The sequence below is a fragment of the Eurosta solidaginis genome, chromosome 4 (assembly GCF_040869045.1).
Source record: "Eurosta solidaginis isolate ZX-2024a chromosome 4, ASM4086904v1, whole genome shotgun sequence".
Taxonomy (NCBI): domain Eukaryota; kingdom Metazoa; phylum Arthropoda; class Insecta; order Diptera; family Tephritidae; genus Eurosta; species Eurosta solidaginis.
Window position 1 is genome coordinate 137179832 of NC_090322.1, and position 72089 is coordinate 137251920.

The following is a 72089-nucleotide window of genomic DNA, read 5'->3' on the forward strand; positions in this document are numbered from 1 at the left end:
TTTGGCCTATCTGCATACATTTTAATAAGCTTTTTCTGCCTAACTCTGCTTTACCCTTCTACAATTTTTCCTAATATTTTTATTCACTCCTCCCTTCATCTTTTCCGCTTCATCTCCATCTTCGTCTCATTATCAGTCTCCTTCTCTCTTTCTCTTCTCTCAAGTTTTTCTCCTTCTTCTTCATCTCTTATTGCCAGTCCCAGATGGTGGTATGTATTTTGTTCCAGTCCCATTCCGAGTCTCAGTCTCAGTCCCAGTCCTAATCCCAGTCCCAGTCCGTCTCTGGTATACTTCCCGGAAAAAAGCATCGCAAACATTAATATAGGCAAATTTATATACGAAATTTCAGGCAAATCGAATAGGACGTATGTAAATAGGTATGTGGGTATTATTTATTCTTGTCTTTATTTCGGCTTCGCATGAATATTTATCAGTTTTGCCAGATTGATGCGACTAAATCGAATATCACAATGAATTTTAGAGCTCTCAGCACCAGCTTTCATTTGATATCCATATTGTATAAACACATTCTAGGGGTACCCGGGTGCACGTTTTAGGCTATATCTCGAGACCCTAGTCACTCAGCGGTTTAAAACTTACTCTGTATTATAGCACACATTAACAGCTTCAATTTGATACCCATAATACAAAAACACATTCTAGGTGTATCCGGGTCCATGTTTTGGCCTATATCTCGAGACCGTAGTCACTCAGCGGTGTAAAACTTCCTCTGTATTATAGCACACATCAACAGCTTCAATTTGATACCCATAATATAAAAATACATTCTAGGTGTATCCGGGTCCACGATTTGGGCTATATCTCGAGACCCAGCCTCCCAGTTGTATGAAAATTATCCTGTACTATAGCAATCATCAACAGTTTTCATTTGATATACATATTGTATAAACACATTATAAGGCTACCCTGGTCCACATTTTGGGCTATATCTCGAGACCCAGCCTCCCAGTTGTATGAAAATTATCCTGTACTATAGCACTCATCAACAGCTTTCATTTGATATCCATATTGTATAAACACATTCTAGGGGTACCCAGGTCCACGTTTTAGGCTATATCGCGAGACCCTAGCCTCCCGGTTGTATGCAAATTATCCTGTACTATAGCACTCATCAACAGTTTTCATTTGATATCCATATTGTATGAACACATTCTAGGTGTAACCGGGTCCACGTTTTGGGCTATATCTCGAGACCCTAGCCTCCCAGTTGTATGAAAATTATCCTGTACTATAGCACTCTTCAACAGCTTTCATTTGATATCCATATTGTAAAAACACATTCTAGGGGTACCAGGGTCCACGTTTTGGGCTATATCTCGAGACCCTATCCTCCCAGTTGCATGAAAATTATCCTGTACTATAGCACTCATCAACAGCTTTCATTTGATATCCATATTGTATAAACACATTCTAGGGGTACCCGGGTCCACGCTTTGGGCTATATCTCGAGACCCTAGCCTCCCAGTTGTATGAAAATTATCCTGCACTATAGCACTCATCAAGAGCTTTCATTTTATATCCATGGTGTATAAACACATTCTAGGAGTACCCGGGTCCACGTTTTGGGCTATATCTCGAGACCCTAGCCTCCCAGTTGTATGAAAATTATCCTGTACTATAGCACTCATCAACAGCTTTCATTTGATATCCATATTGTATAAACGCATTCTAGGGGTACCCGGGTCCACGTTTTGGGCTATATCTCGAGACCCAACCTCCCAGTTGTATGAAAATTATCCTGCACTATAGCACTCATCAAGAGCTCTCATTTTATATCCATATTGTATAAACACATTCTAGGGATACCCGTGTCCACGTTTTGGGCTATATCTCGAGACCCTAGCCTCCCAGTTGTATGAAAATTATCCTGTACTATAGCACTCATCAACAGCTTTCATATGATATCCATATTGTAAAAACACATTCTAGGGGTACCCGGGTCCACGTTTTGGGCTATATCTCGAGACCCTAGCCTCCCAGTTGTATGAAAATTATCCTGTACTATAGCACTCATCAAGAGCTTTCATTTTATATCCATAGTGTATAAACACATTCTAGGAGTACCCGGGTCCACGTTTTGGGCTATATCTCGAGACCCTAGCCTCCCAGTTGTATGAAAATTATCCTGTACTATAGCACTCATCAACAGCTTTCATTTGATATCCATATTGTATAAACGCATTCTAGGGGTAGCCGGGTCCACGTTTTGGGCTATATCTCGAGACCCAACCTCCCAGTTGTATGAAAATTATCCTGCACTATAGCACTCATCAAGAGCTCTCATTTTATATCCATATTGTATAAACACATTCTAGGGATACCCGTGTCCACGTTTTGGGCTATATCTCGAGACCCTAGCCTCCCAGTTGTATGAAAATTATCCTGCACTATAGCACTCATCAAGAGCTTTCATTTTATATCCATAGTGTATAAACACATTCTAGGAGTACCCGGGTCCACGTTTTGGGCTATATCTCGAGACCCTAGCCTCCAAGTTGTATGAAAATTATCCTGTACTATAGCACTCATCAACAGCTTTCATTTGATATCCATATTGTATAAACGCATTCTAGGGGTAGCCGGGTCCACGTTTTGGGCTATATCTCGAGACCCAACCTCCCAGTTGTATGAAAATTATCCTGCACTATAGCACTCATCAAGAGCTCTCATTTTATATCCATATTGTATAAACACATTCTAGGGATACCCGTGTCCACGTTTTGGGCTATATCTCGAGACCCTAGCCTCCCAGTTGTATGAAAATTATCCTGTACTATAGCACTCATCAACAGCTTTCATATGATATCCATATTGTAAAAACACAATCTAGGGGTACCAGGGTCCACGTTTTGGGCTATATCTCGAGACCCTAGTCTCCCAGTTGTATGAAAATTATCCTGTACTATAGCACTCATCAACAGCTTTCATTTGATATCCATATTGTATAAACACATTCTAGGGGTACCCGGGTCGACGTTTTGGGCTATATCTCGAGACCCTAGCCTCCCAGTTGTATGAAAATTATCCTGTACTATAGCACTCATCAACAGCTTTCATTTGGCATCCATATTGTATAAACACATTCTAGGGGTATCCGGGTCCACGTTTTGGCCTCAATCTTGAGACCTTAGTCACCCAGGGGTATGAAAATTATCCTGTACTATAGCACTCATGAACAGCTTTCATTTGAAATCCTTATTGAATAAACACGTTCTAGGCGTACCCGGGTCCACGTTTTGATCTCAAGGTCGAAAAAAAAGGTAGACGTTGGCCGATTCTCAGACCTACCCAATATGCTCACAAAATTTCATGAGAATCGGTGCAGGCGTTTCGGAGGAGTTCAGCCTCTAAAACCGTGACAGAAGAATTTTATATATTAGATAATTTACTACCAACGACCGTTAAAATTCTAATCATATAGCTACGTTTCTGTGAAAAACAAGTTCTTTTTATCCTTAAGCTACTTTATCATTGTAACGCTATGTAAGTTGACTTGAGATATTAATTAAAATTCTGAGGCATCACATACAGCAATCAATTATCATTAAATTCGTTTCTCTCATCAATGAATATACACTCATTTTATTGTTATTTAAGTAACTTATTTGTATATATCATCGCTATTAGTGCAAAACGTGTCCAAGTAATGCCAAACCCCAGAGAAGTGTTGTCAAATACTTAGATTAAAAGTACCAACTTGGGTCTTAAAATTTTAAAATGTCCCCATTGGTAAGGCGCTAAAAACACTTAGTAAAGTAAGTTCTTCTTCGGTACCCGCTGGAGATTTAATATTGAGCTATACGAGCTTTACACAGACCTAAACCTAGTCCAGCAAATTAGAGCATAGAGCTACGCTGGCTTGCCCATGTTATGCGAATGAAAGATGATGTTCCGGTTAAGAAAGTATTTGTATCGAAACCCGCCTATGGACGCAGAAAAGGTGGAAAACTATTTGAATTCTCTTAGTCTGACCAATTGACGCCAGTTAACTCAACGAAGAAACAACTGGTGCGCTTTTTTAGACGACGTTGAAACAATTAAGTGTCAGTTAAGTAAGTAAGTCAGGCCGTAAACTATCTTTTCGAAAATAACGGCTATGAAACCTAGACCTTAACCGGATCACTCCAAGATTATTATGGGAAATATTTGAAATACAAATAGCGGACGTGGCTACAAACCGATTACGCACATTTTCAAAAGAAGCCTTTCTTATGACGAGAAGTAGTGCGCCGAAGATCGTTACAATCAGGGTTTGAAAATGCTTAACTATTTTTACTAAAAAATTGCTTGAATTCAAGTTTGGAAAATATTTCAGCAGCAGAAAATAAGCAAAGTAAAAAAAATTATTTTACTTCAGATGTGATTTGAGCTGATAATTTGTATTTTTATTATATCTGTTTTCTGGAAAAAATGTTCTATACTAAAAAATGAATGCATATATCCGGAGCAATTGCGACAGGTTATGGAAGGCATATGTCTTTTTTTCTCACGTTCAACGTTGGGAATTATTAAAATACGCTTTAACAAAAACTGTCAAACGTGAATCTGTAAGACAGTGGAGCGCCAGAATACAAGCGTTAGCTCATTTATGGTATGAAATCTTAAGGAGGATTGATCGTGTGCAGCTCAGATTACAAGATCCGGGGATGAATTTTAGAGAAGCGCATCATGATCTTAAATCATTAGCGACTGAACTATCCAAAATTCGGGACACCCTCTGTGAAGCAATAGAAAAAGCGAAGTGTCTTTGTGAAGGATGCGATATAGATCTAGTAAAACATATAAGAAAGCGGTGCAAGATGCCCGGAGAATCGGCTGGAGATGTTGGTTTTTCAGCAGAATGTGAAATTACTCGCGTTATGAAAAGTGTTCTCGATCGTCTCCAACAAGAAATATGTAATAAATTTACACGACTAGATGACCTTATTATACCTTTCATGATAATGAAATGGTATATTAATTTCGTCACGGCTCCCAAAATTGTAAGTCCTTAAAGCAAAACAGACAGACCCACCATTAAATATACCGAAATAATCAGGGTGAAGAGCTGAGTTGATTTAGCCATGTCCATCTCTCCGTCTGTCTGTTTGTATGCAAACTAGTCCCTCAATTTTTGAGATATCTTGATAAAATTTGGTGAGCGGCTGTATTTAGGTGTCCGATTAGACACGGGCCGGATCGGACCACTATAGCATATATCATCCATACAACCGATTTTTCAGAAAAAGAGGATTTTTGTCATATCTTCCTCAATTTATCAGATTGAAACTTCAAATTTCACCATATGCTTTCGTATATTGCACATATTGTTGTCTGAAAAAATGGATGAGATCACCATATTAAGTAGAAGAAAATGAAAAAGTTCTGCAGGGCGAAATAAAAACCCCTAAAATTTAAAATCTTGGCAGGTAGTACATATATAAATAAATTAGCGGTATCCAACAGATGATGTTCTGGGTCACCCTGGTCCACATTTTGGTCGATATCTGGAAAACGCCTTCACATATACAACTACCACCACTCCCTTTTAAAACTCTCATTAATACCTTTAATTTGATATCCATATCATACAAACTCATTCTAGAGTCACCCCTGGTCCACCTTTATGGCGATATCTCGAAAAGGCGTCCACCTATATAACTAAGCCCCACGCCCTTTTAAAATACTCATTAACACCTTTCATTTGATACCCATATTGTACAAACATATTCTAAAGTCACCCCTGGTCCCCCTTTATGGCGATATCTGGAAAAGGCGAACACCTATAGAACGATGGCCCACTCCCTTTTAAAAATACTCATTAACACCTTTCATTTGATACCTATATTGTACAAACAAAGTCTAGAGTCACCCCTGGTCCACCTTTATTGCGATACCCCGAAAAGGCGTCCACCTATAGAACTAAGGCACACTCCCTTTCAAAATACTCATTAACTCCTTTCGTTTGATACCCATATTGCACAAAAGAATTCTAGAGTCACCCCCGGCCCACCTTTAAGGCGATATCTCGAAACAGCGTCCACCTATGGAACTAAGGATTACTCCTTTCAAAATACTCATTAACACCTTTCATTTGATACCCATATCGTACAAACATATTCTAAAGTCACCCCTGGTCCCCCTTTATGGCGATATCTCAAAAAGGCGAACACCTATAGAACGAAGGCCCACTCCCTTTTAAAAATACTCATTAACACCTTTCATTTGATACCCATATTGTACAAACAAAGTCTAGAATCACCCCTGGTCCACCTTTATTGCGATACCCCGAAAAGGCGTCCACCTATAGAACTAAGGCACACTCCCTTTTAAAATACTCATTAACTCCTTTCGTTTGATACCCATATTGCACAAAAGAATTCTAGAGTCACCCCTGGCCCACCTTTAAGGCGATATCTCGAAACGGCGTCCACCTATGGAACTAAGGATCACTCCCTTTCAAAATACTCATTAACACCTTTCATTTGATACCCATATCGTACAAACATATTCTAAAGTCACCCCTGGTCCCCCTTTATGGCGATATCTCGAAAAGGCGAACACCTATAGAACGAAGGCCCACTCCCTTTTAAAAATACCCATTAACACCTTTCATTTGATACCCATATTGTACAAACAAAGTCTAGAGTCACCCCTGGTCCACCTTTATTGCGATACCCCGAAAAGGCTTCCACCTATAGAACTAAGGCCCACTACCTTTTAAAATACTCATTAAAACCTTTCGTTTGATGCCCATATTGTACAAACAAATTCTAGGGTCACCCCTGCTCCACCTTTATGGCGATATCTCGAAAATGCGACCACCTATACAACAACCACCACTCCCTTTTAAAACCCTCATTAATACCTTTAGATTGATACCCATATCGTACAAACACATTCTAGAGTCACCCCTGGCCCACCTTTAAGGCGATATCTCGAAACGGCGTCCACCTATGGAACTAAGGATTAATCCCTTTTAAAATACTCATTAACACCTTTCTTTTGATACCCATATTGTACAAACAAATTCTAGGGTCACCCCTGCTCCACCTTTATGGCGATATCTCGAAAATGCGACCACCTATACAACAACCACCACTCCCTTTTAAAACCCTCATTAATACCTTTAAATTGATACCCATATCGTACAAACACATTCTAGAGTCACCCTTGGTCCACCTTTATGGCGATATTTCGAAACGGCGTCCACCTATAGAACTAAGGCCCACTCCCTTTTAAAATACTCATTAACACCTTTCGTTTGATGCCCATATTGTACAAACAAATTCTAGGGTCACCCCTGGTCCACCTTTATGGCGATGTCTCGAAACGGCGTCCACCTGTGGAACTAAGGATTAATCCCTTTTAAAATACTCATTAACACCTTTCTTTTGATACCCATATTGTACAAACAAATTCTAGGGTCACCCCTGCTCCACCTTTATGGCGATATCTCGAAAATGCGACCACCTATACAACAACCACCACTCCCTTTTAAAACCCTCATTAATACCTTTAAATTGATACCCACATCGTACAAACACATTCTAGAGTCACCCCTGGTCCACCTTTATGGCGATATCTCGAAACGGCGTTCACCTATGGAACTAAGGATTAATCCCTTTTAAAATACCCATTAACACCTTTCTTTTGATACCCATATTGTACAAACAAATTCTAGGGTCACCCCTGGTCCACCTTTATGGCGATATCTCGAAAATGCGACCACCTATACAACAACCACCACTCCCTTTTAAAACCCTCATTAATACCTTTAAATTGATACCCATAGCGTACAAACACATTCTAGAGTCACCCCTGGTCCACCTTTATGGCGATATTTCGAAACGGCATCCACCTAAAGAACTAAGGCCCACTACCTTTTAAAATACTCATTAACACCATTCGTTTGATGCCCATATTGTACAAACAAATTCTAGGGTCACCCCTGGTCCACCTTTGTGGCGATATCTCGAAACGGAGTCCACCTATGGAACTAAGGATTACTCCCTTTTAAAATACTCATTAACACCTTTCATTTGATACCCATATCGTACAAACGCATTCTAGAGTCAACCCTGATCCACCTTTATGGCTATATCTCTAAATGGCGTCCACCTATAGAACTATGGCCCACTCCCTCATAAAATACTCTTTAATGCCTTTCATTTGATACACATGTCATACAAACACATTCCAGGGTTTCCCTCGGTTCATTTTCCTACATGGTTATTTTCCCTTATGTTGTCACCATAGCTCTCAACTGAGTATGTAATGTTCGGTTACACCCGAACTTAACCTTCCTTACTTGTTTTTATCTAAACTAGTTTCCTACTATTCGTATAACTAAAATAGTACAACTTTATGTGCAGGAAAATGCAGGTTTTCATGTAATATCTTGTTTTCAGGAAATATGGCAATTTCAAAGGACGAGCTTTTCGAGATTCGGTATAAGCAAAATAACACAAAAGAAAAAAATTACAGCTCAAAGTTGACTCCAATAAAAAAAGCTGTTTCAAAATTTGTGAGTGGAAAAGTTGCAGACATACATATATTAAAGATGAAGGGATGAACACTGATATTTTTTTCGGAGACTAGTCAGCAGTCCAAAAGGAAAAAGTTATCACATTTGATAAGAAACTATTCAAAAGAAGAGTCGGCTTTTGCTACTGCTTCTAGCTTGAGGTTATCAGGTCAGCGGGATGCAGCATTAATGGTAGAAGCCATCACCAAAAATGCAGACGCAACTAAAATATAACACGCCCTTACTCGTCCAGCCCCAGTGATAGTTAAATACATATACTCCAGAAGAGGCAGTAGCTCTATACATAAATCGAAAGTTTACAGTTAAAACATATTTAGAAATACGATCTGGGGCTAAATAAAGTTATGCTGACATTTACCCAGCATATGAATTCCTCAGAAAAGAAAAAATTGCATGCTATCCTCCAAAATAGCCCATTCTTATAACTGATCTGTCAGCGGATGTCCACCTGCAAGCGTTGGTGAACAAAACTCTTGAAGGAACTGGAAAATAAGATTGTTGAAGAGAGAAAAAAAAGATTTAAAGAAAACATGGGGTTATTAGTAAATCTTCCAAAACAAGGCTTTGGGACGGCCAATGATGGCAACACAGCCAGACGTTTTTCCCATGCCCTTCAATTGCTGTGGAAATAACGGGAGATGACGAAAATCTAATTAAGCGTTTTGCTTTCATACTTCAAACGATGTCATATGGATTCGCCGTTGAGTCCGAAGCATTTCGAAAGTATGCCATTTTGACCACACAAATTTTTGTAGATTTGTACCCATGGTATTACATGCCATCGAGCATTCACAAAATTTTGATTCATGGGGCATATATTATTAATAAAGCATTACTTCCAACAGGAAAGCTCTCAGTGGAAGCACTGGAGAATAGAAATAAAGATTTTAAGAGCTACATGCAAAACATTATAACAAAGATGTCTCGTAAATATACAATGGAAGATTTATTCAATATTTGTTTTTTGTCATCGATCCCCTAATATACTCTATTTCAGAAAAGAACTTGAATGAATTTAAGGCAAATGAGGCATTCGACAAAGAAGTACTTAAGCTATTGTCAAACCCAGAAGCAAATTTTGAACAAGGCTCCGACATCTCAGACCTAGATGAAGAGTTCGACTCAAGTTTCTGCGATTAATTTAACGTTATCGACTTACATTTTTTTGATTTTGATTACATGTATTTAAGTTTATTGCACTTACTTATTACTACATACAAAAATATGCTTTTCTTCACGATAATACCTTTCCTTTAATGAATTTTTTTAACTTCGATATAACCTTTCTTAATTTAAATTTATTTAGCTCAATGAAAACTTAAAAAGTGGTGAAATAATTATAAATGTTCACAAATAATATTTTTATTTTTATGTAAAAGCTTTAGTTGGTGAGTAGAGCTAGAAAAATTAATTATTTATTCTAATCGTGACTTTATATCAGCTAGGTTGATGATATATCACACTGTGCGCCACTGCTTAGGGAAGTAAGTGATCACTCATTTTGCGATGCATTAAAGTACGAAGGCCTTATACTAGGTTCAAACACACACCAAATTGGCAATTTATACTATTTGGGCAATTTATTACGCAATTTGTCATATAACAAATTGTAATAATAAATTGCCAATTTAAAAAAAATTGCGTAATAAATTGTTTCAAACTACAAATGCGACATTGTAAAGTTTGTTTATTGAGTATATTTAAACGTCACTTACGCATGGCTGAACTATATGGTTGGCTCATATCATCAGCTGATTTTATGTCTTTCATTTCACTGGAGTAGGGATGGTCAAAAGAAGATGGCAAACACAAAATGAAACAAAAACATTGAACACATTTTCTTACAACACACAAAAATTTCAAAGTTTTATGTTTTCATTCCATTTCATTCGCCTAATACCAACACGCACATTTTGACAGTCTGAACAAAGGTATGCTCTTGCTGTAGAGATGAGCCAACCAGCTATCAAATTACTATTGTTTAAGCTGAATCGAGTTGTATGAACAGCACTCAATTCAAATCGAAATTTCCTCAATTTATTTTTCTGTTTGAACATAGTATTAAACAATCAAAACCACTTATTTATTTATTTAATAGAGATACAAGTTAGATACATATTTAAAACATCCCCACCCGGCGAGGGGCTTGCCATTTTTTACCGCATACTACGCGAAGCGTTGCCGGACAGAAAATCTAATTTCAGAAATCAGTACTTATTGAAAAGCTCATTTCATTTAGTTAGCTCTATGCCCTTTCTCTATTGTACCCTGATACCTCTCTCTGAGTATACCTTTCAACGTATGCCTTCCCTTTTACGTCTCCCTCTGCCTCACCATAACCCTCTTTACTCCTTCTATCATTCTATCTGTTTTCGCTTGATGCTAAGACCAGGAAGCGTTCATTTTTATATGTTTAAATTACCTCGTCTATCGCATCCATCAAATAGCGGAGAAGTGAGCTTCTACTAGTTTATATATTACAGGCACATCCCTTCAGGTCATAGCCTTTAAACATCTGGCGTCGTGAATGTTGAAGAAAGTATCTTATCCTACGTTTATATATTTACCGTGCCGGTTATATTAACATGAATAGCCGATTGACCTTTCCACAATTAGCCAGAATATTTTAGAAACACGGTGGCATAAAAATTTTACTTTGCTTATGGCTGGCGAAAATCCTTGTGCTGAACCCTCATAGAGGGTGTCGGCTGGTAATAGTCACTACAGTAAAACCGCTAGAGGAGTGCTAGCTTAGTTCAGGAATCAGTGCCATTAGTGCCTTACCTGATCCTTAATAGCTCTGGCATATCGTAGTGACTCTTGAACGTGGTCTCAAGGTGGGGCCGGACCAGTGGTGCTATGCGTTGTCGTGCCGATGGTCAGCCTGGCTGGGGCCCCTCAAATAGCCCAGTCGCTAACGGAGCCCTCTGGGAACCAGGCCACACCCAGTTGTAATTTTGGCCAGGTATAGCGGACCTCTGCCTGGGGTGGACGACCCCGTTCTCCGCAAATAGTGGGATTCAGTGATGGAATTTAAAAAGAAAAATAAAAATAATTGTAACGAGGCCGGAACTCGTAAAAAGCCGGAAGGGGTAACACCCATCAATCGGGGAGCTCGTGCGATGCAGGGCCCCTCTACCAGCCGCGGCGCGGCTATTGCGGGCGGTGCGCAAAGGCTTCAGGCGGCGCCGGAGTCTTTCGCATCGCCCATCACTTCCTCTAAGGGAGCTTTGGGGGCGGCGACTGTACCCGCTGCATCTGCTAGTAACCTTCTCGGTAGGCAATTTGCTACCGGGGATGTTGAGGAGTTAGGGGCGGAAATCGAGTGGGCGAAATCTATAGTGTCCGATTTTAAGAAGTCTGGTCCGATGAAGGAACAGGCCTCCGGTAAGCGCAACCGTTCGATAGAGGTGCGCAGAATGCTCCCAAAAGGTTTAGGGTCAAAGGGCCCTCATTCGCAGAGGTTGCTAAAAGTAGCTTCCTTGGGGGCGTCTTTGAATCTAATCCTGAGAAGGAGCAAGTCTTCTAAGATAAATGGGACTGGATAAGGATCGAAATGGCCAGTTTTTCAGTCGCCTTGGTAAGAGAGTACCCTGTACCTCCACCTGCTTGCAAAGAGGTGGGTTGATATCACGGGCAAGTAAAGTTGGTGGCCTGCGATGACCAGAGGTCAGCCGACTTATACAAAAGGCGGTGGCTAAGATGGGGGAGTTCTACCCTGAGGCGATCCTCAGGGCTGTAGACTTTGAGGACATCCTATCTAGGCCGAGAGCTAGGATCTGGATTCCATCCAAGCCGGATGATCCAGAGGGAATCTTTGAAGTCATAAGGACCTTCAACCCAGAGCTATCTTGCTCTGGTTGGTGACACCTGAAGCTGTAGCATAGCACCAGGGCGACGTGTCAGGCGAAATTCCTGCTCAGCAAGGAGTCACTCCCTTTTTTAGAGCGGGCGAATGGCGCTATTAAATTCGGTTTTGACACCGTGAAGATTAAGGTGTACTCCAGCTATTTTAAGGCAGCCTATGATTTCCTCTTTGTTTTCGTAGACGATGTGGTTGTTTTGACCCGAAACTGCAAGCTGGCACAGTTTATTTAAAACCAGAGCTGCCGCAGCGTAAGTAGACGCGGTATTCAGCTGGCGACATCAAAAAGGAGAATAGCCATCGGAAACACGCAGCTAAGAGAAAATAGACATGAAGCACCCTTTTTCCGGATCACATACGAACAGCACGGTCTAGGCAAACAAGAACGAAACTGAGCCGGTTAACGGCAAACATAGGTTTTCCAATGCCATGCACAAAAGAGCTCTTATGTGGTATAGAAGTTTATGTTGCGCAGCTAAATTTATAGCTTTAAAAAGGCAATCTTCAACCTCATGAAGGACGAATCTTGTTGTAAACATGGCGGCCTTAAGTTCCTGACGGAAGGAGGGAAGGTGTAATGATCTGGAAGGTTAGAAGTGGACGTATCTAGCCGTTCTCAACATGGTCGGGCTAGTCGGCATACCGCAGGTTTTCGGCAAAAGCTCTTTTCGCGACAGCATTTATAGCATGAAAATGAGGTGATCTGAAAGTTAAGGAAGGCGCTAGGTGTTCGGATACTAGTGCGTTTACCCCATGTACTCACGCCCATACATTATTCAAAGCCAAAATCAAAGTTAATTTGGAAGAACGAAACCAGAACCCAAACTGAAATGGGCTGAAAACCGAAACCGTGGCGTTATTTTAATCGGTTTCATAACTTGGAATTAATGCAGATATAACACCCTCTGACTATTTTAAGGCCATTGTCATTCAACAAATAAACAGATAATAGTGTTTTATTGGAAACCAACTTCTACTTAGCTGTACAAAGATTCACGTTTAAATAAAGAATATGTAATAAAAAATAAAAACTTGGCTGAGCTTCTCTTCCAAATATGCATTGTGCTCTTTTTAATTTTTCCTACAAATTGCCGGGACGGGACCTATGTATGTGCATGTTTCATGCCGATTTCAAACAGGAGCTGCCAGGCAGATGCATTTCGATTGAGGAGATTTTGCTGTTTGCTGAACCACTGCCGAGGTGCGACCCCGCTTAGAACAACTTTTTCCTAACTGAAAAAACTTGTTTCTAAAACTTGTTTCACTACTGTGGGCCTTTCTTCGCAATAACTGACGCCAATTGACAGCATTAATGGAAAGCAAGTCTTCATTTACCTGTCTCTGCCAACCCAGTGCAGGCCGCCATCCTCCCTCCGCTGCTAAGTGTGTGTACCGAAAGCACTTATAACTTGGTCGGAGCATCTTCATTCATTCAAACTACTGTTATATATGGTGCCTATAAAAGTTTGATAAATAATCTTAATTACAATTGATTGAATCAAGTTGTATGTGTTATAAGCAGGGCCGGCTAGGGCACCAAGTTATAGGGGGCACCAAATGCGATAAACACTTTTGTACTAAAACTCCTTTTTGCAAAAAAACAAAAAAAAGAAATTTTCAAATTACAATTTTGTTGTGTCATTGATTGTTTGGTACGATATTTTGTTCGAAATACATATTAGCAGTAAACTTCTTCAGTCTGAAGAAATGAATTTACAAACGTGTACTGAGCAGCTTTCTGTAACTAAGAACAGATCGATCAGACTCAGGTGGTTGATGCGAAAACAGTCGCTGAAGGTCTTGGTGTGATTACTAATTTTGAATAATCGAAAAGACCACGGAAAAGGACAAAACAATTTTCGTATGAAGGAGATGACGTACAAATTGTAGATGAAAAGCAAAAATTCAAAATAAATTTTTATTTTTCTATTTTGAATAGTGCTATCAATTCCATCGATGAGCGATTTCTGCAACTGAAAAATGCGAACTCTGTTTTTGGATTTTTGAACGATGTCCATAATTTGTTGAATGAGAGTAAAGAAACAATTTTTAAATGGTGCCAGAATCTAGAAAAAGCTTTAACATTCAATGAATCGAAAGATATATATGCTGCAGATTTATGTGATGAATTACAAGCAATCACACGAAGAGTCCCAGAGTCATTCTACCCTCTTGATGTTCTTAATTATATTTTACAGCACATCTTGTCTGGTCTCATGCCCAATTTAGTTGTAGCTATACGTATTTTGGCGACGATACCAATGTCGGTTGCGAATGGCGAGCCTAGCGTTTCGAAACTGAAATTAATCAAAACGTGCTTGCGTTCGACCATGACTCAAGAAGATTTAAGTAAAATTATAACAACTTTCTCTGAGTTGAAGGCGCGGAAAATGAAGTTTTAGTAAACTCTAAGGTAATTAAAAATACTTTTGTGTTATATTTTCGTTCTTTTGTTGAAAAAAAAATATATTTAATATGCAAAAGAAATATTTTTATACTCAGTTGAGCAGAGCTCACAGAGTATATTAACTTTGATTGAATAACGGTTGGTTGTACAGGTATAAAGGAATCGAGATAGATATAGACTTCCATATATCAAAATCATCAGTATCGAAAAAAACTTGATTTAGCCATGTGCGTCCGTCTGTCCGTTAACACGATAACTTGAGTAAATTTTGAGGTATCTTGATGAAATTTGGTATGTAGGTTCCTGGGTACTCATCTCAGATCGCTATTTAAAATGAACGATATCGGACTATAACCACGCCTGCTTTTTCGATATCGAAAATTTCGAATTTTGTACTTATGACGCAGAATAGAAAATTGGTAAAATTTTGGACAATGGGCGTGGCACCGCCCACTTTTAAAAGAAGGTAATTTAAAAGTTTTGCAACCTGTAATTTGGCAGTCGTTGAAGATATCATGATGAAATTTGGCAGGAACGTTACCCCTTTTACTATATGTATAATAAATAAATAATAAATAAATGTAAGGCGCGATAACCTCCGAAGAGATCTAAGGCCGAGCTTCTCTTCCAATTTGCGTCGTGCTCCTCTTGATTTTCCCTACAAATTGGCCGGACGGGACCTACATGTTTTATGCCGACTCCGAACGGCATCTGCAAGGCAGATGAGTTTTCAGTGAGAGCTTTTCATGGCAGAAATACACCCGGAGCGCTTGCCAAACACTGCCGAGGGGCGACCCCGCTTAGAAAAATTTTCTTCTAATTGAAAAACCTTATTTCTAAAATTTTGATGTTACTTTGCCCGGGGTGTGAACCCAGGGCATACGGTGTGGTAGGCGGAGCACGCTACCATCACACCACGGTGGCCGCCGTGACCTAATATAAAGGAAGCAATACAAATAATTTAAAAAAATGTTTAAGTTAAACGGTTTTATTGAAAACAATATTTGAATGAAGTAATAATAATACTAAAAGCTAGAAAATAATTAGGTAGGTCGTAGATACTAGTTATCACACTCCTCTATGGCGTTGATCAGAAAATTTGTCGGCCTATTGATAAGGTATTAGCACCCTTCGAAATGGATCTATCTGCGCAGCTATGGCAGGTTTTCTGAAAAATTTTCTAATTTTTCGAACCTTGAATCCTTTATCAATAGGCCGATAAAACAAAAACAATTGTTTAATTATTTTATTTTGAAGTTTTTAGTCTTTATTTAATTGCCTATTATTTCTCATTCCATTTACTTCATTTATTGACTCATTATTACAAGGACTCTTTCCTCACAATTTGTTAAAATCTAAGTCCTCAATATCCTCCCAAAGACTTTACCCGACTCTGCGCCACGTATGCTTGTCCCTCCTCGAATTCCAAAATATTTTGATGTCACTTGTACCGGACTGTATGTAATATTTGTTCCAATTATGAGCCAAATCGGACACATAGGTCGCTTTCTGTTCACGTATGTATATATTATGTGTTCCAAAAATACGATTGTTTGAATATCGCGATCCTTGCGCCACCTAACAGCGATTTTTTTCACAGACCGTTTTCTATTAATGTATGTATTATGTGTTCCAAATAAGAGCCAAATCGGACCACAAATACCAATTTTTTTAATATTTCGATCCATGCGCCACCTACCGGAGTTTTTTCTTATTATTGCATAGTCATGGAGTTCTGAACTATTTTCCAAGTTCCAAGCTTGTAGCTTATCGGGAAGTTACTTAAATTTCAATTACAAAATTCGTGCCGGCCAACCAGCCAGCCTGTCAAGTCAAGCTAAATAAAACCGTTTAAAATGGGCCACAGCCGAAAATTTGGAGCGACTTTAATTCCAAATTTTCTGTTAATGTTGTGTTACAATATTAAGACATTTCTTCGAATAAATTTCCAAAATTTAAGAAAAAGGCAATTTTGAATAAAACTGGCGATGGAAACTTTGGAAATCAAAACTTTCCGATTTTTTATTCAAAACGCTTGTTTTCAACTTTCAGAAAAATGTTTCAATATTAGCCGTGATTTCTTACAAGTATATACATATCCACTTAAACTTTATATGGATTGCATAACTCTATCTACACTTATGAAATTGTTTCGCATATAATTAGAAGGATTAGAAGGATTGTGTATCTCCACTATTCTCCACCTGCAATTTTGGTGTGCATTATACAAATGTAGATGTATATACATTTGAGCGGTTCAAATTGTATGGATGGATTTTTTTCATCAGTAGTACAGCAAAAACGTAATCTGCAGATGATTCTAAGAAAATTGATGAAGACGCTATAGCTCTAAGTCCGATTTCGAGTCCCCCACTTTTGCAAAATAGATATTTTGCCATATGAATGTAGGGTTTGGGCAAGAAATCTTCATAGCTTCTGATAGAATTATAGGAAAAATATCATATTGGGCTTATATTAAAGGTATTGTACGTAAATTTCAGAATCTGTATTAATATCTCTAGTGTTTTTGAATTTTAGTAGAGACATCGTGCTAAAATTATGAGAAATTAGCCTAAAATTAACTTTTAACTACTATATTATCATTTTTAACAAATGTCTATGGACATTTTTTTTTCGTTTCAGCTTAAGTAAGTTCAGAACATTTCCAACAACTTTCGTTCAGAGAGTTTTTATACTCAGTTGAGCAGAGCTCACAGAGTATATTAACTTTGATTGCATAACGGTTGGTTGTACAGGTATAAAGGAATCGAGATAGATATAGACTTCCATATATCAAAATCGAAAAAAAATTCGATTGAGCCATGTCCGTCCGTCCGTCCGTCTGTCCGTTAACACGATAACTTGAGTAAATTTTGAGGTATCTTGATGAAATTTGGTATGTAGATTCCTGGGCACTCATCTCAGATCGCTATTTAAAATGAACGATATCGGACAAAAACCACGCCCACTTTTTCGATATCGAAAATTTCGAAAAATCGAGAAAGTGCGATAATTCATTACCAAACACTCATTAAGCGATGAAACTTGGTAGGTGAGTTGAGCTTATGACGCAGAATAGAAAACTAGTAAAATTTTGGACAATGGGCGCGGCACCGCCCACTTTTAAATGAAGGTAATTTAGAAGTTTTGCACGCTGTAATTTGGCAGTCGTTGAAGATATCATGATGAAATTTGGCAGGAACGTTACTCTTATCACTTTATGTCTGCTTAATAAAAATTAGCAAACTCGGATGACGAACACGCCCACTTTTAAAAAAGAAAAATTTTTTAAGTAAAATTTTAACAAAAAATGTAATATTTTTACAGTATATAAGTAAATTATGTCAACATTCGACTCCAGTAATGATATGGTGCAAAAAATTACAAAAATAAAAGAAAACTTCAAAATAGGCGTGACTCCACTCTTTTTCATTTAATTTGTCTAGGATACTTTTAATGCCATAAGTCGAACAAAAATTTACCAATCCTTGTGAAATTTGGTACGGGCTTAGATTCTTGAACGATAATTGTTTTCTGTGAAAAAGGGCGAAATCGGTTGAAGCCACGCCCAGTTCCTTCCGCTCCGTCGTTAACACGATAACTTGCGCAAAAATCGATATATCTTTACTGAACTCAGTTCACGTACTTATATGAACTCACTTTGTATTGGTGTAGAAAATGGCTGAAATCCGACTATGCCCTTTCGATATCGAAAGTTACGAAAAATGAAAAAAATAATTTTATATCAAATACGAAAAAAGGGATGAAACATGGTAATTGGATTGGTTTATTGACGCAAAATATAACTTTAGAAAAAAACTTTGTAAAATGGAATCTTGGCAGGAATACTGTTCGTGGTATTACATATATAAATAAATTTGCGGTACCCGATAGATGAAGTTCTGGGTCACCCTGGTCCAAATTTTGGTCAATATCTCGAAAACGCCTTCACATATACAACTACCATCACTCCCTTTTAAAATACTCATTAACACCTTTCATTTGATACCCATGTCGTACAAACAAATTCTAGAGTCAGCAGTGATCCACCTTTATGGCGATATCCCTAAATGGCGTCCACCTATAGAACTATGGGCTACTCCCTCTTAAAATACTCTTTAATACCTTCCATTTGATACACATGTCACACAAACACATTCCAGGGTTACCCTATGTTCATTTTCCAACAGGGTGATTTTCCCTTATTTTGTCTCCATAGCTCTCAGCTGAGTATGTAATGTTCGGCTACACCCGAACTTAGTCTTCCTTACTTGTTTTTATTATGTTGGTTTGGCCAATTTATAAATGTTTGGTTTGCTAAAATGAGCATTTGTGGCCATAAATTAAAGCAGGGTATATTTGTTATTTCCGACCCGTTTCGACGTTTACCTTACGCCTTCTTCTTTGGGGATGTAAATATTAACATTAATAATTATTTAGTTCAAGTACTAATACAATTTGTGCACAACATTATTCACGTAGGTACATTAAAATGACATTTGTTTATTTTTTTACATTCTCTTGCATCTCTGTTTAACAGCTGACTGTCTGACTGAGTCTGCCTGACTGAGTCAGCTGTTATACAGAGATAGATAGATAATTAATTGAGGATCGCACTGCGACCATTGGTCTATTGTAATTGTCTCAGGCCTGACATATTGCGCCAGTGTTCTTCCCTCTTTTCCCTTTCTTCTACTAGTAGATGCCCTCTGATTTCCTGCGGGCCTACTGGCATGGACGGCTCAGGACCAATAGGTCATGTCGTTGCTGCCTCTCTTTGCTAGACTGTTCGCCTGCTCATTACCCTCAACTCCCCTTTGGCCAGGAACCCTGGCCAACAGCAGTTCGTTGTGTGCTCCTAGTTGATTTAGCTTTTCAACGCACTCAAAGACTAGTGCTGATTTTATTTCAGACGCCGAGATCGCCTTGAGGGCGGCTTGACTGTCACTGAGTATGGCAATTTTTTCATTGGAGTATTCGCGCTGAAGGTTCAGGTCAGCGCACTGGCTTATAGCGAATACTTCCGCTTGAAAAATGCTCGGGTATGCTCCCAGAGGTCTTCGAGGTCCAACGACTCCAGATCCAATCCCCTCTGGCGTCTTCGAGCCATCGGTATACCATAATATTCTATTTTGCTGATGAACGTACTCAATTCTTGCTTTCCTCCCACGTACCCTTGTTGTTCTCGATGCCCAGGCTATCGAGCCATATGTTATCATAGGTTTTACTATCATGGTATACATCCATCTTAGCACATGCGCGCTACAGCCCCACGATTTGCCTGCTAAACGTTTGCATACCATGATGGACCTCGTGGCCCTAGCTCTCATGGAGTCGAAGCGCTGTTTGCTTTCAGGGCTGGTAGGGCCCTTCTTCTGGTGAAGGGGATGATGGTCGTTTTAGATGGGTTGATGTTAAGTCCCACACTGGCGCACCATCCCTTTGTAATATTCAATGCTCTCTGTATTATGTCACAGAGTGTACTCTCGAATTTACCCCTTGCAATTATGACGATGTCGTCAGCATATCCTTGGCATCTTACGCCACTGTCAGATAGCTTTTGCAGGAGTACATGCACTACTAGGCTCGACAGAAGAGGTGACAGAACACCTCGTGAGAGCCCCCCTCGTGGTATTAACCTTAACTGGGCTGTTGCCTACATGGACTCCTTCTTGTGTTATGCAGAGATGCAAGACAATGTAAAAAAATAAACAAATTTCATTTTAATGTACCTACGTGAATAATGTTTTGCACAAATTGTATTAGTACCTAAACTAAATAATTATTAATGTTAATATTAATATCCCCAAAGAAGAAGACGTAAGGTAAACGTGAAAACGCGTCGGGAATAACAAATAAACCCTGTTTTAATTTATGGCCACAAATGCTCATTTTAGCAAACGAAATATTTTTTTCTTTTATTAACACTAAGTTTGAATTTAATATTTCTGATCTCTAATTTTCTGATCTCCAATTTCTTTCTATAAAAAGGAGCCGCAAATTATAACTCGCCTAGGGCCCCAAATTCTCTTGAGTCGGCCCTGGTTATAAGTATGTACATAGTTGTATCAAAATTGCTGAATCTATCTATATATAAAAATCAAATTCTGTGTGTGTGTGTGTGTTTAGAATTTTAGGTTCACAAACACAGTTGCCACTTTGATCCATTTGGGCCAAAAATGGTCCCTTCTAACCCCATCTGGTCTGCTGGTCCCTTTTTGTCAATTGCCGTTAGCCAGTGAGTTTTACAGCTCCGGCACACGCTCAATTCTCACGGGAATGCTCTGGATCATTGAGAGACTTGAGAAGCAGATGTCGTGAAATTTTCGCACACGTGAAATGTGATAGGCAGATGTCGCCGCTGTTTTTCATTTAACTCATACGGCGAAAGGCTAAGCAACCAACCTAAAAAGAAGTAATTAACAAATTATCTGGCTCACATATTGAACCAGACTTCTATCTGGATTTATCTGGCTCAAATCGTTGTTGTTGCATTTACATGCAAAATTATTTATCTGGCTCAGGATTTTGCCACCGGATGATAGCTATTTACTCTGTTAATATGAGTGAATATGGTGAGTTGGAATGTTGTTTGTATGCACTATAAATGTTGAACATTTTCTGGGGTAGGAGTAACTCTATTAAGGCTTTACCATTTACTTAGGCAACAATTTATTTCAGAAAAGAAAACGCTATAAGTGTGATATCTTATCTGTCAATTGCCTGACAGGATGTTCAATATGGCCACTTTTTAGCGTTTTGACAGGGTGTTCAATATAGCGGTGCATAGGGCCGGCTATCTTCAGCGGGTAATAGAAAGAGATACAGAATGAGACAGCGATAGTCAATTACAAATCAGATGATCCAATTACTTTGGAATTTCGACGTCTATGCGGAAGATATTACACTTAGTTTGATTCACAATGGATATGAGATGATAGAAGAAAAATTGTGCAGCTAAATATTTGGAAAATAAAACACAGATGTTTTAAATTTTTATCAATATATTTCGGTTATGCACGATAACCGTCCTCAGGGTGAACTATAAACAAACAACACAAAATAACATATAATTTACATCAAACAACAATTAACAATTATTAACAAAACTTCTTAAACATTGAAAACATACATTTTTGGCACGTCTTTCCCTTTGTACGTGGAGTTGTTAACTATTTTTGTTTGTTATTAGAAGCCTATAGGAGAGCGCGGTGCATTGTGAATGATAACTAAGTGTGATATCTTCTGCATAGACGTCAAAATTCCAAAGTGATTGAATCACCTGATTTGTAATTGACTATCGCTGTCTCATTCTGTATCTCTTTCTATCACCCGCTGAAGATAGGCGCCGCCATATTGAACACCCTGTCAAAACGCTAAAAAGTAACCATATTGAACATCCTGTCAGGCAGTTGACAGATAAGATATCACACTTAGTCATCATTCACAATGGCGCGGTGTTTGCCACATCTGTTTTGTAGTTAATTCTTGTGTTAGTTGGTCTGTTTAATATATGTTGCATTTCTAGTGTGAATCTCTTTCCATATTGTTGTTCTTGTTAAAGTACTATTTTTTTTTCGAAATTCGGGCAGTGATTTCTCGTTGCACAATGGGGCATAAGTGCGGTTTTTTGGTTATTTATATTTAAATCATTACAATATTTAAAATCTGATTTATGTTGTGCTAATCGAGTCTTTAATTTAGATTTAGTTGTTCCAACATATACTTTGTTGCATAATTCTTTGTCGTTTCCGTTACACTGGATTTGATAAATAATGTTGCTTTTTTCCATTTGCGGTATTTTCGATTTAGTTTGGTTAAACATACTTTTTAAAGTGCTCATAGGTTTGTGTGCTATTTTAATATCTTCTTTATTATAGATGTCAGATGTTGATAGACGCTCGGATAATTAGGTACATAAGTTAACGACTTGAATATTTTCGGGGTTTCCTCTCTACGTTGACTATTTGGTGATTTATATCTTTTTAAAAGAGTTTTTATAATTTTATCAGGAAAATCATTGGCTTTTAACAATATCTTTATTTCATTTTTAATGTCATTATGGTAAGTGATAAATGATAAATTAGAGTAATGAGGAATCTAAGAAAAAAGGAGAGAGCTAGAGGGTGTGAAAAAGGAGAGGGAGAGATAAATAAGTTATAAAGGGTAAAAATGAGAAAAATTGGGAGGCACATTTTGAAGAAGATCAATAAAATCTTATATACTGATTGCTTGGCTTTGAGTAACGGGAAGGAAAGCTTTAAAATACACCTTCTTATTTTCTTTATTAGTATCTTCCCAACCCGAGCAAAGCCGGGAACCCTGCTAGTCATTCATTAAATTTAATTTAAATTCGATTACATAAATGCATATGCTAATAAATAAAGAAATAGTTATAAAATTTTATGTATATGACTTGAATATATTTTTTTCTTAAGCTTGAATAGTTCGGTGTTGTCATCCCACAAGTTGAATAATAGTGAATGAAATTTATGAAATATAATTCCAAAGGCATCCGAAAGAAAACACCTGATTCTATTACTATCTTTGGGCTACACCATTTGTCCTGATTACTACGCAAATCTTTGACAACCGGTATTATGGCAGAAGTTTTTAGGTAGGTTCGATTTGGCTAGTTCTCAACCGATTTCAATTCGAACAGTTCTGATTAGTGATAAGCTATTGACGGTTATCTATACTTTAAAGTGTCTTTTACCTACCGCTTTTGTAACCGATACAGAATGAGATACGAAATGTGTAGCTCTAGTACTTTCATTTACTGGAACTGGTTTTGTAACTTTACTGCAGATCTATGTATGAGATTTTATAAAATTCAATTTTTCAATTTAAAGATCTCATAATTAATTGGGTTTCACTGTACATATGTATTTACAAAAAACTGTAATTAATGTTAGCATAGAACCATGTATTTATATTGCACTCAGCTTTTGTTTGAGTGTTTTTATATTACCTTATCATCATACATATAAATTTACTACTAATAATATATGCAACAATTAAGTAAATACTTATTAATTTATATTAGACCGTGTCAAGAAAAAAACATTCTTTTCTTCCCAACATGCGCAAACGTGTGTTTTAACTGTAAAACAAAAAAGGTATCAAATATTACAGTTAACGGTTTGTTGATAAGGGTTTAACATTCACAGTAAAAAGCTTCCCTCCAAATCCGAAACTGTTTTGTACTACACTGAAAGAAAAAGACTAGTAAAATCAACCGAAATACGGGTCAAACCAACCGAAATTTCTGTCAATTTTTATCCATCGCAACAAGATGTTGAATCAACTGCGCACAAATCTTTGATTCGTAATTGATCGTTTTAGTGGTCAAATAAACAAAAAAAGTTGTTCCTACAAAAAAAAATAAATGTAAGGCGCGATAACCTGCGAAGAGATCTAAGCCCGAGCTTCTCTCCCAATTTGCGTCGTGCTCCTTTTTAATTTTTCCTACAAATTTGCGGGACGGGACCTACATGTTTTATGCCGACTCCGAACGGCATCTGCCAGGCAGATGAGTTTTCACTGAGAGCTTTTCATGGCAGAAATACACTCGGATTGCTTGCCAAACACTGCCGAGGGGCGACTCCGCTTAGAAAAATTTTCTTCTAATTGAAAAACCTTATTTCTAAAATTTTGATGTTGCTTTGCCCGGGGTGTGAACCCAGGGCATTCGGTGTGGTAGGGGAAGCACGCTGCCATCACACCACGGTGGCACTTACTAACCGAACTTCAATTGGCGCACATCAAATATGCTGGCACACATTAAACATTATACACTTTATTATTTTGTTTTATTAAACACACTTTCACCAAATTTTATATTTTATAATTTATTATACTCAGTTGAGCAGAGCTCACAGAGTATATTAACTTTGATTGTATAATGGTTGGTTGTACAGGTATAAAGGAATCGAGAGAGATATAGACTTCCCTATATCAAAATCATCAGTATCGAAAAAAAATTTGATTGAGCCATGTCCGTCCGTCCGTTAACACGATAACTTGAGTAAATTTTGAGCTATCTTGATGAAATTTGGTATGTAGATTCCTGGGCACTCATCTCAGACCGAACGATATCGGACTGTAACCACGCCCCTTTTTCGATATCGAAAATTTCGAAAAACCGAAAAAGTGCGAAAATTCATTACCAAAGACGGATAAAGCGATGAAACTTGGTAGGTGAGTTGAACTTAGGACGCAGAATAGAAAATTATTAAAATTTTGGACAATGGGCGTGGCACCGCCCACTTTTAAAAGAAGGTAATTTAAAAGTTTTGCAAGCTGTAATTTGGCAGTCGTTGAAGATATCATGATGAAATTTGGCAGGAACGTTACTCCTATTACTATATGTATGCTTAATAAAAATTAGCAAAATCGGATGACGAACACGCCACCTTAAAAAAAAAATTTTTTAAGTAAAATTTTAACAAAAAATTTTATATTTTTACATTATATAAGTAAATTATGTCAACATTCGACTCCAGTAATGATATGGTGCTAAAAATTACAAAACTAAAAGAAAATTTCAAAATAGGCGTGGCTCCGCCCTTTTTCATTTAATTTGTCTAGAATACTTTTAATGCCATAAGTCGAACAAAAATTTACCAATCCTTATGAAATTTTGTGCGGGCTTAGATTCTTGAACAATAACTGTTTTCTGTGAAAAAGGGCGAAATCGGTTGAAGCCGCGCCCAGTTTTTATACACAGTCGACCGTCTGTCCCTCCGCTCGGCCGTTAACACGATAACTTGCGCAAAAATCGATATATCTTTATTAAACTCAGTTCACGTACTTATCTGAACTCACTTTGTATTGGTGTAGAAAATAGCCGAAATGCGACTATGACTACGCCCACTTTTTCGATATCCAAAGTTACGAAAAATTAAAAAAATGCCATAATTCTATACCAAATAAGAAAAAAGGGATGAAACATGGCAATTGAATTGGTTTATTGACGCAAAATATAACTTTAGAAAAAAGCTTTGAAAAAGGGGTGTGACACCTACCATATTAAGTAGAAGAAAATGGAAAAGTTCTGCAGGGCGAAATCAAGAGCCCTTAAAATCATGGCAGGAATACTGTTCGTGGTATTACATATATAAATAAATTAGCGGTAACCGACAGATGAAGTTCTGGGTCACCCTGGTACACATTTTGGTCAATATCTCGAAAACGCCTTCACATATACAACTATCACCACTCCCTTTTAAAATACCCATATCGTACAAGCATATTCTAGAGTCACCCCTGGTCCACCTTTATGGCGATATCTCGAAAAGGCGTCCACTTATAGAACTAAGGCCCACTCCCTTTTAAAATACTCATTAATACCTTTCATTTGATATCCATATCGTACAAACAAATTCTAGAGTCACCCCTGGTCCACCTTTATGGCGATATCTCGAAAAGGCTTCCACCTACAGAACTAAGGCCCACTCCCTTTTAAATATTCATTAATACCTTTCATTTGATATCCATATCGTACAAACAAATTCTAGAGTCACGCTGGTCCCCCTCTATGGCGATATCTCGAAAAGGCTTCCACCTACAGAATTAAGGCCCACGCCCTTTTAAAATACTCATTAACCCTTTCATTTGATACCCATATCTTACAAACAAATTCTAGAGTCACCCCTTGTCCACCTTTATGGCGATATCTCGAATAGGCGTCCACCCATAGAACTAAGGCCCACGCCCTTTTAAAATACTCATTAACACCTTTCGTTTGATACCCATATCGTACAAACAAATTCTAGAGTCACGCTGCTCCACCTTTATGGCGATATCTCGAAAAGGCGTCCACCTATAGAACTAAGGCCCTCTCCCTTTTAAAATACTCATTAACACCTTTTGTTTGATACCCATATTGTACAAACGCATTCTAGAGTCACCCCTGGTCCACCTTTATGGCGATATCTCGAAAAGGCTTCCACCTACAGAACTAAGGCCCACTCCCTTTTAAAATACTCATTAATACCTTTCATATGATACCCATATCGTACAAACAAATTCTAGAGTCACCCCTGGTCCACCTTTATGGCGATATCTCCAAAAGGCGTCCACCTATAGAACTAAGGCCCACTCCATTTTAAATTACTCATTAATACCTTTCATTTGATATCCATATCGTACAAACAAATTCTAGAGTCACCCCTGGTCCACCTTTATGGCGATATCTCGAAAAGTCTTCCACCTACAGAACTAAGGCCCACTCCCTTTTAAAGTACTCATTAATACCTTTCATTTCATACCCATATCGTACAAACAAATTCTAGAGTCACCCCTGGTCTACCTTTATGGCGATATCTCGAAAAGGCTTCCACCTACAGAACTAAGGCCCACTCCCTTTTAAAGTACTCATTAATACCTTTCATTTCATACCCATATCGTACAAACAAATTCTAGAGTCACCCCTGGTCTACCTTTATGGCGATATCTCGAAAAGGCTTCCTACAGAACTAAGGCCCACTCCCTTTTAAAGTACTCATTAATACCTTTCATTTGATATCCATATCGTACAAACAAATTCTAGAGTCACGCTGGTCCACCTTTATGGCGATATCTCAAAAAGGCTTCCACCTACAGAACTAAGGCCCAATCCCTTTTTAAGTACTCATTAATACCTTTCATTTGATATCCATATCGTACAAACAAATTCTAGAGTCACGCTGGTCCACCTTTATGGCGATATCTCGAAAAGGCGTCCACCTATTAGAGATATACGCCGCTGATAAACGCCGCCGCCGCCGCCGATTAGGGTCCATTTTCGCCGCCGCCGAATGTTAAAAATATCGGCGCGGAGGCGGCGCCCGGCGCGTTACTATATTTTCTACTCGCTTAAGACTGTTTAGGCCATTTATTGTTCATGTCGAAAATTGGTCGGATATGGTCGAAAGTGGTATCAACGGATGCGCATCACTGCCAGTTATAAGAAACTAATTGCGAAATTTAACTCTTTCTAACTGTTCAAAAGTTATTTAAAAAAACAGGCGTTTTCGATGTCAGCTTAACACGGACTTTGCATCACCCAATTCACCAAGTTATTAAAACAAAACACTAAAAGAAACGTTATATAATAAATTTATATGATCACTTTGCATATTTTTTTCAAAAAATTTATAATGAACAATGAATTCAAACAAAATGACCAAAGGCGAACATATTTTCAAATTGTCCTCAAGTTATTAAAAAAAGCAAAATACCCACAAAAGGTGCTGATTTAAAAAAATGTATATTGCGATTGGCTGAAAGAATAAGCGAAATCAGTGATGTAAAATCCTTTAGTAGGTTCGGGAGGCATAAACACCTCTTTGAAATGATTCTTACCTCATACTTAATTTGAGGATATATGTACGTATGAGAAGGGTTTGAAAAATCACTTGGGCTTACATTCAAACATCTGTTGTTTATTTGCGAAACTATACAATAGCGTCTGAAATGTTAATTTTAATTTTCACACTTCATCCTTCAACACCCAAGTCTCCCGGTTTGACATAAAGTTAGCGGCCCTATCCAAAACTAGTCCCTTGGAGTGAATCACATTGATTATAGCCTATCAACCAAGTTTAAATATCACCTACACGTTACGGCTCCTTTTACAAATGTGAATACATAGGCACATATATGTATTTACCAGGTGAGGCTTTGTCCTTCGCAAGAACACTCAAAGTGGTGAAGCAAAAGCTTTCCCAAGACAGTCGAACTAATGACGGTGTGTGCTACTACCCTAACGTAGTGGACAGTCGAACTAGTCATAAGGCCGGAAAACAGCAGTAAACATCTTTCAACTTAAAATCGGACGACTTTCATTCTAAAATATCGTTTTGATTTAACGAAGACTATTGAAATCAATGATGTGAACACAAACGTCTACAAAATTTGGTCTACATTTTAAAAGTTTTATCCAGGGTCCTTGTAAAATTTTAATTATATAGACCCATTACGCAATGACGGTATCCTTGGCGGAACTCCCTAACGTTTCAATTTGTTGCTCTGGTGTAGCTCGGCAGCATAGCGCGACAAGAGCATCCGTTAGAAAGTCTTCGGAGCTACACCTAGAGCTTCTAGGAAAATGACGTCGACGAAGGTATGAGTTCGAAGTCGCAGTCCTATAGCTTCTGCGCTGGCATATGGTGTGAGGGTCAGGAGGCCTGGTAGCGACTGGTGATCGGGATTGCTACGTTCGCACATCGGGAATTGTAGCTCTTAAAAACAGCCGAAAAAACTGGAGGCGCCCTGTGCCACGAGAGTCATGAGTATTAATAGACCATTAATAGCAACCGTAAGTCACCTTTGTGCGTGGCCGCCAAGGAGCCACAAATGATTTAAAGAAATTGTGTTCGCGACGATTATTAGGAGTTAAGCCTAGGTGAAACTACGCTTTGCACGGGATATGCAGACAAAAGTGTGGCTATTTTATGTATCTCTATTTCTTTTCAGCAGACGCAGCTGTACCAATTCCAAAGACCGGGGCTAGGTTCGAAGCCTCTCTGGAGCAAGTGAACGAGGGACAATCCCTCCGCAAGGAGCTACTCCTGAAAATGTTTGAACAGTGTGCGAGATCTTGAGGCAAAACCTCGGATCTTTCCGAATTGGCCAACACGTTGATTTGCTTAAATACATACAAGCAAAACCTTTCCTAAATACTATTTTTTTAAATCGAAAAGTCAAGCTTTTTAAAGTAAGGACACCGGCGTACGCCGCCGCCGCCGATAAAGTGATCCGCGTAAACCTCTACCACCTATAGAACTAAGGCCCACTCCCTTTTAAAGTACTCATTAATACCTTTCATTTGATATCCATATAGTACAAACAAATTCTAGAGTCTGCAGTGGTCCACCTTTATGGCGATATTCCTAAATGGCGTCCACCCATAGAACTATGGCCCTCTCCCTCTTAAAATACTCTTTAATGCCTTCCATTTGATACCCATGTCACACAAACACATTCCAGGGTTACCCTAGGTTCATTTTCCTACAGGGTGATTTTCCCTTATTTTGTCTCCAAAGCTCTCAGCTGAGTATGTAATGTTCGGTTACACCCGAACTTAGCCTTCCTTACTTGTTATTATTGGCATTAGGATAACAAAAAAAGGAAACTTTTGAAAAGGACGCAAATTGAAAGGGTAATTCTAACAAGGATACTCATATGAAATTCATATTTTGTTGTAAACTCGAACAGAGTCTTAAAGAAGAATAGGTCTCACAATTTCAATCTCAGTTCACTCATCTCATCTAATCTCCGCCACTAATACACACATCACACACCTAAATCAAAACAGCGAACAACTCCAAAAATCACAATATCGAGGAAAGGCATAAAACTGATTGACTCCCCTCCATTCGCCAATGGAATTTTTAGTTTTAAGCAAGTTCTGTATGGATGAGTAGCGGAGCTTATATTTAATAAAGTATACAGAGTAGGAGGAATTGCGAGAGGTAACCCGGTGTAGTGAACCATTGGCTGACTAGCAGTAGACTTGGCTCATACCGCAGTATAAATTACCTCAACAATTTGACCATATATATACAGATTGCAGGTAAGCTACCGATCAGATCCTCATTTTTAGTCTAACCCAAGTGGATCGGAGCGCTGTGATAGCGATAGCAAAGAGATATTTTACTATCTTTACATATGCATATCTGTTTATTAATTTGAAGGCGACTTGTCCTTCTTTTTTTGTCAAATAAGCCAGTTTTTAAATGAACGCCCAACAACAAAAGCCTACCTTTGGTACAAGCTAATATACAAAGTATGACGGTCCAAAGAATAAATGTATGCAAATAAAGCAATTGGGAAAAAATGCACAGCAACCAAAGCATAGTCTTTGTCATGAGTGCAATCATCGCAGGTGTGCGGGTTAGAATCAAACTCCCGGGAGAAAATGCTCTGACGAGATTAACAAGACATAATCGAAACAATTGTCGTCTTTTCCGTTCTGGTATCACGTTGATCCAATTTTCCACAAATTTTTAAAAGGCTATAAACCTTTCTTTTAATTCTTTGTTTCCACTAAAATTTCTTGTATTCCATTTCAAGGTCCAGCACGTGATTTAAGATTTCGGTGAAACTGAAATATGTGATTCCTCAGCCTACTTCATTAGACACCGATTCTTTCTTTTGGCCGAGTTATTTTTTTCAATTTTTCGTTCAAGGTCGAATTTTACCAACTGCAACCAACGGCTCTACTAGGTATAAAACATAAGAAAGAAAGGGCTCCCCAACAGAAGTGTGTCCGGAAAAGGCAGAACTCATAGACATCATAGCTGAAATTTTAGTGGCAATTTATAATTTTTTTGATACTTTTATTCAAATTGATAACGGTGTAATGTGCATACATATATACATATTTGTAATTTAAAAAGACAATTGTGCCGTCCAGAAGAAGGCGGTAAAGTGTAAAAGTGAAAACAGAGAAATATGAAGTACCAGTTTACCAGAGTTTTGGGATGTTGGAAATATAAAATAAATTATAAATCTTGTTTTATCTTTAAGTTTTAGTTTTTAGGGATTAATTTTATTAAGATAATTTAGTGAACTTTAATAATGTATCTGTTATAGTTTATGAGTAAATTAAGGTCGTAGAAACTTATTGGCATCAAAATTTCGAAAAAGCAGTAACTGAACTTAACTGTCTTTTCGCTATGGACGGCAGAATAGTTTATTTATATATTACAACACGACAAGCGCCAATCATTCAAACGCGAGGAATGTATTTAAATCAATTGCAAAAAGCGGTTGCTTTTCAGTTTATTTAGTTTCAAAACGCGAAAACATCGCATAAATAACAACTATAAAATTACAGAAATAAATCAAGATAAAATAAAATTGTTAAATATTACGCAACGCTAACACTAGTTAACAAACTTTAAATTTGTTTTAATTTTCTCAACGATCGCTTAATCAAACACAATGACCATTGAGTATAGCAAAGATATTGAAGATCCACCAGAGTATATAGATCTTAATTTTATTAAAGATTTTACAGAAAATGCATTGCGCCAAACTGATTTGAAAATTTTAAAAGCTCATATAAAAATGGGCAGTGCTGTGGGTGATAACTTTTGTAGCAGAGTGTATCGTGCTAAAATTCAATATGAATTACCAAACTCGCCTAAGCATAATGAACTCTCCGTTTTTGTCAAATGTATGCCACCCATAGTAGGTGTGTCATTTTTGAATGAACTTCAATTTTTTGCCAAAGAAAAGATAACATTCGAAGAGATATTACCAAAGTTGTCGCTGTTTTTGGAACAAGACGAACGGTTCAGTGGACGGTAGGTAGAAGTGCTTAAAAAGTTAGTTTAATATAACTTTTACACTGATCTTAAATGCGTACTTCCAAATAAATCATTTGAAAGCGTTTACATTGGCCTCATTTGCATTCCGATTAACCTTCCATGTAGGATTCGACTGCGAGGTCACCAATCCATCACAAGAAAATGCACTGACGTAATTGATTGAACAATAAAAAAAAGAAACAAATATCAAAAATACAAAGCAATTTCTAGTAGAATTTTCAGTTTTGCTTTAAAAACGTAGTGGAAACTGCTATTTATAACTGTGAGACAGCGCTAAGATGTCAATACGTTCTTGCAGGCTTTCTGTTAGTAAGAAAATGTTAAAAGCGCTTGTGAATCGGATGTGTGGATTGCATTTACAAGCCGAATACTATAAAATGCGATCAAATGAGTTATTTGGAAAATGAGATTTATATGAGGAAATGCGCCCCGTACTCTAAAGCTAAGGACACACTGAGCTGCACTATACCACATTACTATTATTTGCATGTATTCCTATGGCAGCAGCACTACGGGACGCGGCCACGAGCGGCAATGTTGCTCAATTAGGCAAAAAAAGTGAAGCACCGCTGCCGCTACATGTCGCTCCGTTGAGTGTGTCCTTAGCTTAAAGCAGTTTAAGAAGCTTTTAAGCTAAACGTATTTTTTTTTTACATTGCAGAATTTATCATTCACTTAAAAGACCAGTGAATTGTTTAGCCTTCGAGGATCTAAATGTTAGCGGTTTTCAGATGGCATCTCGTGAATCAGGATTAGATGAAAAGCATGCTCGATTAGTGATGAAACGTATTGGACAATTTCATGCGATATCAATGCACCTCGCTAGAAAGGTGAGCTTATCATAAATAACTTTCAAAGTCCCAACAACACAATGTCTCCGTAAATACAAAAACCTGACTAATCTAAGTGCAGACAAGTAATGCTGTTGTTGTTATTGTTGTGTTAACTATAAAGGCACTCCCCGAAAGTTTTGGGAGTGTTATCAATGTTGATGGTCCTTTCCCGGATATAGATATGGGACGTTCCAGTAACAAGCACTAAGGGAAGGATTAATTAAACCTTCTAGGGTTATGTCTTTCGGTGTTGTATATGATTGTATTTAATAACCCTCACTGTACCAGCAACTGCGGATCGAACCTCTTAGTGAAATCAATCAATTGAACTTTCGATATAATTTTGAACTTGGAAACCTAAGTGAGATAATCTAAATACAGTTGACCGAGAGCAGACGACCTCCTCCTACTTAGTGCCTTACAGTGATACAGAAAATGCTGCATATTTTCTAGATCCTCGTAAGATCCGATGTCCATCCTAGCGGCGTGGGTACCTTTCAGGGACAAAAGTCCTGACTTATTCAGGGTCAAATTTGTGATACTACGTCCTTTATCATAAGAAGACCAGACCAACCTTGATGACTCGCATGTAGGAAGTACTGAGCAAATCATATTAGTCAAGCTTTTTGTGTTCGTGCTCGCACGAAAATTAAAATAGACCATAGGTATACCTACCATTTTAAGGAAGGGTGTGGGCGGTCATACACCTCCTGGCCAGCCCATCTGCTATACAGTTGCCTTCAATACTACAGTGTCCAGGTACTCATACAGGGCGAATACTGTAGTGCTGGGCCATCTTCTTTAGAGATCTGCGGCATGTTGTCGGCACATGAAACCAAACCCCTTGGCGGGCCTGGCTGCTCGAGGGAATTGTCAAACTTTCTCTGTCCTCTCAGGTGCCAGATTATTTACGCATTCTGCTAACATTTCCGCTTGATAAACGCTACAATGCTCGGGCAGCCAGAAGGGGATCTATTGTTCCATGTCTGGTGCAAAGATACCACCCTCCTTGACCTTCTCGTCAAGCTTGGATTCATCAGTAAATATTTTGATTGTACATTGTGTAATTCTGCGTGAAAATGTTGCAGTCAGGTCAATAGTCAGCGAGTACTGGTATTGAAACAGAGGCTTTGGTGCTCATGATATTAGCATGGCCACTTCCTCCATGTTCCCAACTGCCAGTTTCTCTTATTCGCAGGGGCGCGATAACGGGTTTTCCTTCGCTTCCAAATCAAGCTGTATGTGCAGTGGAGACCTGAGCGCCGTTAATACAGAGAGAGATTCTTGGCCATAACACCATATAGTATAATTGGGCGTACATTGGATGTAAAGGTCATTGGATGTAAAGAAAACTCCCACGAGACACCAATTGCTCTTTTACAGGACAGCAACGCAGCTTTATTGCTGAAAACCATTTTCCGTCCACTTTGGGTGGTATAAGACTCGGCGTTTTTGTACCTTCTTGGGTGGAGGACCAAATCAGTTTTTCCGGGTTGACCAAGAGTCCCGAGCTTCTTGCGCAATTATATATTGTTAATAAAGCTGTCTTGCAGAGACTTTTGTTTATTAAAAGGCAATAATTTAAATTCCGTTTTTTATCCGTGGGGTCGTTTTTGGCGGAATTGCCCATGTGCGATATATATTTTTAATTGGATTGTACTTGGGTTAAATACTTGGAGATGTAATTAGCTGAACTATCTATAAGTTGGTATGGAATCAACGCCCCGTAAATTTGGTCATAGTGGGTGGGTTTCGATATGTAGAAATTAGAAGCTAGAGGTGGCATGCGACCACACCCTGCGCCACCCCTTTTAACATTCAGATAACTTACGGTCTACCCCTTTCGACTCGTAGAAGCTATGTTTGTTTCGATTATGACTTGAAGGAAACGGTCGCAGGGTTGACCGTGACAACAATGGCTTCCATCCTCCTCCTCATGTTACAGCTACGGCAAAAGTTAAATATTGACAACAAAGGCTTCCATCCTCCTCCTCATGTTACAGCTACGACAAAAGTTAAATATTGAGATACCCTCTCATTAAACATGCATCAGATGAAACACACGTTTTATTCGCGATTATTTTAACCGATGTGTTGTTGTTGTAGATATAAGTACACTCCCCGAAGTCCTTGGGGAATGCTATCGATTTTAATGGTCCCCTTTGCCGGCTGGGTGGAAAGCAAAGATGGCGATTGGCTGAAAACAACAAGCCTTTTAAGAAAAAGGAGAAGTATGCTAGTCCCAGGAAAGCGGGGAAACTCAACCAAGTAAACAAGACAAGGCATGTGCAAGTGAAGTAGGGAATCGCAATAGAGGGTAACTATGTACCTCGTAAGCTGCAATGCATAAAAAGGGGGAAATGGTTGTATGTGCAAAATAAATGAGTGCTTCATGAGCTAAAGCAATGAAGTGATGAAATTCCAGCTTACTTGGAGCTTCTAAATACAGCTAACGAACCGACTCCATTTTTCCCTGAGAGGATGAACGAAGTGACGAAACAGTTCTTTACTGTGGCGCTAATAGATCGCAGCAAGCCTTATAGGCAGCCTTCCTACCGACAGGTGGCCACTTATGGAAATAGAGCTGCTTAGTTACATGATGAAAATGATATGGGACGAACCAGATACAACCACTACCATCCGTCGTTTCAGCGTGACGATGCAATGAGGTTGAGTTGATAAGATAATTCTCGAGAAGCTGTTATCAGCGGCACAAAATAAAGGCATGGAAGCAATGGCGAAATGATGCTGCGAATCTTACAGAAAAACGTTCATCACAGTAAGGTAACTCTTCAGGAGGGTTCATCCAGAAGTGCCATGGAGTGCAAACAATCATTAGAGAGAATTTACTCGGAGCGCAGCGCAAAACATTTCCTAAACATTTTTCTCAATCACGAATACTTGACTGAATATTTCTCACAATATTTAGGGTAGAAGGGGGAGGCTTCGACTTGAGGGAGGCTTCGACTTTTTCAAATTTGGCCGCCGTTATTACTGCCATTGTTCTTATTCCACCAATAAACAGTAACCAAATTGAGTGTGACGCTGTCATGAAAGCTATTCAGTGCTTGTTCAACGGCGATAGTATGCAGACGAGACTTTTTTTTTTTGAAAAGTGTTGATGTAAAAATTGCTGGTAAGTATTCGCGTGTAAAGTGTACAATATAGAATATTTAACATGAGTTTTCTGCCCATTAATATTGCAATAAAATTAAGATTTATTGCTTTTAAAGACTTTTTCAATAACACTAAGATGTATATTTTGGAGCGAAAAATCTGAAATAAGTTCACGGGGGAGGGTTCGACAATATGTTTTGGGAGGCTTCGACAAAGTTTTTACTTAGCAAGTAATATTTTACACGCATCAAGATACCAAATATCTACAAAACAAAGTTCCCTGAAAAGATCATCAATGAAGACAAAATGAAAAAAGCCATCGAGGAGATAAAACAAAAAAAAAAGAAACCCCATCAAGCGCTGCTCGGAAATATAACATGAAGCGGACAACACTAATATCTCGAATTTCAAAAGAGCAAACAAATATGGGAACTGTTAAAGATTATCAGTCGAAGTTTTCTTCCAATCAAGTACTTACAGCTGCCCAGGAAAAAGACTTAACGGTTTACTTCAAGAAATGTTCAAATATTCATCATGGATTGACGTATGACTTGGTTAGACGATTCGTTTTTGTTATTATGTTCACTGACAAAACAAATTTCTTTTACACTGGTGTAATCGTGGAAGTTGAAAATTCGACGTGCGTCGCGAAATTCCTCAGACATCAAAATAAAACCCAATATTTCTATGAACCGATTGTAGAAGACAGACACTTGGTTTCAAAGCAGGATATAATAAGTATATTGCCCGCAACTGAACATCCACCAGGAACTTCACGTGCGCAAAGCAAGTTTATTTTTAACTTTGATTTTTCAAATTTAGATGTTCGTTAAAAGTGCAGTTATACTTTATTTTTCGCTTAAATTTTTTATGTTTTTGTTCGAAAAATTTGTTACTGTATTGAAATAAATAACATCAAATATGAATTAGAAATCGTATTTAAAGTTTTTTCCAACATCCTTTTTTTGTTTTGCTGGTTAAATTGCTATATTTGTTAAATGTCGAAACCTCCCACCCAATGTTGAAGCCACCCAGATGTCTGACGAAGCCTCCCCGAAAAAGGGAGGTTTCGTCATATTTTTTGTTTTTGGTTATTTGATTATAACTTAGAAAAAAAAGCATGCGGAATATTAACGACAAATCCGAAGTGTCATAAACATACATGGCATCAGTAATTATGAAAGGAGTTATCTATTTCTCATTCTAGTTTCTCTAAAAAAATCATTTTCTCTTAACCTGTCGAAGCCTCCCCCCCTCTACCCTATATGCACGAGTTAGTTCACTTCTTAACAGCACTCGACTGTAAATTTGAGCAACTTGAAAACTAGTTTTAATATTTAAGAACATTACTTTTTTAGATTTACACCCTTATTCTAAGCTGGTAACAACATTCTTCTTACCGGTTACGAAAGTGACAAACAACTTTTCGTATTCTGTTTGCGGATAACAACGTTACCAGTAAACTATGTCGTCATGTCTCGTTAAAACGCAAAATTGCACGTGTTTGGTAAATATTTGTTTGAACAAACCAAACAAAAAACACGGTAACGATTTTTGGCTACTGTTTAGACAGGATGCCTAACTTTTCCGCATCTGATTGCGATCCCCCCAATACAACTCTGCAAATCGATACTCGATACTCGACTTAATTTATAACCACCCACACCATCACCCTCATGCATGTGCATGCATGTTCATGCACGTGTATGTGTGCATTTTGTCAGCACTCATGCATATGCATGTCGGGGTTGATGTGTGGGTGCCTTTCCCCTCCAAAACTGAGGATTTTGCGGGTCAATTTATAGCTTGCTATACAACCGCTCTCTTGGATTTCAACAGCCGTACCATACGCATCTGCCGCCAGCGATCTCTGCCGTAGTCACATATTCACAAGGTAATATATTTTCCTGTATATTTCTTATTTACCCAATAAAACATATCATTATAACGAGAAATCTCGTATTCTCTTATTTTTATTTCCATACGCATATTCCCACTGAGATCAACCCGGTGCGCCCACCTCTCGCAAGGATCAGACGCACCCCGGCCGAACAGCTACATAACTCTCCGATAATAAATTTACCGCTAACGTTCGATATACGGCCGTTAGGGTAGGATTTCCACCATTTATCCTTATTTTAATAGCTTTTTTCCTTGTTTGAGGACGTTTTTTGAGAGTATATTGTGTTGCCGAGCGGAAAGGAATAGATGGTAATGAAAATCTTGATGAATTGGCAAGGGAGGCTGCAGCACTCGATGCCTATACGGATGCATCCCAATCCGTTTGAGAGAAATAAAAAGGAGGTATGAGTTTGCGAGCAGAAGGCGTTGGGGGACTGTTCCCATCTCTAAAAAGATACGATTTGAGGATGTATAAACAGAGCATTGCATTCTTGCATAGCATTTTTATCAATTAGAAAACGGTTGTGTGTTCCTGATGGGCGCTAGCAAGATTAAGACTCCACAGCTATTAGAAGTGGCATAGCTACCATATCGAAAAGCAGCAAGTACGATAGGTCACACAACTTCTAATATTCGCTAAGAGGACGAAGTTGTTTAAGAACGGGTTCGGCTTTTTTTTTTTTTTTTTTTTTTCAAGGAAATCCAAATAGGATTGTGGTTCAAAATGAAAAATTAATTTTTATACCCAGCTGTTCTTGTACACAGGGTATTATAACTTTTATTGGATAATTGTTGGTTGTACAGGTATAAAGGAATCGAGTATCGAAAAAAATTTGTTTAAGCCATATCCGTCCGTCCGTCCGTTAATACGATAACTAAAGCAAATATTGAGATTTCTTCACCAAATTCGGTATACGGGCTTATCTGGACCCAGAATAAATTGGTATTGAAAATGAGCGAAATCGGACGATAACCGCCCACTTTTTCGATATCGAAAATTTAGAAAAATGAGATAATTCAAAACGAATACCGCTAAACTAATAAAATTTGGTAGGTGGATTGGTTTTATGAAGCAAAACATAAATTCAAATAAATTTGGAATATGGGCTTGGCACCACTGAAATTTGGAGAAGAATATTTGGAAGTTTAAGAAGCGGTAAATTAAAAGCCGTTAAAGATATTACATTGAAATTTGGCAGAGAAACTATCCGTGCCTATCTCAACCAATGTTACTAAGCTCTTGAGAGCACGCATATAAGTATTCCAGACCAGGCATGCTTAACCAACGAAACGATATCATTTCGTTACGATAATCAACGTTAATAAACGAAACGAAGTCATTTCGTTTCGTTTATTAACGTTAAGATCGTCAAATTAACGAAATGATTTCGTTTCGTTTTCTGCCATATCAAAACGAAATCAAATCGTTTATGTTGATTATTAATTTCAAACTATGCTGGCAAAGCTGATTGATGGCGGAGTCATTAAAGGTGAAAGCATTATCCAAGCTGATTGCAACTTTTCTCATGAATTTTGACAGTACGAACATTTCTCAGAGTATTTTTGACATTACCACCAACGAATTACACAAACAAATTACATAGAGTTTGTGTGTGTATGTGTGCTCGTTGTTGCCACCTTACGGCTTCACCATGGCTATAGCATTGCCAGCACAATTCAAACATAAAGTATCACGTTTTCGTTAACGTTTTTGACGTTAACGAAAGCTTTTCGTTTCGGTTAAAAACGAGATACAATTTATCTTGATAATTTCTTTATCGATAATATTTCGAAGTGTTTCAACGGAAACGGTGGAAATTTTTTGATAAACGATTAGCTTAACGTTAAGGTGCATCCCTGTTCCAGACAATTAGGTTAAAAACATGTGGAATTAGTATGTACCTAATGGTGTATAGAGTAATGGTATATAGGCATTAAGCAATACTAAGAGCCTATTTGCAAAGCGAGCAGCGGGGCACTCATATGGCTGCGAGGAAAAAGGCATCTATCTGCATTTACACTAGTATGAAGTATGAATGTTGGAGATTTCGAGTTCAATACTCAGTTGCCGAGAAGCTAGCTGATGAAGACGTGAAATTCAGAAACATATCCTAGTAACTATCGCCAATCGCGAACTTTGTAATTTTTCTCTAATATCAATAGCAACAAGTAACGAAGGCTAAGTTCGGGTGTAACCGAACATTACATACTCAGTTGAGAGCTGTGGAGACAAAGTAAGGGGAAATCACCATGTTGTAAAAAGAACCTAGGGTAACCCTGGAATGTATTTGTTAATGATAATTTTAAAAGGGAGTGGGCCTAAGTTCTATAGGTGAACGCCTTTTCGAGATATCGCCATAAAGGTGGACCAGGGGTGACTCTAGAATTTATTTTGTACGATATGGGTATCAAATGAAAGGTGTTAATGAGTATTTTAAGAGGGCGTGGGCCTTAGTTCTATATGTGGACGCCTTTTCGAGATATCGCTATAAAGGTGGACCAGGGGTGACTCTAGAATTTGTTTGTACTATATGGGTATCAAATGAAAGGTGTTAATGAGTATTTTAAAACGGAGTGGGCATTGGTTCTATAGGTGAACGCCTTTTCGGAATATCGTTATAAAAGTGGACCAGGGTTGACTCTAGAATGCGCTTGTACAATATGGGTATCAAACGAAAAGTGTTAATAAGTGTTTTAAAAGGGAGTGGGCTTTAGTTCTATGGGTGGACGCTTTTCCAGATATCGCCATAAACGTGGACCAGGGGTGACTCTAGAATTTTTTTGTACGATATGAGTATCAAATGAAAGGTGTTAATGAGTATTTTAAAAGGGAGTGGGCCTTAGTTCTATAGGTGGATGCCTTTTCGAGATATCGCCATAAAGGTGGGCCAGGGGTGACTCTAGAATTTTTTTGTGCGATATGGGTATCAAATGAAAGGTGTTAATGAGTATTTTAAAAAGGAGTGGGCCTTAGTTCTATATGTGGACGCCTTTTCGAGATATCGACCAAAATGTGGAACAGGGTGATCCAGAACATCATCTGTCGGGTACCGCTAATTTATTTATATATGTAATACCACGAACAGTATTCCTTCCAAGATTCCAAGGGCTTTTGATTTCGCCCTGCAAAACTTTTTTATTTTCTTCTATGGTAGGTGTCACACCCATTTTACCAAGTTTTTTTCTAAAGTTATATTTTGCGTCAATAGACGAATACAATTACCATGTTTCATCCCTTTTTTCGTATTTAGTATATAATTATGGCATTTTTTTCATTTTTCGTAATTTTCGATATCGAAAAAGTGGGCGTGGTCATAGTCGGATTTCGGCCATTTTTTACACCAATACAAAGTGAGTTCAGATAAGTACGTGAACTGAGTTTAGTAAAGATACATCGATTTTTGCTCAAGTTATAGTGTTAACGACCGAGCGGAAGGACAGACGGTCGACTGTGTATAAAAACTGGGCGTGGCTTTAACCGATTTCGCCCTTTTTCACAGAAAACAGTTATCGTCCTAGAATCTAAGCCTCTACCAAAATTCAGAAGGATTGGTAAATTTTTGTTCGACTTATGGCATTAAAAGTATCCTAGACAAATTAAATGAAAAAGGGCGGAGCCACGCCCATTTTGAAATTTTCTTTTATTTTTGTATTTTGTTGCAGCATATCATTACTGGAGTTGAATGTTGACATAATTTACTCATATTCAGTAAAAATATTAACTTTTCTTTTAAAATTTGAATTTAAAAAAAAAAATTTTTAAAAACGGGGCGTGGTCGTTCTCCGATTTTGCTAATTTTTATTAAGCAGACATATAGTAATAAGAGTAACGTGCCTGCCAAATTTCATCATGATATCTTCAACGACTGCCAAGTTACAGCTTTCAAAACTTCTAAATTACCTTCTTTTCAAAGTGGGCGGTGCCACGCCCATTGTCCAAAATTTTACTAGTTTTCTATTATGCGTCATAAGTTCAACGCACCTACCAAGTTTCATCGCTTAATCCGTATTTGGTAATGAATTATCGCACTTTTTCGATTTTTCGGAATTTTCGATATCGAAAAAGTGGGCGTGGTTATTGTCCGATATCGTTCATTTTAAATAGCGATCTGAGATGAGTGCCCAGGAACCTACATACCAAATTTCATAAAGATACCTCAAAATTTACTCAAGTTATCGTGTTAACGGACAGACGGACGGACGGACGGACGGACATGGCTCAATCGAATTTTTTTTTTGATACTGATGATTTTGATATATGGAAGTCTATATCTATCTCGATTCCTTTATACCTGTACAACCAAACGTTATCCAATCAAAGTTAATATACTCTGTGAGCTCTGCTCAACTGAGTATAAAAACAATTGTATAAAGCAATTTTAGCATGTCTCGCTATTAAATTAGTCTATACTTTTAAAATCGGTATTTGAGAGTAGTCAAATGTTTTTTAAGAAACGGGCAAAAGTATTTAAGGAACGAGCAAAATTATTTGAAACAAGTAAGGAAGGCTAAGTTCGGGTGTAACCGAACATAACATACTCAGTTGAGAGCTATGGAGACAAAATAAGGAAAATCAATCTGGGGTAACCCTGGAATGTGGTTGTATAACATGTGTATCAAATGAAAGGTATTAAAGAGTATTTTAAGAGAGAGTAGGCCATAGTTCTATGGATGAACGCCATTTAGGGATATCGCCATAAAGGTAGACCAGGGCTGACTCTAGAATTTGTTTGTACGATATGGGTATCAAATGAAAGGTGTTACTGAGCATTTTAAGAGGGAGTGGGCCTTAGGTCTATCGGTGGACGCCTTTTCGAGATGTCCCCATTAAGGTGGACCAGGGGTGATTCTATAATGTGTTTGTACGATATGGGTATCAAATGAAAGCTGTTAATGAGTATTTTGAAAAGGAGTGATCCTTAGTTCCATAGGTGGACGCCGTTTCGAGATATCGCCATAAAGGTGGACCAGGGGTGTCTGTACGATATGTGCATCAAACGAAAGGTGTTACTGAGCATTTTAAGAGGGAGTGGGCATTAGGTCTATAGGTGGACGCCCTTTCGAGATATCGCCATTAGGGTGGGCCAGGGGTGACTCTAGAATGTTTGTACGATATGGGTATCAAACGAAAGGTGTTACTGAGCATTTTAAGAGGGAGTGGGCATTAGGTCTATAGGTGGACGCCTTTTCGAGATATCGCCATTAGGGTGGGCCAGGGGTGACTCTAGAATGTGTTTGTACGATATGGGTATCAAATGAAAGGTGGTAAGGAGTATTTTAAAAGGGAGTAATCCTTAGTTCTATAGGTGGACGCCTTTTCGAGATATCGCCATAAAGGTGGACCAAGGGTGACTCTAGAATGTTTGTACGATATGGGTATCAAACGAAAGGTGTTACTGAGCATTTTAAGAGGGAGTGGGCATTAGGTCTATAGGTGGACGCCTTTTCGAGATATCGCCATTAGGGTGGGCCAGGGTGACTCTAGAATGTGTTTGTACGATATGGGTATCAAATGAAAGGTGGTAATGAGTATTTTAAAAGGGAGTAATCCTTAGTTCTATAGGTGGACGCCTTTTCGAGATATCGCCATAAAGCTGGACCAAGGGTGACTCTAGAATGTTTGTACGGTATGGGTATCAAACGAAAGGTGTTACTGAGCATTTTAAGAGGGAGTGGGCATTAGGTCTATAGGTGGACGCCTTTTCGAGATATCGCCATTAGGGTGGGCCAGGGTGACTCTAGAATGTGTTTGTACGATATGGGTATCAAATGAAAGGTGGTAATGAGTATTTTAAAAGGGAGTAATCCTTAGTTCTATAGGTGGACGCCTTTTCGAGATATCGCCATTAGGGTGGGCCAGGTGTGACTCTAGAATGTTTGTACGATATGGGTATCAAACAAAAGGTGTTACTGAGCATTTTAAGAGGGAGTGGGCATTAGGTCTATAGGTGGACGCCTTTTCGAGATATCGCCATTAGGGTGGGACAGGGGTGACTCTAGAATGTTTGTACGATATGGGTATCAAACGAAAGGTGTTACTGAGCATTTTAAGAGGGAGTGGACATTAGGTCTATAGGTGGACGCCTTTTCGAGATATCGCCATTAGGGTGGGCCAGGGGTGACTCTAGAATGTTTGTACGATATGGGTATCAAACGAAAGGTGTTAATGAGTATTTTAAGAGGGAGTGGACATTAGGTCTATAGGTGGACGCCTTTTCGAGATATCGCCATTAGGGTGGGCCAGGGTGACTCTAGAATGTGTTTGTACGATATGGGTATCAAATGAAAGGTGGTAATGAGTATTTTAAAAGGGAGTAATCCTTAGTTCTATAGGTGGACGCCTTTTCGAAATATCGCCATTAGGGTGGGCCAGGTGTGACTCTACAATGTTTGTACGATATGGGTATCAAACGAAAGCTGTTACTGAGCATTTTAAGAGGGAGTGGGCATTAGGTCTATAGGTGGACGCCTTTTCGAGATATCGCCATTAGGGTGGGCCAGGGGTGACTCTAGAATGTTTGTACGATATGGGTATCAAACGAAAGGTGTTACTGAGCATTTTAAGAGGGAGTGGACACTAGGTCTATAGGTGGACGCCTTTTCGAGATATCGCCATTAGGGTGGGCCAGGGGTGACTCTAGAATGTTTGTACGATATGGGTATCAAACGAAAGGTGTTACTGAGCATTTTAAGAGGGAGGGGGCATTAGGTCTATAGGTGGACGCCTTTTCGAGATATCGCCATTAGGGTGGGACAGGGGTGACTCTGGTATGTTTTTGTACGATATGGATATCAAATTAAAGGTATTAATGAGGGTTTAAAAGCGAGTGGCCCTTAGATGTATATGTGAAGGCGTTCTCGCGATATCGACCAAAATGTGGACCAGGTGATCCAGAAAATCATCTGTCGGGTACTGCTAATTTATTTATATATGCAATACCACTAACAGTATTCCTGCCAAGATTCCAAGGGCTGTTGATTTCGCCTTGTAGAACTTTTTCATTTTCTTCTACTTAATATGGTAGGTGTCACACCCATTTTACAAAGGTTTTTCCAAAGTTATATTTTGCGTCAATAAACCAATCCAGTTACCATGTTTCATCCCTTTTTTCGTGTTTGGTATAGAATTATGGCATTTTTTTCATTTTTCGTAATTTTCGATATCGATAAAGTGGGCGTGGTTATGGTCAGATTTCGCCCATTTTTTATACCAAGAAAAAGTGAGCTCAGGTAAGTATGTGGGCTAAGTTTAGTAAAGATATATCGGATTTTGCTCAAGTTATTGTGTTAATGGCCGAGCGGAAGGACAGACGGTGGACTGTGTATAAAAACTGGGCGTGGCTTCCACCGATTTCGCCCATTTTCACAGAGAACAGTTACCGTCATAGAATCTATGCTCCTACCAAATTTGAGAAGGATTGGTAAATTTTTGTTCGACTTATGGCAATAAAAGTATTCTAGACAAACTAAATGAAAATGGGCGGAGCCACGCCCATTTTGAAATTTTCTTTTATTTTTGTATTTTCTTGCATCATATCATTACTGGAGTTGAATTTTGACTTAATTTACTTATATACAGTAAAGATATTAAATTTTTTGTTAAAATTTGAATTTTAAAAAAATTTTTTTTTAAAAGTGGGCGTGTTCTTCATCCAATTTTGCTAATTTTTATTTAGCACATATAGAGTAATAGTAGTAACGTTCCTGCCAAATTTCATCATGATATCTTCAACGACTGCCAAATTACAGCTTGCAAAACTTTTAAATTACCATCTTGTAAAAGTGGGCGGTGCCACGCCCATTGCCCAAAATCTTACTAATTTTCTATTCTGCGTCATAAGTTCAACACATCTACCAAGTTTCGTCGCTTTATCTGTCTTTTGTAATGAGTTATCGCACTTTTTCGGTTTTTCGAAATTTTCGATATCGAAAAAGTGGGCGTGGTTATAGTCCGATATCGTTCATTTTAAATAGCGATCTGAGATGAGTGCTCAGGAACCTACATACCAAATTTCATCAAGATACCTCAAAATTTACTCAAGTTATCGTGTTAACGGACGGACGGACGGACGGACGGACATGGCTCAATCAAATTTTTTTTCGATCCTGATTATTTTGATATATGGAAATTTATATCTATCTCGATTCCTTTATATATGTACAACCAACCGTTATCCAATCAAACTTAATATACTCTGTGAGCTCTGCTCAACTGAGTATAAAAAGGGATAATGTATTTGAGAAAGGAGCAAATGTATTTGGAAGAAAAGCAAATGTACTTAAGAGAATGTTGAAATTTTGTATACATTTGCCCATTTCTTAAATACATTTTCTCGTCCCTTCATAAGGTCTTCTGGTCAAAATTTACCCATTAAATTGGAATTAAATTGTTTTTCCAAAAAAAAAATTACCAACTAGATTTTCAAATGCGTCAGTTGGAAATTAGAATTGTCTATGGGTTCTTAGAAAACGCCAATTAAGTTTAAGAACTATTTTCACGACTTAAATGATAATTAACATTCTCTAAAATCCAATTGTCCTTATTGGATTTTAGAAAGAGTCTATTAGATTTAAGAAAATATAAAATTTGATTTTCTTAATGTTTCTAAAGTCCAACTAATACTTTCTAAAATCCATTTGGAAATGGTGTAAACAATTTTATAGACGGAAATCCGCTTTCTTCTAATAAACATAATACTCTTATATTATAAATTTACTACTGGGGTCAAGTTTGACCCGCAGAACTTTAATGGCCTTAAACAGTTTCAAAGAACAATTTAATGTATGTTTGTTTAATGGTGTGTTCAGTTTATACCGGTGTTAAGATCATGAATTCTTAAATATAAGAAAAATTTAATTCAATTTTAAATTTATAAAACCTTTCTAACAAATTTTCTATTCTCGTACTATACAGGATCCATTTATACCCAAATTTTATGAATTTGGCTTTTTGTCTCGTCATGCTATCAAACCCGGCAGCTTTCTTTATGGCTATATTGAAGGAACTGCTAAAGCTCTGTACAAACTCATCTCCAGATGGCCCGAATACTCTAAAATTGCTGAAAAAGTACGAAGATATAATGAAAATTTACATGAAAATTTAGTTCAAGCTCAAGCGCTACGATCAGATGACCATTTCTGGGTATTAAATCATGGTGATCTTTGGGTCAATAATTTACTTTTCCGATACGCTGATAATAATCAGGTTACAGATTGTGCTTTCATCGATTTCCAAATGACTTATTGGGGTAGTCCTGGTGTTGATTTGAATTATTTCCTTTACACGAGTATACAATTCGATGTTTTAAAAAATAAACGTGAGGAGCTATTAAAGGTCTATTACAGTAATTTACTTGCTAAACTTGAAGAACTTAACTACAAGCCATTGCCCAGTTTTCAGCAACTCTTGGATGAAGTACGTCGACGTGCTAGCTATGGCTTCATGGCACATTATGCTATTCATCCAATGATCATACAGGATAAGAGTACAGCAGGTGATAGTAGTTTGGATAATTTAGCTGACAAAGATTTCGCAGAAAAGAAAAATGATCAAATATTTTCTTCCAAGCAATTGGAAGTGACCTTACGCTACACCTTGAAGGAATTCGAAAAGATGGGCGTATGGAATTGAAATATATAGAGTGTATGACGTCTTGCAATTGTTGCTCATAGTGAATAAGTTAAGTACGTATAAAATTTCTTTTATTAATAATCAACTAAATTTAGTAGTTACTAAGTAAAAATTATGTAATAACAAGAGTTTGTACAAAATTTTGCTCGTTGGCATTTATTTTGTTGAATAAAAGTCTTATAATCTGACTTATCTTGTTTTGTTGATTTTCCGACAGGGTGAATAAATGATGTATATTGGAACGATTTTCCGTAATTTCCTTGTCAAATTTGGTTTTGAGACAAACCGGTTTCGGCGTTGTGCCATCATCAGTGTCGATTTTGGTTCCTACGAACGAATTTGACACGGGATGGCAGAAAATCGTTCCAATATACATCTTATAAACGAGTTCAGATTTTTTAAATATAATCCAGGGCCTAGAAATGGATCGGATCAACAGAACTGTGGGTTTAGGAGCGCAATAACTAAGTATTTAATGTTTTTCTAAACATTTTTTATTACAAAAGAATGATGGACTCAACCTCCCAACTATTTTAAAGCGTACGAATTGATAGGGTCTTAGTATGGCAGGGCTTCGGACGGCTATCTTCAACAAGTGATAGTAGAGAAGACCAATGTATTAAAGAGCAGATGGCTATGTTGCTTGGTTTTCACCAGGTCAAATTTGACCACAAACTTGGCCGAATGACCAGCGGATCAGTTTTAAGCAGTTTTTGATGCGTCATTTTGGTTTAATGAGTACCAAGCTGAATGATTTTTCGACGAAGGTATACGAATTATTATACGATAGTGTACCAAATCGATAATTTTGTTATTCGGTACCGAAATTTTCTACCCGATACTTTTGTAACAATATATTTAAGAATCGAATACCAGAAAATCGCTTGGGTTTTACTAGGCCAAATTTGACCACAAGGTGACAATTAAATTGATTCATAAGTTAAAACGGCAATTGCCCACCGGGTTGTAAAATCTAATAAAGAGATAATGCCCTAGCGTATGATACAATTAGAAATATTGAAGCGGGTTGTAAAATAAGTTAACAGAAATATTTTTCGTGGGTTTCGACAGTTCACTGCTTTATCGACTTCAAATCCGTAATGTGACACAGTGGAAACGCATGTGACACCAGATGACCACCAGGTTACCTTAAGGGAGTTTTTGTGACGCTCATTTTTACCTAATGAAAACCAATATTAGGAATCGGTCAGTATATATTTTTTTTGTCTTTTTAAAAAAAATGTGTGCATTAATTATCTGTTAAAAATTTTGTTACAATAAAATTTCATTCTAATATTTTAAATATAATTTTTATTGAATACGCGAAATTCTGTGTCTATATCATATATTAATGGCTTCGTTCTGTATTGCGAACTATAGCTCCGACGAACGATTCGCCTCTAAACGATTTCGTCTAGTAACGGTATTCTTTATCTTTTTCGTTCGGCTTTTGCGTTTCTTATCTTAAGTCAAACTGAAAGGCGAAAGCAATTGTCCAATGATATCTTGCTATCGTTTAATATAGCGCAATGAGACGACACGAACGTTCGTTTCGTAATAAAGAATGAGGCCCTAAAGTGTTTTCATATCATAGAAACACTCGGGGTTTTGCTAAGCTACTGCCAGAGGCACCTCAGTTCAACGCTACTTTTGCCGTGACTGCAATCTGAGGTCATCGGTATGGTAGGCCAACTTACTAGCTCTCTCTATACCATTTATTTTTGGTTCAAGACGAGTCTCCAACTAAGTCAATCAAAAAGTAATTTGCATAAAATAAATACATAATTATGTATGCAATAAATCAAAGTGTACGTGAGGACTATAGAACTATTCATAACAAGCATTAACACGGTTGCCACACCATGTTTTCATTTAGATCCAAAGTTCATCGAAAAAAGGACCAAACTTCAAAAAAAGGACCATATTTATATTCAGCTGAGCAGAGCTCACAGAGTATATTAATTTTGTTCGGAAAACGGTATCTCGTAACGGCATAAACTAACCGAGATAGATATATACTTCTATATATCAAAGTGATCTGGGCAAAAAAATAAATTATTTTAGCCATGTCGGTACGTTCGTCCGTCCGTCGGTCTGTCCGTAAACACGATAACTTGAGTAAATTTTGAGGTATCTTAGTGAAATTTGGTATATAAGTTCCTAGCCACTCATCTCAGATCGCTATTTAGAATGAACGAAACCGGACTATAACCACGCCCACTTTTTCGATATCGAAAATTTCGAAAACCCGAAAAAGTGCGATAATACATTACCAAAGTCGGTTAAAGCGATGAAACTTGGTAGGTGGGTTGAACTTATGACGCAGAATAGAAAATTAGTAAAATTTTGGACAATGGACGTGGCATCGCCCACTTTTAAACGAAGGTAATTTAAAATTTTGCAAGCTGTAATTTGGCAGCTGAGTATGTAATGTTCGGTTACACCCGAACTTAGCCTTCCTTACTTGTTTTGTTTTATTTTATTTTTGTACAAACAATTCGGCAATTTGCTAGAGTGTCCTATTCGTTGTAAAATGTAAAAAATTTAAGATGTTTCCATGGTTTCCTATATACACTTTTTATAAATATAGCGAATAGAAGACACTTGGCTTTAATTCAAACTGCACAAATGTAATGTGTAAAATAAGGCATAACATTTTCGCATTTCTAGGATAAGTATAGATGTATGGCGCATTTAGGTTTTAGTAAATCAGGTTAATTCTATTTTTATAGATGCTAGGTTTTTCCCTAAATGTTTAAACTTCATACTAGAGCCTAGATTCAGTAAGTGTGAATTTTGAACTCACATTTACTGAATCTAGGCCGAGGCCTCACATTAAAAATTAAACGTTAAAACTTTAAAGTTTCGACTGTGCAATACCAGAACAATGACAATGTGTTTGCCCAAAGATCTAACACTTCTCTTTTTAAAGCTTAGATTAAATTATCTCCTAGGTGAAATGTCATTGTTCTGCTACATTTTATTGAAAGCAATTTTTGCGGTAAGTATTCTATTGAAGTAAATTGAAAATTATATGTGGGTTAATGAATGTGCGCCCGCCGTGGTGTGATGGTAGAGTGCTCCGTCATCCACTCCGAAGATCCTGGGTTCACGCCCCGGAAAAGCAACATCAAAATTTTAGAAACAGGTTTTTTCAATTAGAAGAAAATTTTTCTAAGTGGGGTCGCCCCTCTGCAGTGTTTAGCAAGCACTCTGAGTGTATTTCTGCCATGAAAAGCTCTCAGTGAAAACTCATCTGCCTTACAGATGCCGTTCGGAGCCGGCATAAAACAAGTAGGTCCCGTCCCGACAATTTGTAGGAAAAAATCAAGAGGAGCACGACGCAAATTGGAAGAGAAGCTCGATCTAAAATCTCCTCGGAGCTTATCGCGTCTTACATTTATTTACTTATTTAATGAATGTGTGGCAAATTTTGTGAGCAGTAGTTTTAATTTTTGCCTTGCAAGAAAAGTACTTAAAATCGTGGCTACTACATAAAAAGGGACCAGCGGACCATGTGGGCTTGGAAGGGACCATTTTTGTTCCAAATAGACCAAAGTGGCAGCCGTGGTCTTTAATTAAAGTTGAAGTTACCCCGTAGTGCAATTACCTCGCGCCTATCACGATGTATTAGGGATGACGACTCCGGACATTAGACGTCCGTTATATTATACAATTTTTTGAGTAAATCAAAACTTTTGCGAGCAGACCAAATTAGCTATAACTTTGATATGCGTGAACTGATTTGCAATAACCAATATGATCTTAAGTATATAAAACCTTAATACCGCATCAAATAAAGACCAAATAATTGTTCTTTTGCTATGTGGTTTGTAAGATATCACGAAATTGTCCTACATTTATCGCATAAAGAAGCAAATAGTTTTCGACTCTGTTTAGAAAAAAAAACTATAAAGATGATCTGAAGGAATCAAAAATAATTTTTAGTATGGATATATAGAACTGGAGATTTTTCGCATAATATGGAAATTTCGTTTGCGTAATAACCCTGCAGTCAAAAGCCAAAGTAGTCAGCAAACATTCTATTTCATTGACTAGAATTTTGTGGGTTTATTCATACTAGTCAGCTTTTGAATAGTTCATTGACTAGAATTTTGTGGGTTTATTCATACTAGTCAGCTTTTGAATAGTTCATTGACTATAATTTTGTGGTGTTATTAATACTAAGTAGTATTTAAATAATTCATTTGACTATAATTTCGTCTGTCGGCTCGAGGAAATACGCGAGTGCTTTCTGTAGCCAATTTGCAATGCATACTTCTGTTGACAATGCTAGATATCGTCCACATCAACGGGCACATAAACACAAGCTGACGAGTCAACCCTCACCGTTACCTCAACAGAGGTTAAAGAAGTTATTGAAAAGGCCAATCCTTCCATATCAATAGTCCCAGACGTAAGACCTATACCGATGCCAAAACACTTTGGCCATAAGGGCATCAGTAGCCTAGGACATTTTTTCTACTTGTCGTTAAAAGCCTATGCCTTTCCAGAATAACAGAGAAAGACCGGAAACCCAGCCAGTATCTACCGATATTATCCATTTAGACAGTAACGAAAACGTTTAAAGCCGTTATGATTTCAACCCAACTGAGATTAGTATATTAAATAGTAGGATGCTGATGTAAATATCGACTAGTATGTCATTACAATGATGCATAGACTGAGTAGTATGCCAACTGGTATGTTGATGTTGAATACACTGACGAGTATGTCAATTGGTATGATATTGGCGTATATAATGACTAGTTTGTCAATTGGTATGATGCTGATGCAGAGGCTGGCAATTGATATTTTGTAGGGCATCGCCGTGTTAATAATACCAGTTGCTAATATGGAAAAAAGACAGAACTCATACTAGTTGGGATTTTTGGCAAACTAGTATTCTTCTAGTATACATCTAGTTGGTTTGACTGCAGGGAAATAAACATCAAATTTGCGGTTATCGGTATACTCCCTGCAGTCAAAAGCCAAAGTAGTCAGCAAACATTCTAGTTCATTGACTAGAATTTTGTGGGTTTATTCATACTAGTCAGCTTTTGACTAGTTCATTGACTTTAATTTTGTGGTGTTATTCATACTAGTTAGTGTATGAGTAGTTAATTGACTAGAATATTGTGGCGTTCATCATACTGGTCAGTTTTAGAATGGTTCATTGACTATAATTTTGTGGTGTTATTAATACTAGTTAGTATTTAAATAATTCATTTGACTAGAATTTCGTCTGTTGGCTCGAGGAAATGCGCGAGTGCTTTCTGTAGCCAATTTGCAATGCATACTTCAGTTGACAATGCTAGATATCGTCCAAATCAACGGGCACATAAACACAAGCATGACGAGTCAACCCTCACCGTTACCTCAACAGAGGTTAAAGAAGTTATTGAAAAGGCCAAGCCTTCCATATCAATAGTCCCAGACGGAAAACCTATACCGATGCCAAAATACTGGCCATAAGGGCATCAGTAGCCTAGGACATTTTTTCTACTTGCCGTTAAAAGCCTATGTCTTTCCAGAATAACAGAGAAAGACCGGAAACCCAGCCAGTATCTACCGATATTATCCCTTTAGTCAGTAACGAAAACGTTTAAAGCCGTTATGATTCCCTCAATTAAATGAAATTGTTCGGTTATCTAGCCATAAGCATGACTTCTGTAAAGTGCATATCACTACCATCATTCTGAACTCCATTAACACTCATAACAGGACGGCGCTAGTGCAGCTTGCCTGTTTTGACACAGTCAACCACTACTGGCTCGTTCCTTCTCCGTTAGATAGATAGATAATTTATTGAGGATTGCGCTGCGACCATTGGTCAGCACCTCATCCCATCCGACTTCCATGATGAACCCTAGCAATTCTCTTGGCTTGAGGGATTTAATGTGGGAATGTTCTGGCCATGGTGAACCCATAAACTTAGCCCTGCGTCTTGAGATTGCGTCACATTCGTGTGTTATTCCGTTACTTTTTAGTTTTCATATATATGTACGTATTTTTATTAAAATTTATTCCAAAGTATAATGTATTGAAGTGATAAATCTTAAAGTTATATACATATGTATATATATACATACCTTTTATATATATGAAATATAATGAATAACATAAATTTGAGCTAATTTATCAGTTTTCAAGTAATTTTTCACCCCAACTGAGACTAGTATATTAAATAGTAGGATGCTGATGCAAATATCGACTAGTATGTCAACTGTTATTACAATGATGCATAGACTGAGTAGTATGCCAACTGGTATGTTGATGTTGAATACACTGACTAGTATGTGAATTGGTATGATATTGGTATAATGCTGGCGCAAAGGCTGCCTAGTATGTTAATTTGTATGAGTCTGATGGGTATGCTGACTAGTATGTCATCTGGTATGATGTTGGTGTATATAATGACTAGTATGTCAATTGGTATGATGCTGATGCAGAGGCTGGCAATTGATATTTCGTAGGACATCGCCGTGTTAAAAATACCAGTTGCTACTATGGAAAAAAGACAGAACTCATACTAGTTGGGATTTTTGACAAACTAGTATTCTTCTAGTATACAACTAGTTGGTTTGACTGCAGGGTATGGAAAAAAGACAGAACTCATACTAGTTGGGATTTTTGGCAAACTAGTATTCTTCTAGTATACAACTAGTTGGTTTGACTGCAGGGCTTCAGCAAATGACTAAAAATACTCTAATGAAAGTGTGTCTTTTGTTACTTGTCCAAGACAGCGGAAGAAAGTTGGAGCCTCCTTATGTCAGAGAGATTGGGTATCACAGTGGAAAAGATATTCATAAATTTGTTTTGAAGGCACCTTAATATACGGATTTTTTCATATAAACTTTAGCAGCAATTGACAAATTGTAAATTAAAATGAAATTTGCTTACATGTTGACAGTTTATTTTCGTTTGCCAACCGGCGTCAATTTATAATGCCACAGCATGTGAAACAACGGGAAATAATAACAAGTAAGGACGGGACTGTCTTCGGCTGTGCCGAAGACTTAATACCTTTCATGAATGGGGTTGAACAATAATCTTATCCCATATGTAATCTCCAAATAATCGGCTGTATATGATAAGAAATATATAGTGAACAGATGTACATACCTAACGATTTTTAAGATAAATATAAAATAAACAAGTAAGGAAGGCTAAGTTCGGGTGTAACAGAACATTACATACTCAGCTGAGAGCTTTGGAGACAAAATAAGGGAAAATAACCATGTAGGAAAATGAACCGAGGGTAATCCTGGAATGTGTTTGTATGCCATGGGTATCAAATGAAAGGTGTTTATGAGTATTTTAAAAGGGAGCAGCCCTAAGGTGTACATGTGAAGACGTTTTCGAGATATCGACCAAAATGTGGACCAGGGTTACCCAGAACATCATCTGTCGGGTACCGCTAATTTATTTCTATATGCAATACCACGAACAGAATTCCGGCCATGATTCCAAGGGCTTTTGATTTCGCCCTGCAGAGCTTTTTCATTTTCCTTTACTTAATATGGTAGGTGTCACACCCATTTTACAAAGTTTTTTCTAAAGTTATATTTTGCGTCAAAAACCCAATCCAATCACCATTTTTCATCAAATTTTTCGTATCTGGTGTAGAATTATGACATTTTTTCATTTTTCGAAATTTTCGATATCGAAAAAGTGGGCGTAGTCATAGTCGGATTTCGCCCATTTTTAATACCAAGATAAAGTGAGTTCAGATAAGTACGTGAACTAAGTTGGTAAAGATATATAAATTATTGGTCAAGTTATCATGTTAACGGCCGAGCGGAAGGACAAACGATCGACTGTGTATAAAAACTGGGCGTGGCTTCAACCGATTTCGCCTATTTTCACAGAAAACAGTTATCGTCATAGAAGCTATGCCCTTAAGAAATTTTACAAGGATTGGTAAATTTTTGTTCGACTTATGGCATTAAAAGTATTCTAGACACACGTAATGAAAGGGGGCGGAGCCACTCCCATTTTGAAATTTTCTTTTATTTTTGTATTTTGTTGCACCATATCATTACTGGAGTTGAATGTTGACATAATTTACTTATATACTGTAAAGATATTAAGTTTTTTGTTAAAATTTGACTTTTAAAATTTTTTTTTTTAAGTGGGCGTGTTCGTTATACGATTTTGCAAATTTTTATTTAGCACACATATAGTAATAGGAGTAACGTTTCCCCCAAATTTCATCAAGATATCTTCAACGACTGCCAAATTACAGCTTGTAAAACTTTTAAATTACCTTCTTTTAAAAGTTGGCGGTGCCACACCCATTGTCCAAGATTTTACTAATTTTCTATTCTACGCCCTAAAGTCAACCCACCTATCAAGTCTCATCGCATTATCCGTCCTTGGTAATGAATTATCGCAGTTTTTCGGTTTTTCGAAATTTTCGATATCGAAAAAGTGGGCGTGGTTATAGTCCGATTTCGTTCATTTTAAGTAGCGATCTGAGATGAGTGCCCGGGAACGTACATACCAACATTTCATCAAAATACCTCAAAATTTACTCAAGTTATCGTGTTTACGGACGGTCGGACGGGCGGACGGGCGGACATGGCTAAATGAATTTCTTTTTTCGCCCAGATCATTTTGATATATAGAAGTGTATATCTAACACGATTAGTTTATGCCGTTACAGAGTACCGTTATGCCAACAAAATTAATATACTCTGTGAGCTCTGCTCAGCTCTTGTCTGCATGTAAAAACTATGACTACAAATCACGCATTTCAACAGCATATGACCTAAACGTAAGTATTTGATGAAATTTGATGAATTTTGAAGCTTCTAGCCGTAAAAAAGGGGCAAAAGTGGCAGTTTATTTGGGCTATATAATATATATAGCACCGATCTCGATGATTTTTTCACTCAACAATATATGCTATATACGTATGCATTTGTTGAAATCTGAAGCTTCTAGCTGTTAAAATGGGGCAGAAATTGCGAAAAATGGGGCAGTAATTACGAAGAGTTTCTTATCTGAACAATCGGTTGTGGGGGATTTATACTATATATACGACCGATCTCATCCATTTCTTCAGACAGCAATATGTGCAACATACGAAAGCATATGGTGAAGTTTGAAGCTTCCATCTGATAAATTGAAGAAGATATGACAAAAATCCTCTTTTTCTGAAAAATCGGTTGTATGGAGGTAATATGCTATAGTGGTCCGATCCGGCCGGTTCCGACAAATGTCTAATCGGGCACCTAAATACACCCGATCACCAAATTTTATCCAGATATCTCAAAAATTGAGGGACTAGTTTGCATACAAACTGACGGACAGACGGACATGGGTAAATCAAATCAGCTCTTCATCCTGATTATTTCAGTATACTTAATGGTGGGTCTATCTATTTTCCTTTAAGGACTTGCAATTTTAGGTTTGTGCCAAAGTTATTATACCGTTTCATTTTAATGAAAGGTATAAAAAGGGTTGAGAAATTAATAAATTGAGCAGCGAGTCAGCTTGAGGCAGTTTTTGATGTCCGACGTTTTGACCTAATGAAATCTAAGCATAACCGTGTTCGAACTTTTTAGTAGAAGATATATCTTGGTCCTTTAAAGCATAATCTCATAAATACTTTAAGACATAATCTCTAGAATAGCAATTTTGCACTTCCGTATCTTCTGCATATGATAAGCTATACGTTACATTAAACTGTTAAGTTAACGGTGTTTATGTGCAATAAAACAATTGATGAATGATTTTTAAATTAAACATACCATATGTACGTCGCTGTATTTAAACGATCACAAAGAGCTTAGGGGTTCCAGTTTTTAACGTTTCGACAAGTGATTGGCATCGCGCGTAATAAAAATTTAGAAGTTGTTACATAATTCATCAGCGCTAAAATGACCTTTGAATATAGCAAATCTATAGTACATATACCAGATTTTCTAGATCTGCATTTTGCTGAAGATGTAGTGGAAGGTGCTTTAAGGGAAACGGATGTGAAAATTTTAAAAGTTTTCTTCGAAATGGGCAGTGCGCCTGGTGAAAATTTCTGCAGCTTGGTCTATCGTATGAAAATTACCTATGAATTAATTTCGTCAAAGAAACGTGGTGAATTATCTGCATTTGTTAAATGTCTGCCGGCCATAGAGGGAGTTGATTTCTTGGACGGCCTTCGTGTATTTAGTAAAGAAAAGGCAACATTCGAAGAGATATTGCCAAGACTATCAGTTTTTCTTAAACCTGGCGAACGGTTCAGTGGGCGGTATGTGGAGCTTTTTTTTTATTTAGATACATAATAAATATTTATTTAACTTTATAGAATTTATCACAGCATTAAGAGACCATTAAATGTTCTAGCGTTTGAAGATCTTAATGTGAGCGGATATCGAAATGCGTCACGTGAACTTGGTTTAGACGAAGCGCATTCACGACTGGTGATGAAACGTATTGCGCAATTTCATGCCATTTCAATGCATCTCTCTAAGAGGCTGACCAGGGTAAGAAATTGAGTTTTGAAAAAGCTAGGATAGTACATAATCTGTTACATAAATATGTGCACTAAAATAAAAATCAAAGACGTTTTGGCCTAATCTTTCAAACAGTAATACCTGTTGCCACTTTTGTCCATTAGGACCAAAAAATTTCCCTTTGAACCCGATTTAGTCCGCTGGGGGTCAATTCCCTAACTGTGAAAAACTAAAAAATGTACACTCATTGAAAACTCATTTGCACACACAATTTACACTTTAAATTTTCATGCGATTCTGTAAATTATTGTGTACATTGTTTTGCTGAATGAGCGCTGAATGTAAAAGTCTTATGTCAGTGAGAAAATATTCATCAAACGTCATGAAAACAAAAAAGTCATTCTGCAACAGTGCGTATGAGTTTTGAATGTCAGAATCATAGTGTACAAGTACAAGTGTGTTGACTTATCTGTCAAGCATTCTGACAGGCACTGGCTGGATTCGGAATGACAGCGAATTCAAAATGGATACCATTACCGAATGCGCCGAATGATTGAAAAATTGAAAAAGTCGATACGATTGGTAGTCAAAAATGTTGTCGTTGAGACCAAAAATGCGACTCTAGACCTGAAATTTCCATCAGGTGAGCGAGGCTGTTTGTAGTTTTGACGTTTATCGCTTAGTGAACACACTTGTATAGGTACACTATGGTTTTTATCAGTGATTTTTTTTGTTCACAGTTTTGCTTTACAGAATCAGAATTTCAAAGTTTACACAATTTCTTGTGTACACTTTAAAACTCACAGTTAGCGAATAGGGCCCCTGTGGTCCTTATTTTAAATGTTGGTCCTTTTTAGGCAGTAACCACAATTTTGGCACTTTTCTTCCATTCTCACTAAGGTAGCAATTCACAGCACTGTCCACAATTTTGACAAACTTTCTTTCGTGGAATACTCACCACAAAAACTGTTCAGTCAATGAAATGCAACAGAACAATGACGTTCATTGTAAATTTTACCAAGTAGCGCAACTAACAGCTGATCGGTGAAAATTCGCACATTCACACGCACAGTTCTCGACTCAGTTTCAAAAAAAACTTTAGATTATTTAATTCAAATTTTAAAGTGAGATATTCCTTACAAATTTATGTATACAGAATATATATGGCGTGTTTGTTGTTATTAAAACAATAGTTTTATTTATATTAAAACTTTTATCATTTTTTTTTTAACTTTGAAAAATCTCCGAACACCAATCCCTCATTATATGACATTCGATTGCCTAGTCCACTGCCTTCCACTCTATTCGCAACATAACCTCTACTTAAGCTGCCAAACAATATAGTAAACAATGATGACGTTTACATTTTCAGATGCCATTTGTTTGTTTCCATTTCATTTTGACATTTTGTCATACAAATTGACATTTATTGATTATGATGCCAGATTGTATGCGCTAAGTGGAGTATAATCGTGGGTAAGTTGCCAAGTTTACGCCAAGTCAAATCAAGTCTATCCTAAGTATCAGTAATGGGCCCTTTAGGATGCCAAAATGAATAACAGCCAAACCAATGGAGCAATTCATTTGAAATTTTACAGTGTGGTTGCAGATACCTAAATCTGATTTGAGAATAAAAATGAGCGTGATCCTCATATAAGGTGAAATTTCACATAATCATATTTTCTACTTTAAAAGCATTTTCCAGTGCCAATATAAATGAAAATTGTTTAGATTTCTTAACTTGAGCTTATGGGCTTTTGATTAATAATTAAAATTTTTTTTTCAAAGTCAAACACAACATAGGTACACATATTTGTGAAAACTGAATCGAAATACGTACTTATAAATAAAAAGTGATATTTTAACTGGTATAAAGTTAGTCGGAGCCAATATCGTCGACATGCTCTGGTTCAGATAATAAGCTAATAGCTTCACTCGTTAATGCTCGCCGCTTTGGTCTAGAGGTTTTCCGTAAACTGTTTATGAACGGGTCTTACGATATCAGCAATCTGTGCAGCAAATCCAAGTTACTACAAATTCTTGACTTTTTTGTGGTGAAAAGTTCACGATAGTTTCGTCCATCTTTGTTTCTGGACTCTTGAGCTTCCGAAAGTTGACCAATAGGAAGAATAGCAGACACGATTATACATTTTCAATGAAACAGAAGTTTATGGACGCTCACTGGCATATTGTACCAAGCATACTCCGATAAATATAGTACCCTTGTCTCTGTCACATAGTGGTCAAAAGCTTCAGAATTTATTTGAAACCCACATCCTATGCATGAAAGTATTGTATGAAACCTTTTCAAAAGATTGATGTTTATGCCGGCTATGTCTGATGTTATTTCAGGATCTCCAAAGTATCTTCTGCATTGTTGCCATCATTTGTGTTGCCGGTTTTTTGCTTTGGCATATCAATACCAACTTCTTTCCTGAATATATTTTGGATATGTTCTTTCTTCTTTTTCATCTTTTCCTTATTTTCTTCGCCCCGCACACACCAGGTCTTCATTTCAATTCGATAAGCAATGTGTATAGCATACATTCCATGCATCGTATCCAAGAATGTAAAGGGGAAATTCGGAAAGCAAGCATGCTTTTGTCAACATTTCGCTCTGACAGGGCTCGCATATTATTCATATCTTTTGGAGAAGCCTCACATATGTAGCACTTTTGCGATGATGTATATGCCGGCAGAGCGTTGCAAACTTTGCCATCAATCATGCGCAACACAAACGTTGATTTCACCAGTAAGTTTAGGTTATCTGTTTGAATTCTTGTAAGACGAAGACTGGAAATTTGGTCTTTGACAGATTGCACCTTCTTTGAAATGACATCTCGTGTTTCTTTTGTAAAAACAAATTTTATCGGGCCGCAGTATCTCGTGGAAAATGGAGCAGGATTACTTCAAACTATAACCTTTCGTTTATAACCATTGTATACATTTGAAGGAGTACTAGTGAAATGAACAACATACTAGTTCCGATTTGTTTTCTTCCAAAAATTGTTGTTTGTAACAGCTATGCTCAGCTCCATCACATCTCCATTTCATAATTGCATTTAGTTCTTTAACCTCAGTAATAGAAAGCAATACCTCTTCTTGTGCAAGACACAATCTTCGTAAGCTGTGATCAATTAGGGATTGCAATTCAATTTCAGCATAGGTTTCCGTTACGGTTATTTTTTCAGGATTATTTTAAACAGTTATATGAAGGATATATTTTTCTGTTAACTTCTGAAGTGTGCTGTCGGATCAGGGAGTATTCATATGTTGAAAGATTTGAGCCAACTATCATTGCAATTGCTTGATCCGGTGACAAACTTTTTTTATTGTCTTCCGATAGTCGGGACTTTTTGATTGCAGTGCCTCTTGATGGTGATACCGTGGGCAACTCCTCAATTGTTCTTGCAAAGTTTCTTTTCCCTGATGATCGTAATTACAATTCCGCTGCAATTAACTGTTGATCATTGTCGACATTGTTCATTACTTCCTTAGCTTTTCGTTTTTTTGCGCGCATAGATGACCCGGCTTAGGAATATCACGAGAAGTGCATGGCTCAACATCAAGATTTTCAGATCAGATTTTCTTATAACCATTCAGAGTTTTTCTCAATAAATGTACTTGTAGATCGAAACATGCCCATCTCTTACGAATATTATAAGTTTGCTTGATGATGTATTTTTTTATTTTTGAATGATCCACATATCTTGCAATTATACTCAAAATATGGTTTATCATGGCTTTGTACGTTTCTCCATCTTTGTTTTTTAGCCAAACTTCCAAGAGTGCATTTCGTGAAAGAGCCATAACTAGTTGATGATATAGGAAAATTTGGTACAGTGCAGTTGGTTTTACTTCAATGCAGTCCGTCTTTGGTATAATTCATTTTTAGCTTTGTTCTCTATTTATAAAGTCTTAGCCCAAGCTTTTTATTATATCACATTATAAGAAACTGGGTTTTTACGGGAAAATAATACCTGCTAATACTTAACAAAAATATACTTACCCATTTCTTTGTTTTAAAGATCTACCTAAGATCTCAAACTCCGAGCGAGCTTTAGGTAGGCGTTTATGTGATGTATACATACATCTGTATATTCCCGAAGCACCCAATTGCTTAGAAGTATTACCCATAATAGACGACCCTCAGGTAGGCGTGCATACATAACATAAGTTGATGGGATAAATGCACAACTCGTTAACTATGAGAAAACTCATATGACAAACAATGAAGGCTATTCAGTGCACAAGTTTCCTTTTTCTGGGTTTTTACCATTTCAGGTATAACATTGTCTGTTTTTGGGATCTAGCATTGTAGACTTGAATAGAAGACATTCCATTGTTAGGTCACTGTGCTTCATACGTGAGCGAGGGCATTGAGACCTTAAGTTGGCAATTCCCATTAATGTGTATGTATTCGTTCAATGGAATTGGGCGGTATCAGGCAAGTTTTATTCTATTGAAAACGAAAAATTTTCTAAGCTTTTAGTGGCTGTATAAAACAAAAAACAAAAATTTTAAACAATGCCTACTTGGGTGAAACCAGGCATGCTTAACCAACGAAACGATATCATTTCGTTACGATAATCAACGTTAATAAACGAAACGAAGTCATTTCGTTTCGTTTATTAACGTTAAGATCGTCAAATTAACGAAATGATTTCGTTTCGTTTTCTGCCATATCAAAACGAAATCAAATCGTTTATGTTGATTATTAATTTCAAACTATGCTGGCAAAGCTGATTGATGGCGGAGTCATTAAAGGTGAAAGCATTATCCAAGCTGATTGCAACTTTTCTCATGAATTTTGACAGTACGAACATTTCTCAGAGTATTTTTGACATTACCACCAACGAATTACACAAACAAATTACATAGAGTTTGTGTGTGTATGTGCGCTCGTTGTTGCCACCTTACGGCTTCACCATGGCTATAGCATTGCCAGCACAATTCAAACATAAAGTATCACGTTTCTGTTAACGTTTTTAACGCTAACGAAAGCTTTTCGTTTCGGTTAAAAACGAGAGACAATTTATCTTGATAATTTCTTTATCGATAATATTTCGAAGTGTTTCAACGGAAATGGTGGAAATTTTTTGATAAACGATTAGCTTAACGTTAAGGTGCATCCCTGGGTGAAACTTACCAATGCTGTTATGTTAAATAAAATAGTTTGAAGTCAAAACAGTTATCGCAAAATCCACCATGTGGCCACAAAGTTGGTCAAAAATTTTGGACTGTGAAATGATTTTTACACTTTTTTCAACTATCCAAGTTTCATAATGCTTATCATGGTGAACGTGGGTTTTTTACTTTGCTGTGTATACAGTTGGTTATTAATCTGTTGCATGTGAAAACATTTTTGAGATTGGAGAACATTGTTTTTTGGACTTTTGGCATCCTAAAAGTGATACAAGTTACACTGTGCGTCCAGTTAAATGAATTGAAAACTAATTTAAAGCATATAACAAATTTGTTTTACATATTGGGTTCCGATCGATTTGGAAACTTTTTTGTGTATTTTTAAGCTCGTTCGATCTAAATGGGTTGAGTGTTTTACTTTATGAGAACTTGCCACTCACTTAATTTTTGTTCAAGCTACCGAGAGATATTGAGGGCTTGTGAAGGAATATTTCAACCAGTGCACGGAATTTTAAAAAGAGAATGTTGGTAGACGAAAAATTAAAATAGTGGTAGAAGTTGGTAGATTTTGTTCCCAAAAAAACAATAGCTACGCTTTATATTTGTACAAAACAATTCATATTTTATTTTAAAACAAATAAAGCACATTTCACGGAAATAACACTTTAAAAAACATGTAAACAAGACAAAAAAAAAAATGAATGTAAATTTGTATATATATAGCTTATGCCTATATGATACTTGCTTTTTTTCTGTATTTTGAGCTTGAAATACTGAGGAAAATTTACCGATACGTCTTATTACAACAACAATTTTCCAATGTACCAGTATTTTTCTGCCACACTGGCATGTTATCGTTTACTTAAAACTTTTTTATTTTCGTTCAAAATTATTCATTAATAACTGATGAAAATAGCGCAGGAAAATATTTGCGAGTAGATGACTACTACTTTCTTTCATAAAAAAATGTATTTCTTGTATTGAATTTGTGCAAAAATTTTTCACAATAAAAACCAAATTTTCGACAAAAAAAAATTGTCAGAAAAAAACATATGGCATATGGTTCTTATTAAATACAAGGAACAAAAGCATCTTCTACAAATTAAAATTCTTTATAAAATCTTATTAATTCAATTGGAGGCTGAAATAAAGTCCGTCCGACACAATACTCTTTTACTTATTAATATTTGATTAGAAATGCTTGAAATTTTTAATCCATTACGCTTGGAAGTTTTTATGTCGTTCATTATAGAGAACGACCTTTCTGCGGCTGCACTACTGTGAGGTAATATTGCTAACGAACACATTTATTCACTCAAATTTTCACACAAATTTTCTTCTAGAAGACTCTTTTCAGTTCCCAATTTAATCCATCCTTTAAGAATATCGTCGGAAAATATTTTTTCTATTTTTTCCTTATCATATAACATCAATGATCGCCATTCGTTGTTAAGAATTTCCATGAAAGTCTTGTGAAATGGAAAATCTTTAAGTAAGGGAACAATCGTTGTCATTTGACTAGATTGAATATTTTTTTGCATCAAAATATTCCAAAAGGTGTAATTTTTCGTCTTTGAAATTGAATGGTTTCTTAATTTCCATACAAAGGCAAATGTTGGTAGATTTTTTGGCTTTGGTGGTAGAAGTGGTAGAAAATGAAAATGGGCTAAAACGTTGGTAGATGTACCAATAAAGTGGTAAAGTCCGTACACTGATTTCAACGTTCCAAACAAACGGCAACACTTTCAAAATTGCTTGTAAAGAAATTTTGAGTAAAAATTTTTAAAGCGTTACTACTCTTTGGGCATACAATATTTAAATCTTTCTATCACAGCTCAAAGCAACTCAATGAGTTCAAGAAATTGCAGTACTATTGTGGTGTTGAGCCAACAAGCAAAATACTTGAAAACTAAGTATCTTGGCGCAAAAAATATTTTAACAGGAAGTAAGGCAAAAATAGTTCTCGAAACTATAACTTTATGATTGTGAGTGCGATAAAATTTTTTTTATTTTTTCACCTTTTGAAGCAAATACAAAAGAGATTTGAAGAGAGAACTGGTTTGTATAAACTATTTCCGTAGGTACAAGCAGAACCACATAAACTTCAATAACAACAGTGTTAATTTATTTCTCGTACCTAATTAAATGTAGTCTAATCTGAGGCCTGGGGCTAGATTCAGTAGACGTGTGTTTTCCATAACTCGTTCTTACTGAGTCTTGGGTCTGAGTTTCAACGCGTTTGAAAAATAATTACACTTGCAAAGTCTAAAAGCACTCATAGCCAAAGTACATATCAAGTTCTTCTTCTTATGCTTTGCTTGCAACAAAAATTGGAAGTTGACTACTTTGTCATGTCAGATGGCGCTAGTGCTGCGATATTTATAGCTCTCCATGCAAAGCCACGCAGCCTACTCCTCTTTTATTTAATTGCAATCAACAATATAATGCTGGAACTAAGAGTTTTGTTCGCAAAAACAAGGACCACAACTTTTGGTCTTACAGCAAAGTCTTCTATTCGGTATGTTAGGTAAAATTTTATATAGGAAACCATGGAAACATTCTTTTATTGTTAGGGAATAATTAACCCTACAATATCTTATCCACCAACTGCCTGACAGGATGTTCAAGATGGTTACTTTTTAGCGTTTTGGCAGTGTTTTGACAAGATGTTTAATATGGGAGTGAGACCAGTCATAGTCATAGTCAATTAAAAATCAGGTGATCGGTTATATTTGTAATTTTGACGTCTATACAGAAGTTATATTTTACAATGAATATGATGGATAAGACAAGTTTGATAACTTCTGTATAGACGTCAAAATTACAAATATAACCGATCGCCTGATTTTTAATTGACTATGACTATGACTGGTCTCACTCCCATATTAAACATCTTGTCAAAACACTGCCAAAACGCTAAAAAGTAACCATCTTGAACATCCTGTCAGGCAGTTGATGGATAAGATATTGTAGGGTTAATTATTCCCTAACAATAAAAGAATGCATTGATTTCTTATAAAATACTGCATTTAATCAATACAAATTAAAACTTCTTCTTTGTGTAAATTCTACAGATCACCAACTAACTTTCCGATAACTAAAGAAAATCGAGTACATATAAAATTCAACTTAACGTACCAAATAGATTGAAAAGGAATCGATAATACCTACAGTACACCCCCCTAAACTTTTAGTTTTTACAAAGGTTTACTGTATGTATGAACATTGAAAAATAAAAATGTTTAATGCCCCTATTACGGTATACAACTCAACTTAGTTGGGTTGTAATTAAAACAACTCAACTTTCAGACAACTCAGCTCCTGTTTGGTATTACGAATTACAACTTATTTCAGTTGAAGTTGAATTGGTGCTGCTAACCTAGGAAAGTGATGATTTGACAGATAAATGAACAGCTGATCAATTTGTGGCGGAAATTTAAGCATTCGCAAAAATGATTTTGTTATTTCCAGATATGATATGAAATCTATTTTATAATCGAAAATGTTGGCGATTGACATGTCGCGAATACGGAAAACATTCATTCCAATCCCTTGGAACTACCTAGCACCAAGTGAGAAAATGTTTAATTGGCATATGATGAGCTTCAAATGAAGTTATTTTGGAGATTTGAAAGGATGTATTTTGCTCATTACTAAACAAAATTAAGGACCATTTCCGCAAACGCTTTCGAGGGAAGGCTGTACCACTATTTTAAAATTATGCGCCACACTCAGACTCCTTGGTGATTCCAGCTATCAAAAATGCTGTGGAAATGATTTTGGTGTTGGACTGGTTTTAGATATTATTGAGGAGCATATTTGTGCGAAGTGGATTAAAACCCAAAGGTCAAAACTTGTATTTTACTCTAAAACAGGATTCCCAGGAGTAGTGACTAGTATTAATGGGGCTCACGTTCGAATAATTTCACCTATATTGGCTGCATCCGAACTGCCGCCAGCCTCGTCCAACTTCGGAATGCCGCTCCATAAAGTCAAAAAGTTATTCAATGTAATCATTCGTTTAAACGTTGTTTTTTCTCTAAAGGTGTACAAAATGGTTGATTATTGTTTGATTAAAAACGTTTAACTACCGGCTTTAAATTTTTTGTTTTTTTTTTTGTAACTTTTTATGAGCCCGTTCACCATCCAACTCTTATCAAAGGTGGTATCAAAATACGCGTTTCGGTCTCCGTTTTTAGGATTCGAAAGCGGAAATTAAAAATTTTATTTCTGTCTAAAAATATTTACAAAAACCCACGAAATGGCCCGAGGGTCCGAAATATGAGGCCCGATCCACAGTAAAAATAACGCTGGGTGGGTTCAACGCCTTTCTGCATTAGTGTGTACAAAAAATCTGGCAAAATACAATTACATTAAAATTTGAACCGAAATGATATGACAGAAATTAAATTTTTAATTTTTGTTTTCGGATTCTTAAATCGGAGCTCAAAACGTGTCCTTTGATACCAACTTTGAAAATTTTTGTTAAAAATTGGGTGGTGAGCCGTCTTCTAAAACCTAAATTTTTTTCAAAACAACTACAAAATTGTATGAGACAACTGCTAGTAATCAGTTGTAAGATTTTGACGTCTTTGACAACTACACCAACACAAGGTTGTAAACGGCAATGCCACAAAAAGTTGTTAGACTAGACAACTCAACCGACATTTTTTGACAGGTTGAGTTGTAATCTGTAATACCAATTTGCGAAATTTCAACCCAACCAGATTTGAGTTGTAAACGGCAATAGGAGCATAAGTTTTCATCAAATAGAAAAATATTTGACAGAATTAATATTAATTTTACAAAAATTTAAAGATTTTTTCTTTGCAGTAGGATTATTACCCTGTGACTGGTTGGTTGATTGTTGCTTTGCATAGCTTGGTCCTCAAGTAAGACATTGGAATTGTTGGGTTTGGCATAGCAATGGTCCTTGCGAACGACGTATGGATTGTGAGGTTGCACAACTGGTTGAAAAGCAGAATGATTTTGTTCCGCTAACATCGGTGATAAATCTTGCTCAAAACTACCTGGTGCTGGCTCGGTATGTGTTTGCGTAGCTGGATTAGAAAAGGTTTCGTTTGGTTCAACTTGCTCCAAATGAGCAGGTTTGAGTCGCTCAATTGAAACGTTCACAGATTTGCCATTCTGATAAATTTGATAAATACGGCCAGAAGGTCGAGCAATAACTGCAATAGGCCCTTCGTATGGTCTTTCAAGAGAGCATGCGTTCTCATTGCGAAGAAAAACATGAGTGCATGACGTCAAATCCTTGAAACAAAATGGTTTACGTTTGTAGTTATGCGCTGTTGTAACCGGGTTAAGCTCACGCATATGTTTTGTAAGTTCACCGAGAAACGTCTGCAAATTAGGCGCGATGTTATGATTGAAAAATTCTCCGGGAGCCCGTAGTGTCATGCCATATAGATATTCGGCTGGAAATGCGTTTAGCCCTTCTCGTATACAAGTTCGAAGACCCAGAAGTACCGTTGGAAGAGTTTCGACCCAATTGAACCTTGATTCATGACACATTATTGCCGATTTTAAGGAGCGGTGCCAACGCCCAATGAGACCATTAGACGCGGGGTGATAAGCTGTAGTTCTAATACGTTGGTACCCAAAATAATAAATAAATTTGAGCAGTGCAGTGAACAAAGCTGACTCGAACTGCGAACTCTGATCTGTTGTAATTAATTTCGGGGAGCCGAATATGCACACGCAGCCCAGAATGCTCTAGCGATGGTGTCTGCGCTTTGATCTTTTGTGAGTATCGCTTCTGGCCACCTGGAAAAACGATCAATTAAAGTTACACAAGACCTGTATCCCTGACTGAGCGGAAGGAGTCCAACAATATCGATGTGCACGTGGTCGAAACGGCCGTCTGGCGCCTGAATTACGTTCGGTATGCTTTGTACATATCGGCTCACTTTGGATTGTTGACAGTCTGTGCAACTACGAGCCCAACCAGCAATATCGTGTTTCATATTTGGCCAGAAAAATCGCTGTTGGATAATACGTAGCGTAGCCTTACCACTAGGATGTGACAAACGATGGAAACTATTAAATATTTGGTGCCGTAAAGGTTCTGGAAGGAAAGGACGTCCAATTTCCGTAGCAGTTTCGTAGCAGTGTTTTCGGCACCCCAATACATTTTGGTAAATTTGCATTAAGTAGTCGATTTAAGAAGCTCCTCTAACTCCTTATCGGATTGTTGTAACTGTAACAGCTCAGCAATATCGAAATTGGGTGGCATATGGAATGCGTCCACCCGCGAAAGTGCGTCCGATACAACATTATCAGCTCCGGCGACATGGCATATATTTGTTGAAAACAGCAATATATATTCCAGTTGACGTTGTTGACGAGGAGATGTTTTGTCGATGCGTTGTTTGAACGCATATACTAAAGGTTTGTGGTCAGTGAGAATCGCAAAATTACATCCTTCAAGGTAATGCCGAAAATATTTTATGCATTCGCAAATTGCAGCAAGCTCACGATCATAGGTGCTGTACCTTGATTGAGCTGGAGAGAACTTTCTGGAAATGAAAGTGGCTCCCACGTAGAAACTTTCGTTTGTTGTTCGACGACCTCCCCCCGCTGTGTCAAAGGCGTCTTTGATTAGGCGAAGTTTTGCATCTGCCGACGGATGCAACAGAAGTGTCGACCTAGATAAATCGGCCTTACACTATTCAAAGGCAGATTCTGCCTCGGTTGTCCAAACTATAGGCGTTCGATCGTTCTTTTTCGAACCAGACAAGTACTTGTTGAGCGGGGCTTGCACTATAGCTGCTTTCGGAAGTGAGCGGTGGTAAAAATTAATCATTCCTAGGAATTGCCTTAACTCTACTACTGTCTTAGGTTTTGGAAAATTTTACACTGCCTGAACCTCCTCAGGTAGAGACGCGATATCCCCACTGGAAACGCTATAATCTAAAAATTTTACCTCTTTGGCTCCAAAAAATACATTTGTCCACATTGATTTTCAAATTATTGTCTTGCAGAAGTTGGAACACTGTCGTCAAGTGTTGTTTATGCTCTTCAGCTGAAGATGATTCAATTAACAAATCATCGATGTATGTTTTAACAAAAGGTAATCTACCACGGAGACCAAATGGCATGACCAGACTTTCAAAATGGTCAAAGGGTGTTATAAGCGCAGTTTTGGGTACATCTTCTTCAGCTACTGGAATCTGCTGATAAGCTCGCACGAGGTCCAGTGTTGAAAATATGGTTTTCCCATTTAGACTACTTGTGAAGTCCTGAGCATGGGGTATTGAGTATCTGTCAGGTACAGTGACATCGTCCGTAATCACCGCACACCCTCCAATCTCCAGATTTCTTTTTAACCAAATGTATCGGGCTAGCCCATGGGCTTTTGGGGGTTCGGATCCAACCCAGCTGGTTGAAATACAGGAGCAACCTTAGTCGGAATGAAATGCTCGACTTTACACTTGATAGGTGCGTGATTTTGCGATATACTAGTGATTCCGGAAAATCCTTTCAAAATTTTAATAAACTCGTTCTTACTGTCGTTGATTGTAGAAAATTTTAATCGCTCTGTATGGCTAGTGAAACTTCTTGACGTTAGCTTAGTCGTCTTGTCAATGAAAATTTGGCCTTTAAAATCAATGATTAAGTTGTAGTGCGAAAGGAGATCGGCACCTATAATTACAAAGGGTACAGCGGCGATACAAAATGCCCACTCGATTGGCCGACGAAGTCCGAGATCGAGAACAAGACCCTTGTCACCGTACGTAGGAATTTTAGTATTATTAGCTACATAAAGTTTGAAATTGCTTTGAGTTCTGCTGACTGAGTATGAAGCTGGAAGAAGAGAAAGTTCAGCGCCGGTATCTATAAGAAACGTTGAGCCGGACCGTTTGTCAGTTACTATCAGATGGTTTTGTAGCTATCCACCAAGTGCCGCCTGAACGCGTGATGGTTTCTTTAGTTTTCCGATTTAACTTCCTCAGCCACTAGACATGGATTGATATACTTTTTTGCTTTGCTGCCAAACTTGTTGTGAAAGAAACAGATTGATGGGTTATGTCTTCGTGAAGTAGCAGTATCGCTTCCTTGCTTATTATCACTGCTCTTACTGCGGGCTCTTGAACTTTTACGACAGCTTTGAATGGATTTGACTGCAGCAGCAAGTTCCTCAACTTTGATGGTTAAAGCCGATACATCTTCAACCAATTTGTTTAATGTATTCGGTGATGACGAACGGTGGCCTTTTCTTATTTCAAAAACGTTCGATGGGGTTTGATTTTCCATAATTTTGTCGGCTATTAATGCCAAACTGTCGATGTCTTCAGATGAGCTAATAGCGAGAATGGCTCGTACGGAATCTTGCAGGTGTTCTAAAAAAATAGATTTTAAGACCTTGTTGTTGCAACTGCCAGAAGCAGCATTTCTTAAAATCATTAAAAATTGTGTAGGCTTTCGATTTCCCAACATTTGACCCTTGAAAAGTTTGCGTAGTTTCGTTTCCTCGGAGCTATAAAAAGCTTGAATGATTCTTTCACGTAGCACCGAGTACTTGGTTTTTCCATCAGGTATGGTTTCTTTATTTACACTAGTTGCATGTAGTTGACTTCAGGTGGAGCAAAACCAAAAACATAATGAAATTTTGTATTTTTGCTTCTGATATTGTTGACGTGAAAAATTGATTCCAATTTCTCGAACCAAGTTTCTGGGTCATCTGGGAAATATTCGGGTAACTTATGCAATCGTACAACCATATGTTCTGCGCCGCTTGTATTTGATGCGGAATTGTTTCCTGCGTTGGAAGTTTCATCTGCAGCATTGAGTTGTGGCATGATGATTTATTGTAAATTTTTTATAAATTGATACTTATTTTACT

General features: G+C 37.4%; 2 protein-coding genes across 2 annotated transcripts in view; both read left to right on the forward strand.

The window, feature by feature from the left end:
* Positions 1-31562: 31562 nt before the first annotated feature.
* LOC137250361 (uncharacterized) lies at positions 31563-47812 on the forward strand. Its single transcript, XM_067783004.1, has 3 exons — positions 31563-32117; positions 32803-32971; positions 46908-47812. The coding sequence occupies exons 1-3, from the start codon at positions 31753-31755 to the stop codon at positions 47622-47624; spliced, it is 1251 nt and encodes a 416-aa protein (XP_067639105.1). The 5' UTR covers positions 31563-31752; the 3' UTR covers positions 47625-47812.
* A 9616-nt stretch (positions 47813-57428) lies between these two features.
* LOC137250362 (uncharacterized) overlaps positions 57429-72089 on the forward strand; it is a 17001-nt gene continuing 2340 nt past the window's right edge. Inside the window, exons 1-2 of the mRNA XM_067783005.1 lie at positions 57429-57876; positions 57934-58111. Of these exons, the coding sequence (XP_067639106.1) occupies positions 57512-57876; positions 57934-58111 (543 nt within the window). The 5' untranslated portion in view covers positions 57429-57511. The remainder of the gene's footprint in view (positions 57877-57933; positions 58112-72089) is intronic.

Coding starts and splice junctions, on each gene's coding strand:
- LOC137250361 (XM_067783004.1), top strand. CDS start 31,753: ATGACCATTGAGTATAGCAAAGATATTGAAGATCCACCAGAGTATATA. Junction 32,118..32,802: donor GACGAACGGTTCAGTGGACG/GTAGGTAGAAGT, acceptor TTTACATTGCAG/AATTTATCATTCACTTAAAA. Junction 32,972..46,907: donor CAATGCACCTCGCTAGAAAG/GTGAGCTTATCA, acceptor CGTACTATACAG/GATCCATTTATACCCAAATT.